Here is a 69,269-nt window from a genome sequence, read left to right as displayed (position 1 = left end):
GTGAGGAGGTCGAAAACCATGTCCGACCAGCTCGCCGGCGACCGTGACCATCGAGGACGATAGGTCCATCATGCGAAGCGCACAGGTAGCTCGACGATTAGATTGCGATTTGCGTGCGTATGCGTAGATATGCAGTTCGGCGGGTCGTCGAAGCATGACGCGGATCGATCGGACATGTTGCCTAATCGGTTGCGGGACGGCATTGCGAGAGGTTTGAGGATTTCACGGACGCTCTGCTGGGCCAGCGCCATGGCTCGGTCTTGGACACGTTCCAGCTGCGTGTGCGTGAGGTGAGAGGTTTGAGCCTTCCTCGAGCTCGAGACGTGTGGATCCTCTCAGGTGGATTCGCCGTGGCATCAAGCTCTCCCCCACGGTGCTTCGCATCCATTCTGACAAGTACTATGAGAAACTTGCGATGCCTCTGGAGCTTGGCTCCAGCTTGTGCCGGCTCACATGGTTGCATCTTGTGAATGTGTTCTTGAATAAAAGTTTTGATCAGTAGCGTCTGCATTGCTCTAAAACACTTGGAGCTGAAATATTGCGTGCTTGGTTTTCACACAATTGTATCCCTCTCGGTGAAAGCAACAATACATCTCACAACTTACAGTTCTCACAGAACTGACCACATCAAGCAATTGAAGATTCTTAGCAATCTACTAAATGTCACAGATCTTGAGCTGTCCTGGATAATATTTATCTTGCAACTCTTATTGTCTTAGACCAAAGATCAGCATCTCATATTTTGTGATGGCTGTTGCTTACAGGTTGTATTTTGATATGTGTATAGCTTGATGCTTGATTTTGCCTTTCTTTCAACCGATTCAGCACTAAATATAGCCGTGCTTTTTAGGACTTGATAATTATATTGTCATCTATAGTGTGTATCTCGTATATACCATATGTAAGTTTCTTATCCTCTCTGATGAATGCCAGAAAGGAGCAATGCCCCCTGCTCCTAATTAGCTTTTTGGGTCTTACAGAATGTGACATCATGATCATGGTTACAAAATTCCTGAACCTGATGTTAATAACAAAGTTTTCTTTTGGTGCTATGATATCTCATATTGTCGGTTTGTTCCTGTTCTTGTTATTTTCTGTAGCACTTGTGATCAAAATGAACTTAGTCATGGAGTTATCTCGGAAAAAGACCGCTGCTCTCTTTGTTTATATGCTACTCCCTCTGTTTCATAATATAAGATGTTTGGTTTTTTTGTTGTAATGTTTGATCATTTGTCTTATTTAACAAATTATAGAAATATCATTTATTTTACTTGTGATTTACTTTATTATTAAAAGAACTTTAAGCATGAATTGATCGAGTGAAGTCGATCACTATCAGTATCTCGTCCTGCATTATGTGTAGCATAAGCATTAGTTCGCTGTGTAAGTGTGCCGAGGCCAGGATCATTATTCCCCAATCATGTATTCAGATGTGGGATCATTTGGATTTTGGAATGCAGGAATTTTATTTTAAAAATAGTTCATATGAATTACGGCAAAAAAAAAAACAATCCAAAAGAGTTCAGAGAGAGTAATTTTCAGATGGGCCTGCCTGGAATCTATGGACGCATGACAGTTTAGGCCCAAACAGCTCTCTGGCTGCTTTACAAGTAACAGTATCTGCAACAATCTCCTTATATCACTCTCCAAACTAAAATTTAGAAATTATGAGTGTTATATAACAGCCTCTCCAACCGGATAGCCTCTCGTTGGCCAAAATTGTTCTTCTCACGAGCCAAATTTGGCCATCCTATTTGGATTGTCAAATGAATAGTTTCACTGTGCTTCGATTGGAGAGTATAATAGAGATGCCGTTGGAGTGAAATACAATTTTGACACTATTGTTTGGTAAACTGGCTAAATAGATATTTGGAGAGTGAGATTTGAAGAGATTGTTAGAGGTGCTCTAATATACATGTTAAACGGTCCCATATAATAAGAATGGACTGCACAAATACATAGGTCCATAATTTTTTTCTAAGCCATATAAGATTTCATTGTGTGGTTTTTAGTAATATCACATCATCAAAACATATTTGAATGGATAAATAAAATAAGTCTTCTCAAAAGCAAAGTTTCACTTCACGGTTTCATATGCTAACGCATCACTTAAATATTATATCCAAGTTATCAATAGAAGTTGATTAAATATGTACAGATAAAACAAATTACTCCCGGTAGATGTTTCAATCTAGTTTCATAGCCTAGGTAACTGTATTAACTACTATCAGAAGTTTTGGAAAAGCATGGATAAAACTGTTGATGGGTGATTGCCAAACAACATATTTACAAACAAAAAATAATATATAAACAATATATATATATATATATATATATAAGTCATAGCGGAAAAATAAACTTCGGTGAAAAACCTCAAAATCAACTCAAGGTTGAGAATTTAAATTTTGGCTTAAAAGCATCAGCGAAAAGATGTGATGACATTTAAATGCGGGATTTGAATTCTATAACATCTCCCAAAAATTCATTTGATGTGTCAAAGTAGCAAGGAAAATGTGCCAAGATGGTCTCTGAGGGGGTAATTGTTTTGGTTTTTTCACAGAAAAGGACAAATGACATATTTGCAAAAGAAAAATAATTTGTAAATAAAACTTTTATATACATATTCTTAGTATAATTTAAAATAACAACTTGAAAAATAAAATTTGGTAAAAAAAACCCCCAAAATCAACTCTAAATTTAAGGTTGAAAGGTTAAATTTTAGCTTATAAGCATAAGCATAAGCAAAAAGATGGAGCGTGCGTTCCCAGACATTTGTGTGTTTTCACTTTCCAAGGTTGAACTTGCACGATTTTTTTTAAAAAAAAAGATAAAACATTTTATCTATTTTGAACGTATATATACATGTGGTAGGAATTCATAATTTTATCTTATTTGTTTTTATATTTCAGAACGAATTCATTCGAATCGATTTGTTGGAAACCTTGCTAGAATAACGGGAAAGGGTTAGAACTGAAATCAAATCCAAAATTTCTGAGAGATATGATCCCCTCCACACAGACCATTAATTCTTGGCATACTTTCAATTTTCAAAGCGGTCACGTCGTTAGTTAATCATATTGCGCATAGTTGAGGCAATTTATAATGGACAAACATTTAACTGGTTTCTTGAGCTACGTGGGCGAGTGCTGCACTCTCCAGTCAAAAATGATTTGACTCTGAATTATCTAAAAACCCTGACCAACATGAAGTTTCATCATTTCAGCATATATATTTACATAATTCACAGTGCATGTCCGAGCGTATAAGCAGTTCGGCCGGCCACGCACGATTCCGACCCGATCGTCGAAGCATGACGCGGATCGATCGGACATGTTGGTTGCCTAAATGGTTGCGGCCGGGACGGCATTGCGAATCCGCTTCGGTTCCAGCGGACGCGTGCTCCTACGATGCCGATGCCGACTTGGCGACGATGAACCTCAACCGAGTTTGATTCATAGTTGGGTATGCTCACCCATTTATATTCTCAGTTATTTCAGATCCAGATCACCGTACCAACCAGCGTTTCCCTTCATCACCGTACCAAGCAGCGGTATGTTTCAATCGCTTTTCAAATTTAGTAGCGTTTTGGGCTTGAATACATACGGGCCAGTGGGATTTTAGGTAAATGATCGTTTACATGGGGGCTTGATATTGATTTGGCTTCCAGGTAAATTGTTTGGTCATAATTGGCTCGTCGTACCTCCGTTCCGCGCCGAGACAGTAGCCGACGGCGATCTCCATGGCTCCGTCCAGGCGTCGACGTACGTCTTCTTCCATCACCCCTGTCTTTATTTATTTCTCTTACGATATATGTGATTGCTTGATTTGATTTATCGGGCGACGGCGGCTTGCAGATGCCAGGGGTGGCGGTGACAAATGTAAGAAGAGTCTAGCGAGGGATGAGAACCCGATCCATCCTCGGTTCGTGGATCATGAGGAGCCAGTCGAGTGCACGATCATCGAGAACATCGACGCGTGCATCATCGGGCTTTTCGAGAAGCGTGCCTCCACGCGGGAGGCGGCCATGGTGTGCCTCATTCGCGCGCTCGAGGGCTTCAAGGTCGTGGAAGATGTCCGTTGTAAATACGAGACCATCGTGTCACGGTGCATCTTCTCTCTCAAGAAAGGCTCCATCAAGGAGGCCTGCCTCGCTTACCGCGCCCTCGGCATCCTCGCGCTCAACGTCGGCGGCGGCAATGGCGGTGACGCCACCATGGGCTCCAAGCACATCCTGGCCGAAGCGTTCCCTTACCTCAGCAAGACGGTGGAGGCGTCGTCGGACATGAGGAGGGTGCTCCCTGCGCTCGATAGCCTTGCTGCCGCCACGTTCACTGGCGAGATCCGAGACGAGGAGATCGAGAGGTCTATGGACACCATCTGGGACAGCGTGATCGAACCAACCTCAGGGTACTCAGAACCCGCGAGGAAGACGACGCCTCAGGTCCTGGCCGCCGCCGTTTCCGCGTGGGCGTTCCTCCTCACCGTCGTCCATGACCGGTACGAGGCGGAGCCGGGTGAGAGCTGCAAGGACAAGATCGCAGTCCTCGCCGAGCTCCTCTATAACGACGACCGTACCGTCCGGATGGCCGCCGGCGAGGCGCTCGCCGCCTGCATCGAGCTCAAACTGGCGCACGACACCTCGCTGAAGGATATGGCTGCGATCAGTACCACCGTCTCTGACCTAGCCATTGAGTCCACTGGGAATGGCGCTGACGACAAGCGGCAACTCACCGATCAAAGGAATGTCTTCGTGCAGATCGAAGAATTCTTGAGGACCGGTAAGTGCCCAATGAAATGGGTGCGGCCCGCGTCGAACCGACAACATGTGCTCACGGTTAGCACCTGGACAAAGCTGCTCCAGCTTAACTTTCTCGCCCGGTTCCTCGGTAATGGCTTCGAGAGGCACCTCCTAGAAAACCCATTGTTCGAGGAGAACTTTGAGATCGTCAATGACGAGGTTGAGGGGCTGTTGGTCGGCAGGAATAGGCTTCTCACAGACAGAAAGATGAGGCGGAAGGCGCGGACTCTAGAGCTGAAGAAGAGACGCGCCGATGTGTGGGAGGAGAAGAACAAATTCGGCCTACCAGAGAAGGAGCCAGAGAGCGATACGATGGCACTTGTGCTGCTCCCTACACCGCCAAGCCAACTTGTTTACCAGGCAAGAAGGAATCGGGAACGGCTTCTGCCTCCTGCAACGACGAGGCACATGTTGCCGCCACCGCCGCCACCGATTTTGTAGCTCTAGTGTTAGCGGTAGTGTATTGGAGTAGTCCTCTCATTATCTGGTTTCTATGAAAACTCGATCAATCTGTTACAAATCTAATAACAGCGCCTATTTCTGAATCATGGTTTAAGACCTCCTACCGTCCTGCATTTCATGTTTGTTCATTATGGAACCCAGCCGTTTTGGCTATCCTATTTCAAGCAGAGCAACACAAACAAGTTCTTGCTATCCTTGGACGGTACAGGGGTGATATATATGCATGGGCTGTAGAAAACTAGAAATGTTGAATGATGCTTTTGTAATGCCTATGCAATTTGGCATTTACCAATTACCATTACCGTTGCCAAAGTTTAGTATAGCCTTTCGATGTGACAGTATTCCTATCAGATGTTTTTTGAAAAGCATGGAAAAAAACGGCTGACGGGGTGATTGTCAACGACATATTTAAAAATAAAAAATAATTTGTAAATAAAATTTTTATGGGGGTGTCTATCTAGCAGTCAACTGATTTTTTTTAAAGTGTCAGTCAAAAAAAAGAAAAACGTGGGCCACCCAGATCCCCCTTAGCACAATCTGACGCACAAATGTTGGCGCTCCATTGGATGGCTCGCGGGTGGACTGACGCTTAGAAGAAAAGACAGTCGACTGTCGAATAGCAAAGATGAACTTTTATATATGTATTCTTTGTGATCTAAAATAAAATCAAAGGTAGAAAAATAAATTTTGGTAAAAAAACCATGAAATCAACTCTAGCTTTAAGGTTGAAATTTCAAATTTTGGCTTAAAAGCATAAGCGAAAAGATGTGGTGTCATTTAAATTCAGGATTTGAATCTATAACATCTCCCAAAAATTCATTCGATGTTTCAAAGTAGCAACGAAAATGTGCCAAGATGTCTCAGGGGTGATTGTTTGGGTTTTTCATGGAAAAGGTCAGTGACATATTTGTAAATGAAAAATAATTTCTAAATAAAACTTTTATATTAGTATTCTTGGTATAACCTAAAAGCCTAGGCTGAAAAATAAACTTCGATGAGAAAATTCAAAATCAACTCCAAATTTAAGTTTGAAAATTTAAATTTTGGCTTATAAGTGCAAAGATGGATGTGTGCGTTCGCAGACGGTTCCATGTTTTCACTTTCCAAGGCCGATCTTGCAGGATTTTTTTTTATAAAAAAAGATAAAATGTTTTATCTATTTTGAACATATATACACGTATGGTAGGAATTCTTATTTTATCTTATTTGTTTTCATATTTCAGAACGATTCCATTCGAATTGATTTTCTTGGAAGCCGTGCTAGAATAACTGAAAAGTGTTAGAACTGAAATCAAATCCAAAATTTCTGAGAGATCTCATCCCGTCCACAAATAACATTAATTCTGGTCTTGGACATCTTGATTCTTGACACACTTTCAATTTTCAAAGTGTCACGTCGTTAGTTATCATATTGCGGAAAGTTGAGGCAATTTATAATGGGCAAATATTTAACTGGTTTCTGGAACTATGCGCGCGAGTGCTGCACTCTCCAGTCAAAAATGATTTGACTCTGAATTATCTTAAAAACCCTGACCATCATGAAGTTCCATCATTTTAGCATATATCTACATAATTCACAGTGCAAGTAAGTAAAGTTTCCCCTTTTTTCAAACTTCTCTGGTGAATGTACTCATATTATCTCCACGAGTACAAAACTTTGGTGGTGTTTAGTTTGCAAAAAAATTTGCAAAAACATCATATCAGGTTTTCGAATAAATATTTAAAGTATTAAACGTAGTCTAATTACAAAACAAATTTTAGATTCCGGCCGAAAACCGCGAGACGAATTTTTTGAGCCTAATTAATCCATCATTAGCACATATTGGTTACTGTAGCACTTATGGCTAATCATTTTCTAATAGGCTTAAAAATTCGTCTTAAGATTTCTTCCGTAACTGTGCAATTAGTTTTTTAGTTTATCTATGTTTTATTTAGATGTCTAAAGATTTAATATGATGTTTTTAGAAAAAAAGTGTTTAGGAACTAAACGAGGACTTTGACTGCGTACCTCCCTCGCCGTCAGATGATAATTGCATGAACGGATCAGCAAAATCCTTGGAGATATGCCCTAGAATATCGGAGAACTCGCTGCCAAGAGGCTCACGACACCGTTCGTAGCACTCGAACTCGAGAGATTTCAGGTTCTCACACTAATAAATCCTCGGATGGCGCAGACTGGAAGATGACACCTCGAAACGAGAGGGTGACCCGGGAGAGGCGCAGCGTCCTGAGGCGGGCGCCGGCGCCGGAGGGGAAGTCGAACGTGTGGGCCGGCCGTCGCCCCAGCCCCGGGTGGTCGTAGCTGACGTCGAGCGCCGCGGGGCGGCGCGCGAGGCCTCGGCGGATCCACCTGCCGGTGTTCGTGCATGCGACCACGCGGGCGACGTGCAGGCGGAACCTGTCCAGCGGCACCGACGTGTCGTGGGAGGGCAGCAGGCCGTCGGCGAAGTCCTCCACGCCTCCGCGTTGGCGCTCTGCTGTTCACGCCAGTCCCCCTCGGCGGCGGCCGCTCGGTCCAGCAGGAACTCGCTCTGGTCGTTGTCGATGCACGGCATGCCGCGCCACAGGCGGCTCCACCGCCGCGACAGCACGCACGTCCGCACCGCCTGCCGGGACCCTAGTCGTGACAGGATTCCTGCCGGAGGCAGCACCTGTACAGATGCTCTCAGGTCAGCCCGTTACATATCTGGGCTATTGGACCGTTCGAACGAAGTCATCTCAATCGGACCGAAAAAGAGCCTGTCGTAGATATAGTTGCACAGCCGAATCTAGGTGCGTATGCTTAGAGCCCGTCAGAGATAATACTCATCTGTGACGGGCACAAATATATGCCCGATTGAGATTGTCTCAATCATCTTAATCGGGCCAAACTATCAAGCCCGTCACAGATGACACTCATCTCAATCGGGCCTAGATTATGGCCTATCATGGATGGTTCTCATCTCTGACGGGCCATAATCATGGTCCATCACTGATGACCCTCATCTGATGGCATGTGCACCTCACGATAGTGAACGATGAACGAAAAAAAGGACAAAAGCGCTTTGTATTTTTATAATAGATATAAGTATGGGAATTGCTACCGAACGGTATACCGTTTCAATGGTATACGGTATCTGTGCCACGAGCATGGTCGGAGTTTGGGTGCATTGCATCTTGCTGATTTTGTGTGCATTGCAACGGTAGCCCGTCCTGTAGTATTACTCTATAAATATATATATATATATATGCGCGCTATAGCTATAAAGCAATAGCGCACCTCCAAGGCCACCACCATCGCTTTCCCATGGATCTTGCCACTCATCCTCGGACCCCCACCACATCAGTAAACACTTTACTGCAACAAATGACTAGGTCTATAAATTTCACTGGTAACCATCCACCCGCTTTCTCCATTCATTTTCAGATAATTTTTGTTCAATGGTATAATCTTATCCGCCTTTTAATGTCTTCTATAAAGTTTATTTTATCTTTTCATGCATGCATGGTGCATGTGTGTGCAATTCCAGATGAATACAACAGTCAGTTAAATTCCTTTTCGTTTTTTCCTTTCACGAAGGAGTCATCCGTTAGCTGACTAACACTTCCATGTACTATACTCATGCATAAGAAACAAACCTACAATATACATGCATACGCACTGTGACAGTAATAACAGCCCAAGGCAGTTCACATCAATGTGATGAAGATCTCATTCACAGTGCAGGTTGAAAATGGTAGCATAATGGTACTGCAGTGTAGCCCATCATAATATATATCTAAGAATATGTCAATTATTAATCATATCTTTTCAAGACAAGCTAATTAGATGAGATATTGGAGTCCACCAAATTCAATCATAGTGGGATATCGGGCTGCATCACTAGGTTGTCATGATTTTTCTAGCAGCGTGTACGACATCATTACATTGTGGCTCCATGCATGTTGTGCCTCGTTCGCGCGCAACTCGCCGATCAAAGGAACGTCATGCTGCACATCGAAGAATTCTTAAGGAGCGGTAAGTGTCCGATGAAGTGGGTGCGGTCCACGTCGAATCGACAACATGTGATCATGGTTAGCACCTGGACGAAGCTGCTCCAGCTCAACTTCCTCACCCGGTTCCTCGAACAACGGGTTTTCTAGGAGGTGGTGGTTCTTTGCTACGGAGAAATATGAATTATACGCATGTAGTTTGAAACTTTTTTTTAGAAATTTAACAATTAAAATAAATTTGACAATGTGAAATAAATTTAAGAAATATGAATTATACGCATATTAGTATCGTTTGAAACTTTCTTTTAGAAATTTAACAATTAAAATAAATTTGCCAATGTGAAATAAATTTAAGAACACAACAGCGAAAATGGAAATCCGGTTTGTGCGCCAGCGGAATCGAACCGGACACCTCAGGTGTGGAGGCCTGGATCTTATCCGTTAGACACTTAGACCGTCAGTCGTTACGTGATATATAATTGTTTTGAACAAAGATTCAGTCTTCATCAAACGATTTGGACGGCTATTGCCCATTACAATATAAGAAATATCAATATATATTATTTCATTAAGGTATATATATCATGATTAACATATATACATAGGCAATTTTAATATATATATATATATACCAAAATTTACGATAAAAAATTTAATACATCAAATTACAAACATTCAAAGATCGATATAACCATCTTGGCCTTTGCATCTGCACCCTGGATACCCCAGACGGCCATGTTGTTAAAAAGTCATAGGATAACGGAACACTTTCATCTTCGTCTTTTCGTTTCTGTTTATACTTATAAGTCAGAATTTGGATTTTCAACCTTAAATTTTGGAATTAATTTTAATGTCTCATCATTATATTTTATTTTCCAAACTTAGTTTTAGGTAGTTAAGAACATGTATATAAAAGTATTGTTTGTAAATTATTTTTCGTTTGCAAATATGCTGAGAGAAATTAAATTTGCATTGACCATGAATTACTCTCAACCCCCTCTCTTTTTTTTTTCTTTCTACAAGTCTGGCCCGAGCAGGCACGTCATGTTCAGCCACCTTGGGATTTCCTGATATTCTGCATGATTTCTACGACGAGGTTATGGTCGACTGCATCCTGCACTGCCTGCCAGAGAATGTTTGGTGTCTAACCGACATAAATGAAAAAACGAATTTCATAGCTCGCCTGAAAACCGCGAAACGAATCTTTTAAGCATAATTAGTTTATCATTAGCACATATGAGTTATTATAGTACTTATGGTTAATTATGGATTAATTAGGCTCAAAAGATTCGTCTCACGATTTTTATAATTAGTTTTTTGTTTTATCTATATTTAATGCTTCGTGTAGATGTCCAAAAATTTGATGTAATGTTTATGGGAAAAAAATTTTGGAACTAAACAAGCCGGACCGTTGCTGGCGTCTGTTTTTTTAGAGCTAGGGCGAAGAGGCCTGCCGGTGTTTCGCAGGCTAATGACACTGGTCCTGGATGAGTGCGACATCGTTGACAGCTCGGGGATGCTGTGGTGTCTCCTGCAACTTAAGCCCTGTTTAGGTACCAAAAATTTTTGGAAGAAGGATCACGTTAGACATTTGTGTTAGAGATAAAGATTGAGTTTATTATCACGTGTAATGCATGAGATGATAAGATAGATATGGAAAGAGATAGAGATATAATTCAGTTTTGTAACCATCTCTTCCATGACTGTATACGCCACTATGGGGGCTGTTCCCATATAAATATCAACACGTACGGCGGCCTCCAACGAGGTGAAAACGCTTCTGCCAACTTTCATGGTATCAGAGTCTGTCTTCCATACGTGAGATTGCATATGCCATGGCAAGCTCCTCCAATTCTGCTGCAAATCCGCTCTCTGGACAAGTTGCCCCGAAGAAACTCACCAGGAATAATTTCCTGCTATGGAAGACACAGATTCTTCCTGTGATCCGTGGTGCCCGCATGGAGGGGTACCTCACCGGCGTGAAGAACGCTCCTTCGGCAGAGATCAACGTCAAGGAAGATGACAAGATCGTCACAAAGGCCAACCCTACATACGAGGAGTGGGTTGTCACCGACCAACAGGTGCTTGGTTTTCTTCTTGCATCTGTTTCAAAAGATATTCTTACTCAGGTTGTCAATCTGGAGACGGCTGCCGAGACATGGAGTGCAATCACAACGATGCTCTCCTCACAATCACGAGCGCGTGCGTTGAACACGCGTCTTGCACTGTCGACGACCCGCAAGGGCGATCTCAGTGTCACAGAATATATCAACAAGATGAAGGCGCTGGCGGACGAGATGTCATCTGCTGGCAAACCTCTCGACGACGAGGACATGATGTCCTACATCCTTGTCGGGCTTAATGATGATTACGAGCCCGTCGTCTCCTCTCTCGTTGGCAAGGCGGAAGCAGTCCCGATCGCGGAGATCTATAGTCAGCTCTTGAGCTTCGAGAGCCGAGCCAAACTACGCCAACAAGCCAGCGACTCATCCGTCAACAGCGCAAGGCGCAGTGGCAAAGGAGGCAACTTCAACACCAATAACCCCTCCGGCAGCAACAGCAACTCGTTCTGTGGTCGTGGGGGCGGGGCAGGCCGCTCTGATCGCGGTGGCCGGGGGCGAGGCAACAATAGTGAGCGCACCTACAACAACTACAAAAAGCAGCATCCAGTTTGTCAGCTTTGTGGTAAACCTGGACATGTGGTAGCAGATTGCTGGCACAGGTACGACGAAAATTTTGTTTCGGATCCAAAAACTGTAGCCGCAGCCTCCTATGGTATAGATGCAAACTGGTACATGGATACCGGAGCCACCGACCACATCACGGGAGAATTGGATAAACTAACAACACATGAGAAGTACAACGGCAAGGAACAGATCCACACGGCAAGCGGTGCAGGTATGAACATTAAACATGTCGGTCAATATTCACCTTATTTCTGCTCATAGATTAGTTGTTGATAATCAAGCTTTTGTTGAAGTTCATCCTCGTTTCTTTGCTATTAAGGATCAGGTCACGAAGAGTCTTCTTCTTAGAGGACCATGCCGCAATGGACTGTACCCGTTGCCATCATCCTCCTTCTCTACATCCAGACAAGTCCTTGGAGCCATCAAGCCCACGATAACAAGATGGCATAGCAGGTTGGGCCATCCATCCTTAGCCATCGTCCACAAAGTCATTAGCAGTAATAATCTCCCATGTTCAGGAGAAAGTAATGAGTCAGGAGTCTGTAATGCTTGTCAACAGGCAAAGAGTCATCAGTTACCCTATTCTAAATCCTCTAGTGTGTCTAGTAATCCTTTAGAACTTGTGTTTTCAGATGTGTGTGGGCCTGCTCCTACCTCTGTTGGGGGCAGACAATATTATGTTAGTTTCATAGATGATTTCAGTAAATTTACTTGGGTTTATTTACTCAAAAAAAGGTCTGAAGTTTTTCTCAAGTTCCAAGAGTTCCAACAACGTGTTGAACGTCTTTTTAATCGAAAGATTATTTCTATGCAAACTGACTGGGGAGGAGAATATGAAAAATTACACTCCTCCTTCACTAAAATTGGTATCTCCCACTGTGTCTCGTCCCCATGCGCACCAACAAAATGGATCTGCAGAGCGCAAGCATCGACACATTGTGGAGGTTGGGTTAGCTCTCCTTGCTCATGCGTCCATGCCTCTCAAATTCTGGGATGAGGCTTTCCTAGCAACCACTTACCTCATAAACCGCACACCCAGCAAAGTGATCCAATACACTACCCCCTTAGAGCGTCTCCTTGGTCAGAAACCCAATTATTCTGCTCTCAAAATCTTCGGGTGTGCATGCTGGCCCAATCTTCGTCCATACAACAAGCACAAACTTCATTTTTGCTCAAAGCAATGCACTTTCCTTGGGTAGAGCAATATTCACAAAGGCTTCAAGTGCCTAGATATATCAACTGGGAGAGTTTATATTTCCCGAGATGTCGTGTTCGATAAGAACATTTTTCCTTTTGAAAAATTGCATGCAAACGCTGGAGCAAGACTGCGCTTAGAAATTCTTTTGCTTCCTCCCTCGTTATATCCTAATATTGCAATTAATGGGGGTGAATATAATGACCGCATGTTTAATGCTCCTGAACATTCTAACGGGTCCTCTGAGCTTGTCACAGGTCAGCAGGAACAAGTGCCTGAAGAAGCAGCAGGATCTAGGCAAAACAACCAAGAAAATACGGCTCATTCTGAAGAAAATGCAGTGCATCCGGATGCCGCAGACAATCCCAGAGATGATATTTCTATTTTCTCTGACAGCACAGATTCCCAGGGTCCTTTTCCCACCTCGCCAGTGCTCCCGTTCGATGCGGACGAGGATGTCAGCCCCCGTTCGATGCGGACGAGGATGTCAGCCCCCTACGGCAGGGGGAGCAAGCGCCAGGTGCGTCGGGTTCGGCGTCGCCCGGTCGCGAGGCGTCGTCAAGTGGCAGCGCTGACAGCAATAATGGCGCCGCGACGGCAAGTCATGGCGACGCAACGGCACAATCCGGATCCCCTGCGACAACACTTGATCAAGGTGTGGCTACTCGGCCAGTTACATGACTTCAGAGGGGCATAAGAAAGGAAAAGAGATACACCGATGGCACAGTAAGGTATGGCCTTTTGACTGCTACAAGAGAACCCCAGAATTTAGATGAAGCCTTGTCTAATGAAAATTGGAAAACTGCTATGGATGTTGAGTTTGCTGCTTTAGTAGGAAATAAAACTTGGCATTTAGTCCCACCTAATCATGGTAAACATATTATTGACTGTAAGTGGGTATACAAAATTAAGAGGAAGTCAGATGGTAGCCTGGATCGATATAAAGCTCGTCTAGTAGCAAAGGGGTTCAAACAGCGGTATGGAATCGATTATGAAGACACCTTTAGTCCCGTAGTTAAAGCAGCCACTATTAGAACTATTTTGTCTATTGTTGTCTCCAGGGGATGGTTTCTTCGTCAACTAGATGTGCAAAATGCATTCCTTCATGGGTACCTTGAAGAAGAGGTATATATGAGACAAGCTCCTGGATATGAAAATAAGAGTAGGCCCAATTATATTTGCAAGCTAGATAAGGCACTTTATGGACTAAAGCAGGCTCCTCGAGCCTGGTATTCAAGGTTAAGTAACAAGTTAAATAACCTTGGATTCCAAGCATCTAAAGCTGACACGTCATTGTTTTATTACAACAAAGAGAATGTCACAGTGTTTGTTCTTATCTATGTTGATGATATAATTGTGGCTAGCTCTACACAGAAGGGTGTTTCCGCACTGTTGGCAGATTTGAGACAAGAATTTGCTCTCAAGGATCTAGGAGATCTAGATTACTTCCTAGGGATAGAGGTATGTACAACAGGAGAAGGTATTCTGTTAAAACAGGAAAAATATGCTTCAGATTTATTGAAGAGAGCAGGTATGTTGGACTGCAAACCGGTTTGTACTCCTCTGTCTACTTCAGAAAAATTGTCAGCTCATAGTGTAGTTATCTTGGGAGAAAATGATGCTACCAGATACAGAAGCATAGTTGGGGCCCTTCAATATTTAACTCTAACAAGACCTGACATTTCATTTGCAGTCAATAAAGTTTGTCAGTTCTTGCACAACCCAACTATAGATCACTGGATGGCAGTTAAGAGAATACTGAGATATATAAAATCATCAGTTGATCTTGGTTTAAAGATAAGTCGTTCTCCATCCATGCTTGTGAGTGTCTTCTCAGATGCAGAGTGGGCAGGATCTGTGGACGATAGAAGATCAACCGGAGGGTTTGCTGTATTTCTAGGATCTAATTTAGTTTCTTGGAGTGCAAGAAAACAAGCTACAGTTTCTAGATCCAGTACAGAAACAAAAAGAGTATAAAGCTGTTGCTAATGCAACTGAAGAAGTTATTTGGATTCAAGCTCTCCTAAAAGAATTAGGAGTTGATGTGCCCAAAACTGCTTGCATGTGGTGTGATAATTTGGGTGCTACTTATTTGGCTGTTAATCCAATATTCCATGCCAGAACCAAGCATATTGAAATTGATTATCACTTCGTCCGAGAACGAGTTGCTCGAAAATAATTGGAGATCCGTTTTATAGCCTCTGGCGATCAAATTGCAGACGAGTTTACTAAACCTATTGTTGTGCAACAACTTAGGAAGTTTAGATGCAATCTTAACTTAGATAAGTTATGATTGAGGGGGAGTGTTAGAGATAAAGATTGAGTTTATTATCACGTGTAATGCATGAGATGATAAGATAGATATGGAAAGAGATAGAGATATAATTCAGTTTTGTAACCATCTCTTCCATGATTGTATACGCCACTATGGGGGCTGTTCCCATATAAATATCAACACGTACGGCGGCCTCCAATGAGGTGAAAACGCTTCTGCCAACTTTCAGTTTGATCGGATCTCAGAATGAGTTTTCGAACACGAATGAAAAAAAAATTTCACGGCCCGCCTGAAAACCGTGAGACGAATCTTTTAAGCCTAATTAATCAGGCATTAGCATATATTAGTTATTATAGCACTTATGGCTAATCATGTATTAATTAGTCTCAAAATATTCGTCTTATGATTTCGCCCATAACTGTATAATTAGTTTTTATTTTCATTAATATTTAATGCTCCATTTAGATGTCCAAAAAATTCGATGTGATATTTTTGGAAAAACTTTTTCTGAACTAAACGGCGCCTTACTCCCGGCTTGCAGAGGCTCACCATACAGCAATGCAGGGTACAAGAGTTCATACTCCCTCTCTTCTTTTTTCGGTTTTACCGTTTGGCTTTATCGTGAAAAAAAAATGACATATTTACAGAGGAGAACTAGTTTATAAATAAAACATTTTTATATACATACTCTTAGCGATATAAAAACAATGTCTTTTTTACCATCCTTGAGAAATAAGTTGAGGTGTCAAAAATTTTAGTGTAAAATTTCTTAAATACCAAAATTTTTACACCGAAAAGATATGGTATTTCAAGGTAATTTTTCAAGGATGATAAAAAAACTCGAAAAACAAAGGCTGAAAATATACTATGATGAAAAAAAATCTCAAAAATCAACAAATTTAAATTTGGCTTATAAGCACAAGGAAAAAGATTAGGTTTTTTCTTTTTTGAATTAAGCTTTTTTTTGCTTCTGATCAACCTAAATAGGCACTATTTAGTTCAAAAAAACCTCACATCAAACATTAAAACTAATTATACAGTTACGGGAGAAATAGCGAGACGAATCTTTTGAGCCTAGTTAGTACATGATTAGTCATAAGTGCTACAGTACCAATATTAAAACTAACTACTCAAAAGATTCGTCTTGCGGTTTCTAGGCGGAATTTGAAATTTGTTTTGTAATTAGACTACGTTTAATACTTCAAATGTGTAATCGTACGCCCCGTTTAGTTCCCAAAAACTTTTTTCCAAAAATATCGCATCGAATTTTTGGACATCTAAATGAAGCATTAAATATAGATGAACATTAAAACTAATTATACATTTATGGGAGAAATCGTGAGATGAAATCTTTTGAGCCTAATTAGTACATGATTAGTCATAAGTACTACAGTAACCAACATTAAAACTAATTACTCAAAAGATTTGTATTGCGGTTTTCAAGCAGAATCTAAAATTTATTTTGTAATTAGACTATGTTTAGTACTTCAAATGTGTAATCATACGTGCCGATGTGATTATCTCCCAAAAGTTTTTGAGAACTAAACGGGTAAAGCATCCCCAAGAGCTCATCTATCCCATCATCCATCCTGAAAATAGAGGATGAAAATTATAAATTGAGCTTTAATAGAACGGTCATCCTATCATTTATTTTTTGGATATCATCCATATTAGGAGAGAACCTTCATATTTTGATAATCTCTCTCCATTCTCCAAAGAGATATAGAGGATATCATATATGAATGATCTGATGAAGTACAAAGAGATATGAAGGACGTGACTGTTTTAGATGATCATCCAAATGAAAATATGGATGACCAAATTTAGATAAACCGTTAAGATGCTCTTAGGACCTATGTGTATGTGACAACAGTTTCCAGGTATTTGTCTCTTGAATGGAATTGGACGGAACATCACTCGGGAAGCCCACCCCGCCTTGAATCTGGTACAATTCAAATACAAACAGGAAGAGCACCATGGGCTTGATGATGAGTCATTGCTTAATATATCCGAACATTAGAGAAGATGGGAAATGGAGTGGCGTGACAAGCTTTTGTCTGAATTATCAAGCAGGCTGCCAATGAGTACCGTTCGGACGATCGAAGATGAAACAAACTAGCTATTCTCGGTGATTTACCGTCGGAAAACATAGTTATCTGCATGTTATATTTTGAGACGAAAAAAACAATACTTTTACTTTTGTAATAATAAACTAAAAAATAGCACTTGTAGCACTTTAAATTTTCATTGGAGTATGTTCGTGTCAATAACTAAGCATGCATGTCGCAATCCCAGTTCGGCCCAATCATGACAACCCACACGTAAGTTGTAATTTTGCTCTACGCATGGGAGCACTGTCTCCTTAAGGGGCGAATCTACGGTCTACCGCTAGCAACCAAAGCTTATTGACCCTAAACCACTTAAAATACAAAAGATATGTGCTAACAAAATATGAAACTAGTAAGATATTACAAAAGTACAATATGAGAACTCATTGCTGACTAGACTATCCTAACATAAATGTTGTTAAAGTCAAGGGATTATACATGGGATCATCTGACTTTCATATCTCCTGTGGATTACGCCCTCCTTGCCTAGGAGGTCAATCTATACCTTCCTTTTATTGGTAGGACACGGGTATCATCTTGCCAAATATTACTTTGAAATCATATCACTTACCTATCTAAGTAAGATCATGCCCCATTTAGCCATAATCAATTTGAAGTATGAAAATTCCTGTACGGGATACATGAATTCCTACATATATGCCAATATAGTATTATCGGTATGTCGTACCTATAACACTGACGGTTACTTACTGACTTACTATTACATCAATACCATTTGTCGCTACATATCTGATGACTCAATAAGGGTTGACCAGTTAACACAACATATAGGATAAATCTACCATGGAATTCACTGAAGAAGATAAATTAGGACTTTCTTTATAGTTAAGGGAGATGTTATACTTGGTTTTGTGGTCGTAACGACGTAAGAGCATCTTCAAGAGATAGCTTATCTCACTTACCATACTAAAGTTTGGCAATTTTATGTAAAAATTATTCTTCAAGAGACTATCTATTTAACTTGTCATACCATTTGAATGGATAAAGATGACTCTTCAATGACTAATCTAGCGAGTCATTCTCCTACCAGTAAGATAATAAGATTGCTATCCGTGGGTCCCACGCAATTATTCTCCCCCTTGCCAAATTTGGAGAGTAAGGATGGAGTGTCTGTTGGAGTGCATGTCAAATTTGAAGTTAACAAACCTAACAAAAATGACTAAATTTAGATTTAAAGTGTCAAAATTTAGTCGTTCTCTTGCAAATGTTCCACGATTATACTAACCCAAGTCAAGGGAAATACTATAGACATTTTTCCTTAGTTTGGACAAATCTGGGCTTAAATTAGATACGCCCACGGCCCAAAGTCCCGAATATGCCCAACACCGTAGCTGGCGCACAATCTTTAATTCGACAGCCGAAGAAAACCCGTCACGGGAAACCTCCTCCGTGACGCACCGTCGCCGCCCCGGTTTTCGACTCGCTTTTCCTACTAACAATCCCGTTTATCTCCAAATTAATTAATATCCCCTCTTTTTATTAACTTCCTCCCGTTCTTTTTTCTCTTTTTTTTGCCCTTTCCTTTCCTCTTCCAATCTGACTTCCTCCCCCCTCCCCCACCTCGCTCTCTCCTCTTCCTTCCCCCAATCTCCGACAGTTGCCAAATTCCCTTCCCACCCCCAAACCCAAACCAAACCCCAGCGGCGACGACGACGGCGGCGAGGGGGGAAGCGGAAGACGAAAGCGAGAGGGGGAGAGAGAGAGAGAGAGAGAGAGAGAGGAGTGGAGACGACGAGGAATCCCATCGTTCCACGACCCGTGCCGCGCCCCCGCCCCCAAACCCTAACCCCCTCCTCCTCCAGATCTCGGCGGCGCGCGCCGATGTGAGGTGAGCCACGCCCCCCTAGGGTTTGCGGCGGAGTGCGGTGTGGTGGTGGGTGGGGGGACGGACGGGCCCTCCTGCCTGCTCGGCCGGCTAGGGCGGGAGGGTGTGGGTGGGGTGGGGGGAGGATTGGAGGAGATGGCGGCGGCGCGGGCGCACGTGAAGGACCCGGCGCACCGGACCAAGGTGGTGCTCAGGAGGCTGCCGCCGGCGATCGCGCCGCAGGCCGTCGTGGACCAGGTCGACGCGCGCTTCGCTGGGCGGTACGACTGGTCGTGCTTCCGCCCCGGCAATGCCAGGTAAGCGCGATTCTTCTCACCGGCTCCATCGTGTGTGTCGTGCGGGTGCGCTGCGGGTCGGGCGCACGTTTGGTCGGGAGCTAGGTATGGGTTCAAAGCTGTTTAGCGTGTGAATTGTGTACAGTGAAGCCGGGAGGTGCCACAGCTCGCAATTTTATTTGTAGATTTTATTGGCTAGTTTTAACCGTGTAGGTTTGACCAGCAATTAGCATTCTAAATAGTAAATATGCAATCGAGGGATATAGTTTGGACTGTTGTCCTATCCAGTGCATCTGGGCATCTATCTGGTTATGCCTAGCAACCAAAATAGGTTGGTGTGATCAAATAGTAACTGAGTTTTAAGTTTGTAATTCTCATTGTTTGTGGCTATTTACATGTTGTCCACTTGCTGTGATCTAGAAGCATAGTGGATTGCGTACTTCAAATTGTAGCTACTTCCTTTTTTTAAAAAAAAAACCTTCATTTTAGTTTATTCTTATGTAATTTTATATTAGCTGTTGTCAAATTATTGCTCGGAGATAGTGCCAACCTTCTTACTTATGTTGCATTATTTTAGCTATAAGTGAATTAAATGTGCTTCTAATGGTAGCTATATTGGGTTGAAGTGAGGTCAATATGTTTTCTGTCCTTTTGTTTATCTTATGTTGCCATTTGAGCTACTGGAGTTAAGAGGTTTGGTTCTGTTTGTCCATTTCTATGCTGGATTGTCTTAATATATGCTAGTTATAAAGAAAATTTCCTATAAGAAAACATGGACACTGCAAACTACTTGGCAGCGTTGAGCCTAATTTTGTGCCAAGTGATTAGCAAAGTGTCCTGGCCATTCAGATGTAGCTACTGGTTCAATTGTTATATTTACAATAGTAACTCATTGCTGTGGAAGCTAAATGACAGTGATGTTCTCAACTTCATTTTTATTCTAAATTTGCTGACAACATGTTGCTTGTCCAGCCAAAAGAATCACAGATATTCTCGACTCTACCTTAACTTCAAGAGCCCAGAAGATGTTGTTGAGTTTGCTGAGGTCTTCAGCGGTCATGTGTTTGTGAATGAAAAGGGTAACTTTCTACGTTTATGTTCCAACATTTATTTTGCTGAACTAACTGCCATGCCAATTTATATTCAGCACGCAGAACTTATATTCTGACTATGTCAACATTGTCACTATCAAAACTAGATGTATGAGTTCAATGGGGAATCACCCTTTGTGCTATAGGTTTAGCATTATTTACAGTGTGGATCTTTGCACAAACCATGTTAACATACAACATAGCAAATCAAAATGAAATTGTAATTCTTGAACATTCACATAGCCTTTTGATTGGATATAGACAGTGTCTAATAGGATTTTGGGACTAACTACTAGGCCCTTTGCGTCTTTTATTTTTCCTTTTTATGTCTACCGATTCCCTTTTTAATTGGTGAACAGCAATCCAACAGTAAGATTGTAAATTCCAATAGTATAGAAATAATTTATTGAAAAGGCATAACAGCCCCCCTCCCCCCCCCCCCAAAAAAAGAGAAAAGGTATGGCATTTTTTTTACCATAGTTGGTGTTATTAGAGATTCAGAAGTCTCACTAGCAGTTTTAGCCTCAATTTCTCTAGGTATTTGAATTTTCCATCTGTTTTCCTTTTGTATGCTGTCCACTTGTTCCATTCGTAAACTGCCGTCTCCTTTGTCACAGTTGAATGTCCATTCTAGCTACCTAAGTATTTACCAACATACTTACGTATAAATAGATTCGCTGTGTGGAAATAATCTAGGAGATTTCTGTGATGTACTATTATTATAAAGTAATATGATGATACTATGAGTTTTCTTAGGTTCTACAAATATATCAGACTAGAAATTGATAACCTAAGTTACATTGTGGAGACCATTCTGCAAATACCAACCTATTTTTACTAATAGGGTATCATTTATTCCCTACTGTTGTTCTATTTCACTTCATAGCAACGCAAAAATTTCATATGCCCATTTTCAGCATGGTATTATAATTGGCATTATGTTAAGGTATTTTTTTAATTTTTGGTATTCAAGTTAAAAAGAGTTCAGGTTGACTTTTGATGGTTGCAAGTAAGCACAACTTATTATTATGTGATATATGTAATGTTAATCAAAAGTTAATATTTTAATGTAATTAATTTGTGGTGTTTTCCTTCGACAGTTGAGCACACATGCTTGCAAATTTAATTTTGGTCTAGAATTTTTGTTTTGTCATGCATGTGGCCTGTTGTTCCCTGTCAGGTGCTCAATTTAAAGCTCTTGTGGAATATGCACCATCGCAACAGGTTCCCAAGTTGAATTCAAAGAAGGATGCTCGTCAAGGAACTATAATGAAAGGTCCAAGTCTCCCAAGACAATCATTTGATCTGGTTCTCCATCCTATATGTGACAATTTCATATTTATCACCACTTCAAACTTAAACTGACATTTTTGTTGGGATTGTATAACCAGATCCGGAATACTTGGAGTTTCTTGAGTCAATTTCAAAGCCTGCTGAGCATTTGCCAAGTGCTGAAATTCAGCTGGAAAGGAAAGAAGCTGAAAGGGCAGGTAAACTATTTTTTTATAATATCAATTTATTTTTTAAATATGCCTTTCCAAGATGGCAAGCATAAATAAGGGTCTATCATTACTTGGGTACTATTGCAGCTGCGGGAAAGGAACCACCTGTTGTGACACCTCTTATGGTCTATGTTCGCCAGCAAAGGGCGGCTAAGAGTATGGCTCAGGTATACATATTCATTTAAATTGTAATTGTTGATGTATATTATTTATTTTATCAACTTAAGCATCAACTAACTAGTATTGCGGCTATTGTCACATGTTACAGAGATCTGGAAGTAGTAGACTCAGTAGAAAAGTTGCAGGTGCTGTTACTAGCAGTCCTAGTCCTTCTAAAAGGGGTTCTGAGAAGCGCAGGACCTCCGCTTCGACGGTAAATTTCTTGCTTGAAAACATGAGACTATTTTTGATGGTCACAATAGGTGTGACTTGATTGTTTTATGTATTCTGTTAGTCTGTTCTTTGATTTCACAAAATTAAAATACCCTTCCCATGATTTCTCATTGGGGTATTTGCCTAATTCAGTTAGTTGTCTGTACTATCATCCAATGTCATGGTTTTTGTTCAAACAAAATTGTGCATATTGATCCTTATGATTATTGTTATGTCGCCATTATGCGTGTCTATTTCTGCTGTTGTTTGTGAATTGTGTGCTCCTATATGTTATATATTTTTCCTAGCACAAGATTATTTTACATTTGGGTTATGGTGATTGAGTTTTTGCCTATTTTATTTCAAACTATGCAAGTCTTTATGGTACCATATTAAAAAACAATGCATTGTGTCTCAGTTTGGTTATTTTGAGTTCCATGCTGAATTTGTTATAAAAAGTATTAATTTGCAATCTTGGTGTCTTCACTGTCTCATAATTCCTGCAAAATCTAGGGAACAAGGCATGTTCGCACTGTTCTGCACAAGAAAATTATGTCCTGGGGTTATGAGAATTTATTGATTTTGTTTTTTTACTGTGATCCTCAGCAATATGTTTTACGAGACAATGCCAAGGAGAAGCCAACTTACATCTTAGTGCCAAAGAAAGACGAGCATGCACAGAGGGAAAAAAATACTTCTGGAACTTCAGGTGGTGCTGATTCAAGAAATTGATTATTGCTGAAAGTTTGTTGTAACTGTTGTTATCAACATGTCCTTTATTTCATTGATTATAACTAAGTGTCTGCTCTCTGCTTGACCTATGACCTATCCATGCCTAAATGTGCTGATAAAAGGTTGTATCAACTAATATAGATGAGGCAGCTTAGTTAGGTTGTAGGGGGTGGCACTGATCAATTCAGTACTGTAAGAACTGAGCCAGGGTCAAGTTGGCCTTGTTTTTGTGCACTGTAAAATCTAGTTAGTTGTAGAAAATGTTTATAACTTTAAGTAAAATATGTTAGATCTTAGTTGTTCCATAAGAAAACTAAAAACACTGTAATACTAGAAGCACCATAAATATAGACAAATTTAGATTTGGGCTTCCTTGTTTGGCTTAATAGCCAACGTGGTCTGTGGAGACCAGTGGAGGTTTGTATGGCTATCCTTGCCGTCCAATATGGCAATTGCCTACCTTGTAGAGTGGCATGACATCTACCTTTGCTACTGTAACATCAATTGTCCTATCTAATATAAAATGGATTTCATTTTGTCTTTTGCATGGAGTTCTATTGCTCAGTTACCTTTCGAAGAAAGGAAAGTGTATGATTCTTGTCTTGTTCTGTTAATTCTATCCTTCCAATGTATGTGTTGGTAGTGTATTCTATTTCTCCACTTTTTGTCCATTTGACATTATGAGTTTCTTTTCGGATGTTAATATTGCTATTTTCTGTAGATGCTACAATCGGTGGAATTTCTGGATCTGCTCAAGTTGCTGAGAACAAAAAAGAGAAAATTGTGCTTTTGAAAGGAAGAGCAAGGGTTGATTCTAATGTAAGTGTATAAGTTCAACAAATATTCTGAACATTTTGTTGGTAAACGTATTGACTATGTTGTTTTTGCCAGACATCTGATGTCACAACTCAGCAGCAGTCAGGGACCCCTATGAAAAATGCTGCACTACCTAGTTCTAGGCAAGACCCGCGGCTTGAGGGCAGTGGCAGAATTATTAAGACTATACTCTCAAACAAGGAAGGGCGACATGTGGTTATGTCTCAACATGATCAGGAAGGTCACATAATTACTGCTGAGAAGCGGCCACCACGGATTCCAAACCCACGCTCCACTGTTAAAGATCAACTAGTTGAGAATGCTGAGAAAGGTCATTTGGATGACAAACACAGTCATCTCCATGGCTCTGGACCCATCAGTGAGAAGACTGAAAGACATGCTAGAAATAGAGATAGGCCTGATCGTGGTGTATGGGCCCCTCGTCGCTATGACAAGTCTGTATCTGGTGGCACACATTCACCATCTGAATTCTCAGCAATGCAGCAACTGTCTGGAGAAAATTTCAGTCAGCATGCAGATGGTATGAGTCTCTTTGAAACGATTTTTTATAATTAATTTCAGTGCTTATTGTATTAAATTATTTGACTTGATTATGTAAAGCAGGCCATGGAGAGAGAAAAATAGACCCAAGGGGTCATGGTGGTATTCGTGGAGGCCCTGTAGAAAATGGTATGTTTCTTAGAGTGACCATGACATGCTGCAGACAGTTCGCTAGATTGTTGCATGTAGTATTTTTAATGTTTGTCCATCTTCTACTCAGGACATAAACACGCTAACCGCCGTGGTCCTCCACGTGGTCTGAAGGAGATGGAAATTTCTGCTAGCACATCTGATGGAAAACCTTCAAAGAGAGGCTCTGCCAACTATGGTGCTCATGAGGTGTGATTAGAAATTTAGAATATATATTTTTATTCTGGTTGACATTTCCAGGGCCTAAGATTTGTGTGAAGCGATTGTCATTCACTAAAATTTTATAATATAAATGTTATATGCAGAGGCAAGTGTGGGTTCAAAAATCAAGCTCGGCGACGTGATCTTTTCCAATGATGGTAAACTATTATACCTCTGCTACAATTTTTTTGTTTTGGTGTTTGGTTAACAAATGCATGCGCAAAAGAAAAGGTTAATAGAAAGTAGTATATCGCTAAATACACACTAATTTATCAGGTTATTTGCAGATACTCATCAAAAACAGATATTGCATGTTGTGGAGAAGTTCTGGATTTGGCAGCTTGATCCTGTGAATTATCTTAACAAAATGCCCCCTGATCATATGCTTCCAAGAAGTGCAATCTCAGATTTGTCAATCGAAATCTCAACTATAGCTGAAAAAGGGAGCTTATATGATTTGATTCACAGCAATAGTGAATTAACATAACCCACCTTTAGGTAGCTCTCGATTGCTTTGGGTGAGATTTGATTTGGGCCCAAGGTTGCTATTCTGGAGCAATGGACGGAAATTAGGCTGGCATCATTACCCTCATGACAGTGGCCACATATTTCTGAGACCCCTGGAGAATATACACGGCCTCAACTAATCAGAGATGGATGTACATATCTCTAGAGGAAAAAGAGGTCTGGTTCTGGCTACTGTTCGCAGGTTAGCGATGCCATGTAACTACAAAGAGATAAAAAGTTATCAGACTGCCTGGTTTGCTAAATAAAAGTGAATTAGTTGATAGATTAAGAGAATCCACTGTGTTTAGGCTTCTGCAATCGTGGTCACCAACAGAAGTTACCCTAGAGTGCAAGGTTGCATCTCATTTTGGTTTTTATACCCCCTTGAGTAATCGAATGTGGTATTGTTTTGACATGTGGAGGTTGATGGTGTGTCTGTCTGTTATGTTTACCAGATAATTAAATTATGGGGGTTAGTGTTAAGAATGATATGATGTACAGCATCAAAGGTGCTTGCTGTTTCAATCTTGAGCAAGTTCTCGCTTTATGAAACACTTGCTCGCTTTATGAAACGATTATTGTCGACTGATTAATTCACTGTGTTCTTTGTCTCCTAATTAAAAAATAACAGCTCTTTTTGCGAGGAAAATATTTTATTTTTGCGCAACTATTTATAGTTCATAAGCATGCAAATTAAAATCAAATGCGCTTGAATATTCAGCCGAACGGTTTTTAAATTTTTGCCACTCTTTGCAACAACTGTTTAAACCGATGCATAAGTGTTTGTGAGAGGAGAGTAGCAAATCTGTTGTTGCCACTCATACATAAAAAGTGGCAGATAGTTAATTTTTCCGCATTTTGACAGACAACTGAAGAAATTGCTCCCTAGCATGTAGTTGTTTAGTTCATTTGTCTTACTTTATCGTGCTATACTTTAGTTATGTCATAATTTATTAGGCGTGTGTTTGTTTCACATCACATGTCTTGTGCCATACTTTCTTGGCCTTAGATATCACATATCAGACTCTCTAAATTGACCTGACCTTGTTACATTTGTGACTAGTAATTTATTAGCCATACCACATTTATCTAAGTTTATAGCATCTTCAAGGTCTCTCCAGATATCTATTTCATCTGTTCTACCTTATAAGATTTTTTCGTCTTGTCTAGATTTATGTATGTGCTAATAAATCTAAACAAATATAAAAAATATATACATTATTATATAGATGTATCTAGACAAATTAAAATAGTCTTATAATATGGAACGGAGTTAGTACTCCCTCCATTCTATAATAAAAGGCACAACCACCACTAACCCAAAGACCAAGAAAAGAGTTATGACTATCTTTTCGTTTAGATTACCTTGTATGCATGCATGTAATATGATAGGATATTTTGATGATGAAAAATGTGCTAATTAATGCATACTTGAATGCACACCTTATATTATGGGATAAAGAAAAAAGTGGTTATGTCTTATATTATAGAATGGAGGCAGTATATAAGTAGTTTGCTAAAAATAGAGTAAAATTTGTCTTTTGCTATAACATCTCTCTAGACTCTCCAATTGAACAAACAAGTCTTATATGTTAACCACTAAATGAATTTTCTTTCTTTTCCCTCCTAGATTTTCTTCTCCACACCATATTATCTACCTAGACCATACTCATCATCATCTCACCACTGAGAGACTGGCTCAGAGGTCGCCATCGACGGTGGAGAGGCAAACGGTGGTGGCGATGCTCTTGAATCTAGACAACTATAGAGACGAGGAAGGAAGTTGAATTTTAGGCACCCCGACAATGACACTCGACGTCTTGCTAATGGAACTCAACAATGAGGAGGCGAAGCTCGAGACAACTTTCCATTGCTTTTACTAAGTGAGCTCTATGAGGGTGCAAGTGCATGGCTGGCTAGCCTCGACCTCGACTAGCAATGCTATGGGGAATGTTGGTAATTAGCGCCACGGATGTGACCATGAGGGAGGTGCAACAGGTGTAGACTTAGGAGGGTGTGCGACGGGATGAGCGGGGGAGAGAGGCAGTGGTGGGACCACTGTATTGGCAAGTGGAGAGGACCGGCTATCTTTTGCCATCCAGATAGCAAATCGTATTTTCTTACAAAGATAAATTTTAGCTTGGAGAACTAAATGATCATTCTTTTGGAGATACTCTTAGATGGTGTTTGGTTGAGTGTTTCCACACCACACCTTAACCATGCCATATTGTTTCCCTCCTCTATCTCCCTTCATCTTCTCTCTCCTATCCTAGCCGTCATGTTGTTCTTCCTCCTCTCTCCACCACGTCGAACCCAAGCGTCTACCCTCTTCAGAGGGTCATTCCTCTCGCTCTGCATCGCGCCGGTGTCGTCGAGTAGCAACGACGAGTAGCAACGACCCCATCGTGCCCTGCACAGCTGCACCCACACACGCACGTTGACGACGAAGGAGTCGCGGAGGTGGAGCCGGAGAAGGCTGGCAGGGCGCGCGGGTCAGTGACCGGCCGCGCCTCCAGGATGACACGTTCCGAGGTGTTATGCACATTGCATTGGGCACGGGTAGTCGTAGTAGGCTGGGAGCAATGTTTGACATGTTGCTGCTACCACTGGGATTGCAGTTGCCGCTTTCTTGCAATGATGTGTGGAGGAAAAAAGAATAGCATACTGTACACCAGCGAGACAGGAGAGAATATTTTATTTTTAATCTTTTAATTTTATCTCTAATGATGTATCTCTCGTCGTGTGAGTGTCTGACATAATGACCAAGTCAAACTAGCTACGTCATCGTTATATAAGAAAAATTCAGACTTAAAACTACATTGGTACTTTATTTGCACTGGTTTTAAGATTAAAAAATATTTATATCTGATTTTATGTTGAGGAATGGAAAACAAGCTAACTCAAGGGAGGCAAAATGACCTTATCTCTTAACCAAACATCCCCGCGGTTTGTGGGAAAAAAAAGAGAGCCTAGAGCACGACATTCCGTCGGATGGGATACTTTAAATAAAACGGCATAGGGCTTAGATGCATGTCGCCCACGTCCGCGCATCGTCGGCCTCCGCATCGCTATGCGCCCACGTCCGCCCGCCTCCGCCCCACGTCAGCTCGCCTCCGCCATCGTCGCACTCTCGCCGCCGTGTGCCGCACGCCTTCCGCCTCCACACTCAGATACACCTCACGTATGATACCACTAGTATGATACCAGTGATATCATCTGCTATAATACCACTTGGTATCATCTGGTATCATAGTGTCGCGTGACAAGAGAAACTAAAAAAGATGCAGGTATCACATGGTATCAGGCGGCGCCCGCCTCCGCCGTCGTCGCACTCTCGTTGCCATGTGCCGCACACCTCCCATCTCCGCGCTCAAATACGCCTCACGTATGATACCAGATGATACCAAGTACCAGATAAAACCACTTGGTATCATCTAGTATCATAGCGTCGTGTAACAAAGAAAGCTAAAAAAAATACATGCATCACATGTTACCAGGCGATACTGTATGGTTCTTTGATCGGTACGCTGTGGCATGTCACATCAACTGCAAGGCGTTGCTGTAACGCAGGCAGTACCATATGGCCCCGCTTCGAACGTCAACTTCCATGGGCAGCTTTGGACGGTGCGTGCCGTGGCGTCGCACATGGCGTCACGGCGGTCGTGCCGCGTGGTGAACGTGGACGGCGGCGGCGGTGTTGGACGCGGCGTTCAGCCTCGCCGTCTCATCCGCCAGCGCGTCATAGAACGCGCAGCACGTGATGAAGCTGTCCCTCATGCATGCATGCATCGCTTTAAGCAACACCACCATCGCCATCGTCCCGATCGACCATATTAAAGAAAGTATTAAATGATCCTATTAATTTGTCCCGTACCAATGGGATGCCGTGTGGAAACCGTAAGAGGCCCAGTTCAGGTATTGGGCTTAGAAATCGGAGTTTGCAAATTGCAATCCTACTCGTGGGTCGGGCTGGATTTGGCATCGCTGAATCTAACCTAAACTACGATCTGTGTGCTCTCAAAAAAAAAAGGAAAAACTACGATACGTGGATTTCGCTTAATTACTCGTCTTTCTCGTGATCCTGCTGGTCGCCGCCGCCCGCCGTCCGGCCGCTCCGTCGCCATCGTTCGCCGGCTCTATCAGCCCCGGATTCACCCGCTGCTTCCGGTCTCATCACCGCCGCTTCCCCTTGCCGAGCCCCTAGGGTTTTCTCCGCGTCAGGCCGCCTCAGCTCCTCCCCTTGCCCCCCCCCCCCCCCCCCCCCCCCCCGACCCTAGGGTTTGCTCCGAGTCGAATCCCGGCACTCAGACGCGGAACGCCGCGATGCAGAGGTACGGGCTGCAGCTCCGCACGAAGCCGGGGGCGTCCTCGTCGTCGCGGGGGCCCCCGCCGCCGCCGGCCCGCCCGCTGCCGGCCTTCGCCGATGACGGCGACGACGACGACGTGGAGGCCGACATCCTCCGCCAGTCCTACAAGAAGCGAGCCCAGAAGAAGGTAGGTAGCCTAGCTCGAATCCCCCGCCATCTTCCCCTCCCCTCGCTGGCTTGGTACGGGTCACGAGTAGATTGACTTGCCTTGTGGGGTTTTGCTTGGCATGCGAAGGTGGAAGAGCAGCAGAAGAAGGCCATGGAAGAGGATCCCTCGGTGTTCGCTTATGACGAGGTTTATGACGAAATGAAGGAGAAGGCCGCCCGCCCCAAGATGCAGGACAGGGTCGTTCGTGAGGTGATTCTCCGTCCTGTGCTACCGTGAATTACTTCCCTTTTGTGCTTTGTGTATGCTCGCCAGGATGAGCTAAAGAGTATAAGAATCTTAATTTTATCGAAAGGATCGTATTACTTCCAACTTGGTACTGGTTTAATATTTGATGTGAGGCAACTAGAGCTCATGGATATTGTGTTCTTTAATGGTGGAAAAAGCAGCAGTAGTTATTTGAGCATAGTGAGTCGTCTGTTAATTTTTTTTCTAGATGGATTGAAGCATACTCAAGTGCCAACTGAAATTTACCTTAATGGTTGACGGTTAATAGTGCAAGATTGTGATTTGCTATTTGTACAAGGAATTGGTTCTCCCAAATGTGCAATGTGCACTAGCACCCAAAACATCGATGGATAAGAATGCAGAGGGTGTGTATTACACGAATGGCTACTTATTGTTTGGATGCTATATGCTTCTTTTGCAGTCAAAATACATTGCTGCACTTAAGGAGAAAGCCGAACAGCGTAAACGAGAGCAGGACATAATTTATGAGAGGAAGCTTCAAAAAGAAAGGAGTAAGGAAGATCACCTGTATGGTGACAAGGATAAATTTGTTACATCTGCCTACCGGAAGAAACTGGAGGAGGAGCGGAAATGGCTGGAGGAAGAGAAGCAGCGCCAGCTTCAAGAAGAAAAGGAAGATGTAAGCTTTTCTCATTTGTTTTTCATGATATGCTGTCTCTTGTTTATGTGCATTCTTATCTCCATCAGTTGTTTCTACTTTGCTTCTTGTGTCTTTTGTAAGGTTGGTCATTGCAAAATTATGCATGAAACTTGATATAATCTGAATTGACGTAATGTTTAGAGAGTAATTCTTTAGTTTGAGTTCACATTCACACCAGTATGCTGCATGCTCAATCTGTCTTTACAAGAAGATTATGAGAGAAAAATGGTATTTTTTCTTATTTTATGTTATATTGCTATGCACAGTTGTACCCTTTTTATATGATTTTAGGACTGTCTTCACTTTACCTTTTGCTGGTTATTCAAAGTACTAACTTCTGGCTGCTTCTTACACAAGCAGCCTTTCAGGAATCTTTAATTTGTCTTGTTGATCACAAAGTTAATGCCATACTATCGTTTTTCTCAAATTTGGTTATTTGAAAGAAAAATACCACTAATAGTTCAGAACCATCAGTTCTTCTGCTAAGTGATTATGTTTCCTCTGTCTATTTTTGTGCAGGTTACTAAGAAGAAAGACTTGAGCGATTTTTACTTTGGACTTCAGAACAATGTTGCTTTCGGTGCACAGACACATGACAATACAAAACATGCTAAACCTGAAAAGGTGGACAATAAAGAACAAGTTAAAATTAGCAAGGTCGGTGCTGAAGCATCTGATCGCTCTCCTAAGCGCAAAAGGGACTCCAGTGCAGGAACAGAGATGGCCAATGAAAGTAGAACTGTGGAAGAACCTGCTGCAACTCAATCAAGGGATTCAGCTGCTGCTAGATCTACCGAGCAAAGTGCAGATGTTTCCTTGGATGCTTCTCAGACACAGACACCACAAAACACTCAACCAGCTCCTCAGACTGAGTCCCCACAGAATTCTCAACCAGCACAGATCACAGATGAACACTATAAGAGAAATGCTGATGCACTTGCTGCTGCCAGAGAAAGAGCTCTGGCGCGGAAGAGAGCGAAAGCGCAGCAGATATGAAGAGGCAGAAATGCTCACCAAGCTATAGAGGGTTTTACTGTTCCAGCCTTTCCAGCATACCCTTTGGTTTGATATGCATGATGCTCTACGCCTCTACCTTACCTGATCAAGATGTGCATTCAACCATTCAACATTAGAATGTCCCATTCTGCTTTGTTGAGCATTTGTGCTGCTGGAAGTTGGGAAATAACTTGGCAATGTGAAATGATGGTTGCGTTTGTGCTCATTGATGTATACCGTTGTACTTTTGTAACTAAAATGAGTGAATGCAATATGATTTCTGTTATGGCACAAATTTGTACTAGTTACATTGCGGTCCATGGTAAATGGGATTACTTTTATCTTGTTCTGACTTATGCAACCTCCGCAATGACATTTTTCAGTACTAGTTACATTCCGGTCCATGGTAAATAGTGTATTTATTTTATCTTGTTCTGACTTCTGCAACCTCGGCGATGGCATTTTTTTTCCCATGCCTTTGTTCCTCTGCGCTCACAAATTCAAAGTACTCCCTCTGCTCACTATTATTTGTCGCTTCCGACAGCCTAAGACTACTAGGTACAAGTCATTTTTACTATCCAAAACATTAAATAATTCTAACCCAATGTAGTATCTTTTAACTACGGTTACTATGTGACGGATGTAGTATTTGAAAATATCAAAGTTATCAGTTAAAAGAAGGCATCAAAGCTCTGTATTCGACTTACTGGAGCAAAAGAGGGGGTCATTGGTTATTTAAGAGAAAAGGTCAATTGATATATTTATAACAAAAAATAATTTATAAATAAAAATATTATATAAGTATTTTTAGTGATTAAAAGATAATACTGAAAAATAAACTGAAGGTTGAAAATTTAAATTATGTTATAAGCATAAGCAAAAGTCAAAAGATAAAGTTCATGATCACGCCTTATGCTTTTTCTGATCGTTCGAAATTCTTGAGAAAATTATACCAATATGAATGAGCATCACAACGTTGTGTTGTGTTTTGAAACAGAGAAAGATTATACCAATATGAATTAGCATCACATCATCACATTTTCAAACATGGCTTGAATTTGCATCTCGGCTCCTTTGGAACACATGATTTTAAAAGCATAGAAATATGAAAAATGCAGGAATATAAAATCACACCATGTATAATCTTATAAAATTCTAAAACACATAAATTATAGATCGGTTCCTTTTGGATGGTTAACAGGAATTTTGAAGGAATTTGCTTGAGATCGAGAGAGAAACTAGAGCGATAAAGGAAGAAATTGCATTGTATTTCTCAAAGGAAAAATATAAGTCTTGAGCTTACGCTTATTTTCCTGACAAAAAAAATCGTGCCGCTCTAAGGGTGAATTAGAGATTGAGAAAAGAAGAAAAAGACCACTCAAAACAATATATCTTATTAGTGAATGATAAATTAAGTATTAATTACAAATTGAAAATAAATTGATATGATTTTGAAATAACTAGATTTATTTAGAAACAACACTTTGTTTAGCGTTTTAGGAAATATGCTCATATAAAATGGGAATTAGTTTTCCTATTTATCCTTAGGGATCTCCCTAAGAGCATTCTCAACAGCTCATCTAAATTTGGTCATCTATATATTCATTTGGATGATCATCTAAATTAGTTTCATCTTTCATATCACTTTGTACTCCACTAGATCATCCATATATGACATCCTCTATATTTCTTTAGAGGATAGAGAGATATCATTCAAATATGAATATTCTCTCTTCTAATATGGATGACATCTAAAAATAGATGATAAGATAGTCATTCTGTTAGAGCTCAATTTGTAGGCTTCATCCTCTATTTTCAGAATAGAGGATGGGATAAATGAGCTGTTGTTCTAATGCAGTCTAATAATTTAACCATGGAGTCTGCACCACGATATCTCATTTAGAAACATAGCCTAAAGCCCTAAACCTACACTTTGGGAGATTTACATTCGAATCACGACATCTTTTTCTGAGTAGCTAAATGTCATTTTATTTAGTGGTTAAATGGTCTTGCCCGCATTATCCATTCGTTTTAAATAAAACAATTTCTAAAGCTTAAACTTTGTTTCAAAATAAATACACTGCCATCTACCATCTATCTATAAATCAACAACTTTTATACCTTCGATGTATTTTACATTAATAAAAAATATTTTAGTTATACCTTCGTATTTTATACCTTCGATGTTTTTATACAAATTCAGATTAATTTATTTTTAATAAATTTAATCGTATGTTAATAATTTTCGTGAGCTAATTAGACTCGCGGACGCCATGAACAATCCCCTGTGAACGGTTTGATAGCGATAGATGCTAAGCCCCACGCAGCGGACGGCGAGGACTTCGGTTGCATCGCCTTCCGCCCTATCGCCTTCTCACCGCGCGGCGCGGGGGTAAAACCTAGCAGCCTCCACTACCCTGAGCCCCCCCTGAGGTCTCCTCCTCGTCGATACGGTCGGCGTCCGTCACGCGCGCGCGCTGCACCCAAAACCCTAGCGCCGCCGACCGCGACCGCGAGAGCAGAGCGCATCGGCGGCGGCATGGAGAGCCTTGTCCTCGCCTCCTCGTGCTCCGCCTCTCCGCGCCTGCCTCTCCTCTCCGCCCGCGCCCCACGCCGTCTCCCGCCACCGGCGCCGGCCGTCGGGCGGAGGGGAGCCGGGAGGTCGAAGCTCGTCGTCTCCGCGGCCGCGGCCCGCGGGTCCCGGAACGGTGAGAGAGGGGGGAGGGGTGCTTTTGGGCGCTTCCGTGTTTGCTCGGTGCTCTCCTCCGTTTAGGGTGTGTTTGTTAGATGCGGCCCGGATGCGCTCTTGACTGACTTGAGTAGGTGTGCGCGCCGAGAGCTCGCGTATTGAGTATTGACTCGCTTCCAAGTGTCCAAGCTTGTTTTGTGTGTGTGTGTGTGTGTGGTGAGATTGCTTGGAATTTTATTCGACTCTGTATTATAGCTGGATCGATCTCTGTGCCATACGCTTCGTTCGTGGAATCGCGTGCATTACCCTGCGAATTTTGCTGATTTTATGTCATGCATCTGCAATGAAGTACTCCGTCTGTAGTATTTTTGTAGTGTGGTGGCAGTTGATGAGTTTGGTGATAGCCAGCTTATCCATCAGTATTAGTAGTGTGGCAGTTGATGAGTATTTGTAGTAATGGATAACGAGTAGAGAATGCTAGTTAGCTTATGATTTCCCCTATTTTGCCCTTCAAACACATGAATTTGATGTAAAGCAGCAGGGTGTTCGTTAATCTGATCTTTTAGTTGTTACAACAGGTTTTGAGGGATTGAAGACTAATGGCTTTGCAAGCATGTCATCTTCAACCAACAGTGAGAATATCTCAACTGGAACTGGTGCCTTGCCTCCCATGCCACCCCCATCATCATACATGTACGGCAGTTTCTCTGTTTTGTCTAGAGACAATGTTTCTTAAATCTAAATCTATAACGCATAATGACATATAAATTCTTTTTGCAGCGGTTCGCCTGTTTTCTGGATTGGAGTTGGTGTAGCATTGTCTGCAGCATTTTCTATGGTGTGAATACAATTACCTGTTATGCTTTTTGACTAATTATTCTTATGTCTGTAACTAAATACTTGGTGTTTGGCTGTTATACCAGGTCTCTTCCATGGTAAAGGTGAGCTTACAGCTTTTCTCTGTTTCTACATCTTCAAATGGTATGTATCCCCAATCAATTGCATATCCGATCCTCAAAACAACCCATGGGCTCCTCTGCATACTAGTACATTAGCAATGGAGGTATTTTACTGAGTTTCTTTTTTGCAATGAACGAAACCTACTTACCTTCCTGTGATTTCTTTCTAGTTCTTAAAGTTTAAAGCAAAGCATGACATTTTCTAGCAACGGTGGTGGTTCTGTGGTAGTGTATTGTACTATTGTAGTTTGTCAAACAGTTATTTTATTTTGCACTCCCTCCGTCCACAAATATAAGGGATTTTGGGGCACACTTTATCCACAAATACAAGGGATTTTGGAGTATTACTTGTGCATCAATCATCTCTCATTCAATTTTCTTCCCATTTTACCCCCAGCCACCCTTCCATCACCCCTCATTTAGTCAGGGGCATCATGTTCTTTTCCCTTCTTAATCTCTCGAAAAGTATATGAGATCCCTTATATTTGTGGACAGAGGGAGTATCACGTTATTTCTAGTTTGTTAATACTGATACAGTATCATAATGTCCATGCATTGCGACGAATGTCAAAAAAAATGTTTTACTCAGTAAGATCTGCCTTTTTAAAAGGCAAAATTGGTTCTAAAGCATCAAAAGTTGATATTTTTGGTTTTATAGCACCTAAAGTTACATATTCACTTTAGTATTACCGAAAGTTTCTTCTGTTCCTGTTTTTAGCACTCCCATCTCTTTTCTTGTTTCTGCCATCAACTTTGACTGAAATTGACTGAAGACACGCCATCTCTCTCACCACCAGTGGCGACCTATCCCTGTGACTTGCTGCTGATCTAAAGCATCAAAGCACATAGAATCTGCATGTAGATTTGATTTGGCCTCTAATGTAAAGTCTGCATGTAGATTTGATCACATTACCTCATCAGACAACTAAATATTCGCATGTACATAAAATGCATTATTTTACAAAAATAACCTACCAATAACATGCATGTAAGCATAATGTCATCCATAAATGATCCGAACTGAGGATGATACAGCATCATTATTCATAACTGCCACCAACTCTTTTAAGTACTAAAGGATTACCACTGTTCCACCACTTCTTTTCTTGGAAGGATATTATGATGTATCCGATTGTTGCATTGATTTAATAAATACAATGTTATCGTTGTAGGTTTGGTCTTCTTATCCCTTTGGTCTTTTACTGTAGCTTACAATAGTTGTATTATTGGAAATTCAAATAGTATATTTCTCTGGACATGGCTGTAACTTGCTTGCTAATGTTGTGATATTGCTAATTCTGATACAGAAATATGCAATGCAACAAGCATTCAAGTCAATGATGACCCAGGCACCGCCAAACACTTTTGGCTCAAACTCGCCTTTCCCATTTGCCATGCCTCCACAGGCAGCTCCCACAGCTCCAAGCAGTTACCCTTACTCACAACCAAGGAAAGATACCTCTCCTCAGGCTGCAACAGTTGATGTTTCAGCAACTAAAGTGGAATCAACTGGAACTTCAGAAGAGGCTGATGTGGCTGAAAAGCCAAAGAAGAAATTTGGTATTGGCTGTTCATCTCTGATATTTTTTATCTATATACCAAAGCATGTGATTTGTGTGTCAATAACATGCTCAGTACACACCTTTAGTGGTTCTTGTGTTGGTTTTATGCCACTCTATTTCTTTGTGGTTCCTATTGTAACATAGTGTTAATAAAAGCACACCACCATTGAGTGAGAACATGATACTAGTTGTCTGCCACCAATGCTTAATCTTATATGTTCTTCATATGTTGACATGATTTCTCATTTTGTCTATTTTAACAAAATGTATGCAGCCTTTGTTGATGTTTCTCCTGAAGAGTTGCAGCAAAAGGAACTTCAATCTTCATTGGAGACAGTGGATGTAAAAAGTGAGAGTAAAGAGAGAGAAACTGTGGAGGCTACTGAGCAAAAAGTAAGTTGCATGAAGAAGCTTGGTAGCAGGCCTCCTCTACAATTCACCTATTAATCATTTTTATGATTTTTATAGGCTCCAACAAATGGAACTGCTTTTAAGATGAATGAAGATTCTGCTAGTGGGACAACCGAATCTAGTAAGTATTATCATTTGCATATGTTTATTCTTTATATTTTTTAGGATTTTATTTTGTGTTTCTTTGAAGGATGGTTAGTTATATGCTGTTGATAAATGTTGTAAACTGATCATGTATATAGGTAATTCAGGGCCTATGTTATCCGTTGATACAATTGAGAAAATGATGGAAGATCCAGCTGTGCAGAAGATGGTTTACCCGTAAGTTTGGGATCAATCTAAGTCAGAATTTTATGTGCTCCCTCTGGTAAAAATATATATGATGTTTATCATACTTTTAAGACCGACCATAATATCATACACTTGTTCTGATATAAGAGTGATTGTCAGAATTCTAATAGTTATGACCAGGGGGAGTAATAGTAGTAGTTTAGTAATGTGTTATGACAACCTTAAAGCTTTCTATAGAAAATATGATAGGGTTATACACCTTTTACTGATGTTGTTTTATACCTGACACCTTCAAGAGAACTGAAATGATTATTAAAAAAAGTGGCTCATTTGGTTTGGTGAGAAAAATAATTTCCCGAATTTTACTATCGGGCAGTCTTGCACAATAATAGCATGCCACATCAGTATAACGACGCTAATTCTGCATGGAATTTCATAACTTAAAATAACAAATTGTTTAAAATTTCAATTCTTGTAAGAAATGGTGATAAATTTGGAGCTCATATTTGAAGATCATTAATTTCTTCAAATGTTGCAGCTACTTGCCTGAGGAGATGAGGAACCCTGATTCATTCAAGTGTATGCTCCTGTTTACTTTTTAATACTTAAATTTTACATAGATATATGTTCTGATATAGGTAGGACTGATGTCCATAAATCTTATGTTCCAGGGATGCTGCAGAATCCAATGTACCGCCAACAACTACAGGATATGCTGTAATACACTATTTCTTGAACATTTTCCCTCCAAGGCAGTTGTTGCTAAGCTGTTTTTAAATTTTACTGAACAATGATGTGGTGGGCTGGTATAAGCCTGTAGAAGCATGCCTTGTATTTTGCTGGGTAATGCCAACTTGCGTTGTGTTAGTCTATTACCTACAGTCTACTATGTCCCTTGCAGTATAGAGTAGATTAACAAAATAGTATTGCATGATGTAAATAAATAAATATTCTTATCTGGCTTTCCTTTGCTCTTAACAGAAACAACATGGGTGGATCTCCTGATCAGTGGGATAACCGGATGCTTGATCACTTGAAGAACTTTGACCTTAGCAGCCCGGAAGTCAGGCAGCAGTTTGGTGAGTGAATTAACTTTTCAACATTACAGTTAGTTTCTGATTGGAATATGGGAATTATAATTAGTTTCAAGCTATCCTTTTTTTTTTTGGGGGGGGGGGTTAAGTAGTCTATGCATGTATGTTATTTTGTGCCTTTTGACGTTTTCTTGTGCTAAATACACCTAAGAGATTTTCGCACATGTGTGGAAACAATTAAATTTAATTACCATTGCCATGAACCAATTTTCTTTATGCCAATTCATCTATTTCAAAATTGTTCCATCACATTTTCTACAATTTATTCCAGTTGAAATGATCATATATGACTTGCGAATCTATGTGATGTTTGTGCAGCACAAGTTGGCATGACTCCAGAGGAGGTGGTATCGAAAATAATGGCAAACCCAGAAGTTGCTGTTGCATTTCAGAACCCAAAGATTCAAACAGCGATCATGGATGTAAGTTTCTGTACAAAATCATTCATTACTGATTAAATTGTTGTCTTCTGACAAAGAATCATCATGGCACAGTGCTCACAAAACCCGCTCAATATTGTAAAGTACCAAAATGACAAAGAGGTATGTTCTCTAGTTTTTAGCAGGTCATCTATTATCTATCCCATAGTTTGCAATTTTACTCTTTAAAGACATGGGGCTGCATCCTGCTTCTCTTTCTAATTTTATTACGCTGCTTTCAGGTCATGGATGTTTTTATGAAGATATCACAGATCTTCCCTCAAATTAATGGCTAGTCGATCGATGTGGTGAGATTTGCAGTTTTGATTTGTCTTGGCCTATCATCTCTTCTAATTGGCTGCGGTGGCATCTGTTGATCGGCTGGTTCAAGGGAACGAAGTTCATCTGTTCTGTCATTACGCACAAGATGTAAGCTTTCCAGTCAAGGTTTTTGAGTTGCCAATGTACATCATCATATCGCCTAGTGTTTGGTTCGGTAGTGACCCTGCCTGAAGCCAGAGCAGGCAACGTAGCGAAGTTAAGTTTTTTTTTTTCTCTTTACATCACCGCGCCCCCGCCCCGTACAACTGTGTAGCTTGTGCTTTGACGTTTACAAGTTTTATGGTAGGATGTGAAGCTGCAGAGATAGTTCATATCACCTCAATTTTGATAATATCTATGTATTATATCTGTTCTAGCGTTGGAGTGCAAGTGAACGAGTTGCTACGTTCGAGAACAATGTATGTTCGATTGGAGCTTGTCTTGTCTCCTGTATAACATGGCGCATGGACGCCATCACGCCAATAATGCAAAGTTTTCAGTCTAGTGGGTGGTAGTATGTAAGGGCTCCAAAAAAAAAAAATGTGTGCTCGCTCATTACATTTTGATTCATACCAAGACAAGTTCTTCTGGAGCGTTTGCTTCACGATGTATGAAGATGGATGATGAGAGCCGGCCTACCCTCCCTCTCTTCCGGCGCCTCGATCAATTCGGCCTCCTGCATCCACGACCTGTCTGCCTCGAGCCCTACCGTCAACACATCTCTACCATTATCATTGATAATCGTACAAAAATCGCATGAATTTGAATTCAAATTTTTTAAAGTAAAATCGTCATGTTTTTAGGTCAAACTGTGCGGGTAGGAGGTGATTATCTCAATCATGTTATCTTGGGACAATAAATGTGGTGGTTTTCTACGTAATTGCGGGGTAGTTTACGGAAAGTGCATGATGTCACGATTATTTTTGTTTTAGATTTTCTTTCCATTTTATTAAAAAAATTATTAAATTCTCGTGGTATTTACTAAACCAAACTCGGGTTTATTGCTATCGTGCCCGATGGTATAGCCCATTATTCTGATAATCTCGATACTACTTACCCTGCAACCGACCGGCTTCTCTCTCTGTCTCGCACTCTCGCCCTGTCCCGCGCGCCCGCTCGACGGAGACGGGGAGTAGTAGACTAGGAGTAGTGCAAACGCGACCACGTCGCAAGGCAAGTCGGCAACCCCAGTGCAGTGACGCAACGCACACCACCACCGCGTGCGTCTCCTCCCCCGCCGCCGCCCGTAAAAAACCCCTCCTCCGTGCGTCATGTACAAGCGAGTTGGGATGGGGTAAGCGCAAAGTTGACGCGGCCAGTGTGGTCACCCACATCACACAGATTAACACCCCTCCCATGAAGCCATCCCCCCACCAACAACACCAGTCGCTCGGATGGTCACCCTGTTCCAGTCGTCACACATCGACTAGTTGTTGTGTGCGTCTTACCACTCTCTGCTTCAACGTGTTGACTGAGACTGTTTCCTCTCGTGTGCTTATGCTTCTGCTTCTGTTTATATGAGGTAAAAATTTTATAAGTTTTAAATTTAAATTTGAAGGTGGTTTGATGTTTTTTTATCGTACTATTCTTTTTTCTTCGTATCTAGGTCGCTAGTAATATGTATATAAAAGTTTTTATCTATAAATTAATTTTTAATACTCCTTTTGTTTTTTATGACATCGACTTTGAGTCATTGTTTCACTGTTCATCTTATTAACAAATTATATAATTATTTATTATTTTATTGTTATTTGATTTATTACTTAAAAAAATTTTAAGCATTGCTTATAATTTTATAAATTTAAAAAAATTAATAAGATAAATGGTCAAAAGACGATCTAAAAGTTAGCGACGTATCCTATAAAACAACCCAACAGAGTAGTAAGGATGAGGCTTACCCTCGCTGCACTGCGCACGACAAAACCCAACGAAAACGAACGGATCCAAAGACACAAGCGGTGAATCCCCCTCCCCCCACGAACAAATCCGCCCGCCCGGACAAACTCGTAATATTAAAACGAAAAATAAAACGTAAAACAATCAACGGTGGTAACTTTATTTATTTCCAAATTAACAAGCGAGGGAGAAAGCGATTCTGTTAATCAACAGGATTGTTTTCTACCGCCAGAGCCAGTTGTCTTGTGTCTGAAACGTTGTTTTCGTAAATTCTAAGACGTCACTGTAATTTTCAAGGGCCACTAGCCCGATCTACGACGCCAGAATATATACTTGTGCCGTAGCAAATCAGGGTACAAGGTTTCATCTTTCTTATTTTTTTGTGGTTCAGCTGTTCCATTCAGGAAACCCACCAACTCTCCCAAGGGTACTTACTACTATATCAAGATAAGCACTCTTTGCTGCTTTTTAAATGTGATTCTGTTAATGATTATTGGTAGGAAAGGCAAAGAGAAAAAAAGAGGGTACTTAGCAAGATTGATGTCTCACTGCTTTTTGTCACACTCGCAAACGGAAGAAGACTTCAAGTATACAATCTGGCGCTTTAGGACTTTTGGAAAAAAATATGTGAAGTTGTTTTCATGTTCAAATTAAAATAGAACTTGGATGTGGTCACTGGTCAGTGCTGCATCAACCTCAGTGTATTTTTCTTTTGTGTGCTCCCTGTATAGAAATTTCAAAATGGAGGGTGCCCTTTCTGAAATCCGTAGACACGGGCGCATTTGGCAATACGCGGTATGTTAATATGAATCCATGGTTCTGAGAAATATAGTCAACGAATGACATGGATGTATTAACAAATTGAACTTGTAACTGAAGATACACAAAAAGTCTGCACTCTGAATAGTGCTTTGTCCCACACTGCCATTGGTGAAGAAAAGGTGATGGATAATCAAGGAAAGATGATGTATTGCATTTGTACTCTATGCAACCAAGTCATTTTCTTTTTGCCTCTTCTCTTCATCATGTACTGCTCTACATGGATATAATTATAGAATCCAGAAATTGAGACCTGATCAAAATCTGAAAAGCCTATAGTTTTGCAAGAAAAGCGTGTTTCTGAAGAAATAATGCTACATATTGTGGAAAATTAAAAGTTCAGGTGAAACAAGAGGGGCGTGTTAACTTCAATAAAAAATGCAAATGCAACCATTAGTTGAACCGGATCTTCATGTTTGAACACGATCCCCACCACAAATGCATTACAGCAATTTCCCTGATGGTTACTGCACTGCAGCACTTTGCATTTGCTCTAGGAATCTTTCTAAAGAGGCTCTGAACATTCACCCCAAAAAAATGACCAAGTAAAATAAAACTGGTTTTAGGCCAAAAAGTGCAGGCTGATCCACCACCTGCATCATTCGCATTGAAAAGGCAACAGCATTGTCACGAAGGGAAAACGTATTCAGGAAAGGTCTTCTGGAAAAGGCGCAACACGCAGCAATTAGGTGTTCAGATTGGTACACACTGTATTCTCAAATCTTTTTCCATGTCCTCATATCACAGGCATGCAGCCGAGCTAACCTACCTCAATATAATACCTGAATAATCTACTGGTCCTGCACCAGCTTAATAATCTCAACACCAATATAAATTCATAAGATAACACTGCACGGTTAGTGAAAAGTTGTAAGGCAACACAGAGTGTAAGAAAAGAAGGGAAAAAAATGCAAGTTTTCCCCAACTGCAAACTTCTTCAGAGACAAAAACTAGTACAAGAGCGAAGCAGCAGATGGAATGCAATTGACACCCCAACCCCCTATGGCTTGCCTATCGGTAATGTCATGCAGATTAGGACACACAAAATCATCATCATCTAGTGACAGTCAAAATCAAGAAACACGGAGTTCTTTTCTACATTCCTGGTAATCCTACGCGTCTACTGCGTGTAGTAAACTAGTAAGACTACAGTGAGATGAAAAATTCGTTTCTGACTTGGCCATGTCGTCCCATCCATCCATGAACATCTCCAACTCCAAGAGAATGCGGATGAAGGCCTTGTTTAGTTCTCAATTTTTTTTAAAAAAAACATCACATCGAATTTTTGGACATCTAAATAAAGTATTAAATATAGATAAACCAAAAAACTAATTGCACAGTTATGTAAAAAATCTTAAGACGAATCTTTTAAGCCTAATTAGTTCATGATTAGTCATAAATGTTACAGTAATCAACATGTGCTAATGATGGATTAATTATGCTCAAAAGATTCGTTTCGCGGTTTCTAGGCTAGCCGTGAAATTCGTTTTTCATTCGTGTCCAAAAACCCCTTCCGACATCCGATCAAACATTTAACGTGACACTTCTCCTAAGAATTCTCACTCTAAACACCACGGAAGAGTCCGGGATTATTTTTCATCTCCTCCATTTTGGACCTCGCAGAAATACCAATGACTTGACTGACTCCTGTTTCAGTTCGTTGGTCAGAGCGTTGATGGTCAGCAAGCCCTGAAACCGCGTAGTATATATGTGTGTGCTTCAAGTCTCTGGCTTCAGTTTCGTCAGAGAAAACACCAAATATAGCTGTCTTATGTCACCCCATGTTTGTTTTATACGGCATAATGGAATCAAGAGCCCACAGAGAGAGAGAGAAAAAAAAGTATTAGAGAAGATTAATTATTATATACTTAATTACAGTGCTGGCTCGCCAATTGCCATCTTGCAAGGTAAAGAAATGATCTAGCTTGTAATCAATATTTCTTCTTCAGTCACTAGCTGTCTCAGCAATCAGCAGAGCACACATGCCATGGAGAATCTGGATCTTAGCTGGGACTCTTGCATGCTTGTGGCTTTCATTCATAGTTGGCAAGGCAAACAAGAATAGAAGAAAACATTATTTGGTGATGGCCTCCTAATCTAATACTTAAACAACAACCACTATCAGTAAGATATATTTTTTTCTGATGAGTGATGAAAATATAATGGGAGTCGTTTCTAGATCCGGAAACGCTCATAGTATTCTCCCATGATCTCACTTCCTGAAAAACAAGACAGTTTCTTTGGCCATTTTCTCTGCTGATTGAGATGACCACAATGAACATCATTTTCTCCAACTTCGCTGGACTTTGAAAGGCCTACACATTTTTAGGAGTTGAAGAAATTACGTATGAGAAATTAGCTTCGCTTTCACATGTTAAGAAGGAAAAAGATCATTGAGTAATCTTTTGCGTTCCTTTTGTAATCATACAACACAAGAAAATTGATCATTGGCTTATACGACACTTCGAGTATTGGGTCCATCAGGAAAATGCAATGAACTTCAATCTTTTCCTGTTACAATGGCGGACCTAGAAATTTTTCAAGCCTAGGCAAAACCCACAGTAACCGAAAATCGCCTTATTACATTTACGAGATTTCAGAAATAACATGTCACAAGGTGTGATGTATTGGAAATAGATTTTTAGCACATGGGGGTTGCATGTCGTCTAAATAGTCATAAAAAAATATGAAAAAAATTTGATAAGATAGTTTAATATGATTTATTTTACTCCACCAACATGCAAGTTTAAATTCAACTTCTATAAGTTGTAGCAAAAATAACAAAAACAATTATAAATATGCATATACCTAGTTTCAGTTTTGTTTGTTTTTTTTGCTACAACTTATAGAAGTTAAATTTAAACTTGCATATTTGTGGAGTGATATAACTCATATTAATCTATCTTATCAAATGTTTTCATATTTTTTATGACTATTTAAATGACATGCAAACACACGGGTATACCTACACCCGTGTGCTAAAAATTATTTTCCATGATGTATTAGAAGATACTTGTCACATCTACCATTGTACTATCATCATATATATTGTGGATGGCCATGTCAAAGAAAAAAAATGAGACTTCGAATCCAAAGCAATGCAATTCTTAAAAATGCAAATAAATAAATAAATAAAAGTACTCCACCACGAATTACAACTTGGTCCTCTAAACCAAAATGGCACACCATAATTAACAAGGCACCCATTTCCCCTCCACAAGCTATTGATACCATCTGAGATCCTCTACGATACTACTCGGATGGGCACTCTATTGATACACATCACCACGACACCACCACACTCATGTCTCATTCTTTCCACCGTCTTGCTACCTAAATTCTCTCGTTTTTCGCGCGTATGCATCCCGATTGCTAAACCGTGTGTTTTTTTGGTAAAAATTTTCTATATGAAAGCTGCTTTAAAAGATTTTATTAATCTATTTGTCAAATTTTTACAAGTAATAATTAATTAATTATATACTAATTTATTACTATATTTTCTGTTTCGATTATTTAACCTACCGCCAAACGCAGCCTCAAACCGAAAAGAAAACAAAAACACAAATAAGTACTTTCATTCATACCCAACAACCAAGTTACTCACACCACTTTTTTCTCAAAGAAAAAAAAAACAAGAAACAAAAAGGCAAAGAGAAGAAAAAAAAAAAAGACACCAACCTTTAAACCTCCACACTTCCCTCCCTCCCTCCCTATTCCCCTTCTCCTCTTCCTCCTCCTTGCACCTTCCCCCACACACAACTCGCGCCAACAATGGTCTCCACCTCCACCTCCTCCCCCTCCCCTCCTACCCAATGTCTCCACCTCCACCTCCCCACCGCCTCCTCCTAGCCCTCCTCGCCGTCCTCCTCCTCCTCTCCCCGCCTCTCCTCCTCGCCTCCTCATCCTTCCCCCTCCCCACCATCGCCATCGCCGCCACCACCAACTCATCGTCGCCGACGACGCAGAAGCACCTCCTCGCCTGCGCCCTCGTGGCATCCGGGGCGGCGTACAGGGTCTCCTGCGCGAGCGTCTCGAACAGGTCGGCGGCGCCGCACGTGTACTCGTATGGATCGGGTGACGGGACGAGCTCGCCGTTCTCGGCGGTGGTCGCCGGGGACGGGTACCTGTGCTCGGCTGGGCCCACGTCGTCGCCGCCGATGTCCATGCGCTGGTGGGATCTGAACGAGGGGCATGATGAGTCGAAGCGGGTGTATCGGGGGGAGGTTCTGTCGGCGGTGTCCGGCGGCGGGGAGTCCGTGTGCGGGCTCGTCGGGGAGACGATGCAGTGCTGGAGGTGCCCGTGGGGGCAGGTGCCGGATCGCCGGGTGGGGTTCTCGGCGGTGGCGGTGGGGGGCGGGTTCGTGTGCGGGCTGGTGGTGCGGAGTGGGGAGGTGAGGTGTTATGGTGGTGGGGAGGCTGTGGGGCGGGTGCCGATGGGGAGGTACATGCTGCTGGCCGCCGGCGAGAGGCACGCGTGCGCGGTGGATTACGGAGGGGTGGTGGGGTGCTGGGGGGATGCGGCGGCGGTGGCGGCCGCGGCGCCGGTGAGGATGAGCCGCGCGGTGTCGACGGTGGCGGTGGGCGACGCGATCACGTGCGTTCTGTGGGGGAACTGGACGGTCTCGTGCTGGCCCGAGGGGGAAGCCTCGCCGCCGCCGGCGCTGGCGCAGAAGCAGTTCGTCGCTCTGGAGGCGAAGGGGAAGGTGGTGTGCGGGGTGCTCATGTCCGACTACTCGCTGCAGTGCTGGGGCGGAGGCGTCGCCGGCGGGGCGAGGAAGGTGTTCGACAGGGTTCTTCCGGGGCCGTGCGCGCCGTCGAAGTCGTGCTCGTGCGGCGTCTGGTCGGGCTCCGCGGAGCTCTGCGGCGGCGGCAGCGACGTCTCCGTTTGCTACCCCTGCGGCTACACCCCTCCGCAGATGGCGCTGGCCCCGGCGTCCAACTCGTCGTCGACCTCTCAATCGAAGGGGAAGCATCGTCCGAGCAATCTGGTGATCGCGCTGATCAGCGCCGGAGCTGGATCGGGGCTCGTGGCTCTCCTCGCCGCGGTCGTGGTGGTTTACTACCTGCGCCGGCACCGGGGCAGCAGCTCCCCGGTCTCAGGCCGCATTCACGCCGAGCCGACGGGCCCGGCGGTGCCGCGCGTGGAAAGGCGGCTCAGCGCGCTGCTCTCCAAGGGCCCGAACACGACGGTGGAGCAGTTCCCACTGGCGGCGCTCCGCGCCGCGACCGAGTTCTTCTCGCCGGCCCAGCGCATCGGCTCCGGCAGCTTCGGTGCGGTGTACCGCGCGTCCCTCCCCGACGGCCGGGAGGTCGCGATCAAGCGCGCAGAGCGCCGCGACACTGGCGGCCCTTCCTCCTCGTCCGCCGCCGCGGCACGGCGCATAGACCACGAGGCGGCATTCGTCTCCGAGCTCGCGCTCCTGTCGCGCGTCAACCACAAGAACCTGGTCCGCCTCCTCGGCTTCTGCGCCGACGGCGGCGAGCGCATCCTCGTGTACGAGTTCATGCCCAACGGCACCCTCCACGACCACCTCCACAAGCGATCGACGCCGCTCTCCCCGCCGCTCGCCTCATGGCCGGCCCGCCTCCGCCTCGCCCTCGGCGCCGCGCGCGGCATCGAGTACATGCACACCTACGCCGTGCCGCCCATCATCCACCGCGACATCAAGTCCTCCAACATCCTCCTCGACGCCTGCTGGACAGCCAAGGTCTCCGACTTCGGCCTATCGCTGCTCAACAACCTGGACGACGCCGGCGGCGGCAATGCCGGCGCCGGCGACGACGACCCGTGCGTGACGGCCGGGACGGTGGGGTACATGGACCCGGAGTACTACCGGCTGCAGCACCTGACCGACAAGAGCGACGTGTACAGCTTCGGCGTCGTCCTGCTCGAGCTGCTGTCCGGGTGCAAAGCCATCCAGAAATACGACGGCAGCGGCTCGCCCAAGAACGTCGTCGACATCGCCGTGCCGCACATCGAGTGTGACCGGCTGCACCGGGTGCTCGACGCCCGCCTGCCGCTGCCGACGCCGTGGGAGATGGAGGCGGTCGCCTACGTCGGCTACCTGGCGGCGGACTGCGTCAGGCTGGCCGGCCGCGACCGGCCCACCATGAGCGAGGTGGTGGGCGTGCTCGAGCGGGCCGTGGCGGCGTGCGACGAGTACGAGGACGGCGGCGGCGGCGGCGGCGGCGAGCCCGCGCTGTCGCGGTCGTGCACCGATGGGTCGACGGCGACGTGACGTGGCATGTGGTGCAACGCCAATTGCATTGTTGGCCTCCCTTGTGCAACAACAATGGGGGGAATTTTCTTGAGGTTTTTTTTTTCAGTTTTTGTTTGTTATTGTTATTGCTAGCATTAGTCACATAGCATTCATTAGTATTTTATAGAATCAAAATTTTAGTGTAAAAATGGGTTATCTACATTGTTCTCAATCTTTTGATCTGAAATATTTTTTGTTTTCTCCCATCTCCCTTTTTTTTTTCTTTCCCGGTCTCACTGTATTCAAGTCTCCTCTCGACATTTTTCCCGCAATAAGCTCTAAACCCTAAGCAAAACTTAACATTATAGGACAGTTGCATGCATATATCAAATAAATTGATAAGACTAGTAAATGTAGTTTAGCATTAGAGTAGTTGCAAGTATGTATCAAATAAATTGACAAGAATTTCAAAATATAACATTGGAGTAGTTGCAAGTATGCATCAAATAATTAAATTGAAGAAGTTGCAAAAAGCTATGTACATGTACGCGTGCCTTTGTACGAAATGTATATTCAACTTTGTTATAAATATATATCATTGTTCATACACAAAATTTTATGCACAATTTTAGAATTGAAATAAGCAATTAGTGGCAATATGTACACACCATAAACAAGCTGTAGCTATTGTCATCACCCCATGTATTATGATGTGTTGACTATATAACCATAACCTAATCAACCACTCGCTATTGATTAGCAAACAACACAAATCTAATCATCATTGGGATTCACAGGAAAAAAATTCAATGTACTATCATATTGCTAATAAGGTGCAATTCTAGTACTAGTTGGTGTGCAGTAGTTGTTGTGGTTGAGAGGTTTTCCTCCAAGCAATTAACCGAAGAACAAGTCATGGAACAGTACTGATGTTTGCATAGTGGAGTCGTACCAAACGAGCCATTCACTCTCTCGTTCATCTCCTTCAGTCCTCATCAAACTTCTCTTCTTCATTTAGTTTTCCTTTCGAGAATTGCTCTAATCCAACAAAAAGTATCTAAAAGTACCGATATCTCAAGGTACTAAATTATTTTTTATCATTAGATCTAACTGAGTAGGATATGTATCGTTAGGTCCAACGATCGGAAATAATTTGGTACCACGAGATATCGGTACTTCGAGATACTTTTTTCTGTTGAACTGAATCAAATCTCTTTCCTTTTTCTTCTGAATAATTTTTTTTGTTTAGGCAGTGAAGCACCTCACCAACCAACGCAGATGCCGGAACGGTCATTGCCTATTTTGGTGTCAAACACAAGGCAAATTCAATTAGAGATGGATCCATCATCCATCCAACACATGGGGGAAATATATATTTCATCCTGGCCGGTTTGCTGATTTGATGGACAAAGAATATGATCCCGGTCAGTGACAGGTTTCTGGGCAGCTCATTGGCGTGCTGGAGATGGAGATTAGGAGTGGATGTCCCCTTTTACAGACCTAGATAGCTATGATAATGAGGTGATCAGCAGCGAGCTCAACTTGCCTGCTTCGTTTTCGTCTTTCCTGTACACTGTAATTAATCTTCCCTATGCAGCTATACTGTGTAACACTTTTGTCCCTTTGAAACTTTAAGAGTGAAAATTATTGGAATTCTTGTGTTCTAATTAGGCATTCATCATGCCATGTGTCTATGATTTTTTGATAGTGAAAAAGGTATTTTATTGGTCTCTATATATTATGTTAACTGACGCAAATCAAAAGATAAAGCCATAGTATATTCATGTTGAATGAATATTTGTATTTTTTTTATTTTGACCGGTAGCTATGAATTCTGACCATATAAGAAGTTATCAATAAGATCCATGCAAGTATGCAACAAAAACACAAAGCTTAATCGGTTCTTATATTAATGTTTATCATTGGATTAGCTCTGACCACGCAAGGAACATCTTTTTTCCTTTCAGAAAAAAAAAACGAAACACTAATATAGCTTCTTTCAGGTCAGACCAGCGGTAAGCCCTAATCCTCTGATCACCACCACTGTATTTTACAATATCTTCCATCTTGATTCTCGGATCTGACATTCTCATTGTGAGATTGTCACAACATGCATACATCTGATAAGAATCGTCATCGTCATCTTCTTGGCATTTGCAGAACCTGCACCACTGAGATTTGGAACCTAACCAGAAATCTGCTTGTCGAAATGATCTGTCAGGTCAAGAACTTGGCCTGAATCTCTGAAGAAACACCTCGCCTACTTACCTACCTACCTACCAACCTACCCGTGAAACATTCAAGAGCCCCGTGCTGTTGGCGAGCCCATGCAAATGGTCCTGAAATTAGCTAAAAACCCACACATGTTACTGATTCGTTAATGGAGGTGATGTGAATATGTGATGAGGAGGCCGTGTGTGCAATCTGCAGAATCAAAGTCTCATCTTTCTCCGGGAGTTGTTAGGGTTCTGGCATTTTCTTGGCTGATGGAGAGTCCATTGAGGTGACAGGGGTAAACCCTCTTAAGTTCATTGCTGCCTAACATTTGCTGACCCCGGATAGGACGGAGTTCTTGGCGTCCAAAATTTCGCCACAAGGTTGGAGAAATCAAACTTTTGAGTTATATTGATCAGATATTTGTGTCCTTTACTACATAGTACAGAACAAGGATCAGAACTTTATCCTGTTGCAGTTAAAATTTCCCTAAAGTATACTACTAGTAGAGAGAGAGAGAATAGAATTGATCAAGATTTGTGTCTGATATGGCTTCTTCCAAATCTCTCATAGATTCATAGATTCAGCCTCTTTGAATTACAGGAATGAAAAAACGAAGAAATAGAAAAAACATAAAATTATAACATGAATGTAAGTGTAAAACTGATGATTACAAAACATACAAAAAAACATAGGAGTAACCGTTTGATTGGACCACATGAAAAACACAGGAATTTGAAGAGAGATAAAGACTCATAGGATTTTTTTCATGAGGTTCTATCTCTATTTAAATTTCCTCCAAAATTTATATAGGAAGAGACATTCCATAGGAATTTTATAGGATTTCATATGATTCATTCCTTTAATTCAAATGGCCTTATAGAAAAAATTCCTAAAAAGTAAAATCTTCTAAAATTCCTATGAATTTCCTTTGAATCAAAGGGGCCTCATAGAACAAGAAAAAAAAGGGCAATGAATTTGAGTGCCTTTGAATTTGTTAACTCTTCTGGGGATCCATACTGTTCTGAACACTGTGATTGCAAAGTACTAGTCAAGTTTAATTAAGGGGGTGTTTAGATGGCAAAATTTTTTTGGGGAGGAGGTCACATTGAACGTTTGACCGGATGTCGAAAGAAGTTTTCGGACACGAATGAAAAAATGAATTTCACAGCTCGGCTGGAAACCGCGGGACGAATTATTTGAGCCTAATTAAGTCGTCAGTAGCACATGTTGGTTATTATAGCATATATGACTAATTATGGATTAATTAGGTTCAAAAGATTTGTCTCAAGATTTCTTCCACAACTGTGTAATTAGTTTTTTTATTCATCTATGTTTAATGCTCCATTTAAATGTTCAAAAATTCGATGTGATGTTTTTGAAAAAATTTTGTGGGAACTAGACAAGGCCTAACATTTCCCTGCGGACCGTGGTGAACCGAGAGAACCTTCTGAAGTGAAATGTAAGAAAGTAGTTTGGTGTACTTAATCCATAAACAACATGGACAGTTCAACACTTGCAGCGCAAAATGCTATCTCACTTCGGCGGCTGCAGATTCAGAGCACGTCTCCCTCTGCAAAAAAAAAAAACAAAAACAAAAACAAAAAAACAAAAAAACAAAAAACAAATGGTTATTGGCATTTGGCAGCACAAGTGCAACCGACGTGTATGCGTCTTTCGCTCCCATCTGCACATTCCATTTCATCACACAGTTCTTTTATTAAGGCTAAGAAGAATTCCTGAGCATAATCCTGATGCCATGATTAATTAGGGTGCATGTGCATGGTCATCGTCTCGAGCTGGCTAATGGATCAGTCTTCTGAATTCTCATGATCCATGAAAAATAAAATAAAAATGCATAGCAACGGTAGTAGTTGTTTAGTGCCGATTTTGACTTCATTTTAGTATCCAAAAAAAATAGGCACTAAAGCATGCCTCAATTGTCTTACTGCTCCAGAATAAGCCGAGATCGTTATCTGCAATTCTTGCAAACATCATCAAATAAAATAAAGACGCGAGCATCAAAAGAACAGTTGGGTTGCAGTTCAGTCAAACCGTGAAAAATTCAGTCTGAATAAACTCTGACGGGGCCTAATCTTTTTTCGCAGTGCTTGACTCGTGCGTCCTGAAACACAACAACTCCCCTGCTTTCTCCATCACAAATGACTTCGGTAACCATGCCTCTCTTGTTCAGTAATGAGGAAGAGATCATCTGCTGAGCAATGCAACTCCTGATGCATCGTTGTCCCGTCCTACAGATCATCGCATTCGTTGTCAGGGAGTGACCTGTCATCTGCTCTACTACGTTTTTGTGTTGTGCTTAGCTTTGTTGACTGGGGAGTATAAAAGCAGCAGAGGAATCATCTCACCTACCAACGTGTTTTATTCCTCCTAATCATTCTCCATTAAGGATAACTTGTCAGCTTTAGCATTTGACGTGGACATACATCTCAAGTTCTACACGCTGCAGGATTATTTTCTTTTAAGTTTTACTTCCATCCTTCCTTTTGTACCTCGGGGTACTAAATCATTTCTTACTATTGGATCTAGCTAATTAGGATGTGTACTGTTGGATTCGACGATCAGATGTGAGTAAAACTCTTTTCTTTTATGTAGCGTGGTTTGCTGGAGCGGCTTGCTTCTTGTGACATTCTTTTGTGTAAATTATAATTGAGTAGGAATCGACAAGACTATTAGCAATAGCTTAACAGTGTGAGTATGCTTAAAAATTTGGACTTGTTCTGAAATTTAGGGACCTAGGAGGCTAATTTAACTACTAACTACCCCTGGCTCCTGTCGCTTCACACTGTAACAAATACTATATTGCAATAGCCATACTATCAGATATTAATCAAACAATCCCTATACTTTCAAATATGCAAAATGAGCTTAGCTTCGATTATTTTATGTTTCCTTTGGTGAAACATGTTCTAGACTTGACACGGGTGCTTGTATTCACGACTAATCATAATAATTATTTTAATGGTTTAGAAGCGTGGCGTCGGTGGTGACTCTATTAATCTCAAGGTACGCCTGTCTAATATTTCGAATGTGATCATAGAGCTATGGTGTGCGTGTATACAAAATGTCTTTATTTATACCGTATTTCTTAAAATTTATAGATTTTTTTTGTGAGGATGAAAACTAAATCCAATAGGGTTTGGCGAGGATGAAACCTAATCAAATTACAGATTGGAGAACCAACGATATAGCAACCATAGGAAAACCAAAACTTACAAAGAATCGTTCAACTGCAGGACAACGCAAAGGTCAAGCCTAATCGCTGCTTCTGGATAAAAGGATAGGGAAAAAAAAGAGAGAAAGGAGTATAGCAAAGTCTAGTTGGCTTGGGCCTTATTGGGCCTAATCTGGCCACAGAAGTGGCCTTGTTGATTACATAGCCCAGAAGAACTCCTTGGCACTGCTAGCGCTTCGCTGATTGGGCCAAATTGCGACCACGGGCCAATTATTCCACCCGTTTTCTGAATTTATTGAATTTTGAATTTTAATTATTAAATAATTTACAATCTTAATTTTGTATTTCAAAAAGTCACAAAACTAACCTCCTGACGCCCTCTAAAAGTTAAAAATTAAACTTTGACATGGTTAGTTTTGTGATTTTTTGAAATACAAAATTAAATTTGTAAATTATTTAATAAATAAAATTCAAAATTCAAAAAAAATCCGCGTTTTCTGACCGCGAGAGGGGGCGTGTCTTTAGGTGGGCCCACTCGACCTGTATCATGTTGTACGGTATGGCCACGTGGGCAACTGATTCTCAGAGCCCCATATCACGTGTCACCTTGTACAGTTGTACCCCCCCTCGAATATTTATTTTTTTCTCACGTGATAAATTAATGATTAATTAAAATTAAGGAAAGGTGGAAGGCATAATTGCGTGATGCACCTCACGTTTACACCGAATAGCATCATTTCAGCTGGGAAGAAATGCTTTCGTTTGCGTCATGCTCTTTCGCTTTGTTTTTATTTTTTATGCGCCCTCCTTTTTGAAATTATGAAACCACTTATGTCTTAGCTAGTTCTATATTTTTGTTTAACCAGATAGTAAGATTAATCTCGTAGTTTCGTAAGAGAGTTAAGTACGTGATAAATGAGAGGACGGGTGGAATGTCGTAAACCACGTGAGCAAGCTTTATAATAGCTAACTGAATTGTCTATAGAATCGTGCAATGATTAGCATTAGAAGTGACCACCTAAGACATCCTCCAAACATGTTTTTCATACCTAACCTTCCATTGGTTACCTTCAATTCATCTCTGCAATTCGTTGTGAGTTTGCCTATTTCTATCTGTTTTTATAACCAGAAGGTGATACATGAGACTTACATGAACATACATCACATGTTTTTTACTTCTACATTCACATGACGAGTTTGAACAAATGTTTTGAAAACTGATTGTACCATATATATACATATACAGATATCGTAGGAAAATTGTTTCATCAAGCCACAATTGTTACTCGTGAACAACTAGGGGTGGTAATAGGCCTCATCATTTTGCCTATAAAATTTAAGTATTGGGTTCAAAACGAGTTAAAAATAAAATTGTATAGAGTTTTGAGCTAAATTTTTTTAAGAATTAAATAGGGTTGTGAAAAAACCCATGTACCTTGGCCCATTCCCACCCCTATGAACACCACGATCCTTTTTTAGCTACTAATAACCCACTTTTAGTTTAATCGTCCTCATGTTGCACTTTATGATGGTTTAAAGTGACATTTTTAGTTTAATCGTCCTCAGGTTGCACTTGATGATGGTTTAAAGTGACATAGTTATTTTACGATAATGTTTAATGTAATGTACATATTTATCACATATTTTGTATGTTTAATTTATCTAATATATGCCAAAACTTATCATTGTTTAGTGTACCAAGCCGTCGAACTATGAAAATTCAACCATATTCGATATATATGTACAAGTATGCATTTAAATATTTAAAGAAGAACAAAATATTATAGAGTATGTACATATACCTTAAACACCAAATCTCCCACAAATTATAATTAATTATCCTCAATCGTTTGAATTCTCTCGACCCACCCAATTAGCTATGGATGAAAGTGAACATGGGCGGATTTGGCAGGAGGTGTTGAGCCCCCACTACTGACGCCACCCTATGGAGACCCCCCTGACCCCTAAGAAATTTCTTCCATGATTTCATGGGATGTGGGGGCCACAATGTCTTCAGTTCATTTGTTTTGGCTAGAAGGACGGCTAAAGGTTGAAGACGATGTAATTTGGGTCGGCTCCAAAAAGGGCTTCATCAGACCAATAGCTAATTGGTTTATTTAGCCCAAACCATTTAGAACACAACCCTCAATATCTAGGCGTTCGTTCTCCATCCATTCGCATCTGTACCGTCCATTTACTCATTCTCAATCTTCCTTGTCTAGTTCTCCCCCAATACCCTAATCCCCCAATGGCACAATCGGCTCCCGGGCGGTGCAGCCGCGATACCCTAAAACATGAGGCACCCAGATGGAAGAATAAAAAAAAAAACAACCTCAGGGCACGAGAATCTCCAAGGGAACCGTCCATTTTGGCCACGTCAAACCCGCTATAAATTTCGCCCTGGAGCCACGACACGAGGAGGCGCTCCTCCCTTCCCTTCCCTCCCTCCCCTCCGCCATCTTCGGCTTCTCTTCCTGCGTGCCTCCTCCAATTTCTTCCTCGCGGTTGTTGCTGCTGCTCGTGGGGGGCTCTTCCCGCCCGGCGCCGGCGCCGGCGCCTCTCCTCCGGCGAAGCCCCGCCCTGTGTTGTGTCGGTCGGCTTTACTGCTGTAATCCGGCAGACGGACTTGTGGTAGGCGGTGAGAGGCATCCCGAAATCGTACGTCGTGCTGTGGTGGATGGGTGAGGATGGGTGGGGGGGGGGGGGTGTGGAGGGGAGGGGAGGAGCGTGGGTTTGCGACTGGTCTCTTCGGCGGGGGTTCGATGGGTTTTGTGCTTTTTGTTCACCCGCCGGGTGGGTGGTACGGAGTACGGAGTTGTCAGGTTGGGTGGGGGTGGGTTGCTGTTGGGTTAGGGTTTGGAGTCGCCACCATTTGGGGGGACTGAAGGTTCTGTATAGTGGTGCTGAATGGGGGTGGGGGTGGTTTGCGGTGAACATTGGGCTCAGTGATTTGAAGGTGTGGATCGGGTGGTGAACTGGTTACTTCCCTAGGTGTTCTTAATTCCTGGATTTGATGTGGATTGGAGCAGAGCAATGACTACTTCAAGCTGTGTATTCATGTGCCTTGAAAATGGTTCCCCACTCTAAAACTTTTGCATGTCGACCGAATGATGGAAATGAGTAGTGTGTTACTGTGTTGCAGTGTTGGTGCATTTGGGCAGTTGTTAGGTTTTAGGTCAAAATTTTAAAATATTTAGTTTGAAAACACTAGGATAACATGTATAGATGAGTCATAAAGAGTACTTTAATAAAATTAAACATTTATTTGTTTTTATATATTTTAATAGAAAATCACAGTTAAATATAGATTTAGAAGGCTGTGTTGTTGTCCGGAATGACGCGAATTATCAAACTAGAGGGAGTATGATCTAGGGAGTTGAGCTTAGGATATGATTACATAATGCTTGATGAAAGGACCGAGAAGTGCTTTCCCCACAAAAAAAAGAAACATAAAGCACTAATTATTGACTTATTTTTACTCTGTTAGTGTAAATAAGAAACATAAAACACTTATTATTGACTTATTGTTAGTGTAAACAAGAAACATAAAGCACTTATTATTGACTTATTGTTGGTGCAACTGCTTATAATAACTCTTTTGACTTTTTAAATATTTGTTTTTAAATGTGACAAAGTAAAACTCAATTTAACACTAGTACGAGTTTTGTGCTTTATCTGTGTGATCTGCTTGTTGGTGGTTTAGAGCTTCCCATGAAGGAGCAAATAGCTTAAACATTTGGATATGTCTTTTGTTGAATTACAGGAATGCAATGCCTCTCCTCAAGAGAAGACCTTTCCTCTTACTGGACCCACCAAAGGACTTGAATCCATACGAGAAGGTGTTCCAAGTTCGGTTTACCAAGGAGATATTCCGAGATTACCAGTATCCTCTTTTATGTCTTAATAGCTGGTTATTGAGTTGTCCTTGATATGAAGAATAATTTCCAATCTAATCTGCTATTGTTCAATAGCTTTTACAGACGTATTAGATTATGTTGAAGTAATATAGTTATGACCTTAACTATTGATTAGTAAATACCTGAATAGGGTAAACCTTTACCGTGAAAGAGTCTGGACATGTAAGGTGTCTGGAAAATCTAATCTGACATATGAGGAAGCACTGGTATCAGAGCATCACGCTGCAGAGAAGGCCCAAAAGTTGCCAAGAGAGTTAATAGAACCTGTTCTACATATGATTCAATACAGTAGGACAACCAAGCTTTTCCTGAACTTGCTACATTTCTTCAGTGTTATTATGATTGTGCATGTCCAGAAAATGCAATGTTTTTTTCTGTTTCTTTATGATGCACACTGCTGGCATGTGGCCGAATTTATTAGTATTGTGTTGTGCATCTTTCTCTTTTTTTTCTTGTGCTATACCAAGTTTGACTGAGCTGATACTATTTGGAAGATATATTATCCATATATTTTTACACCATTTCATGTTTTATTTTCCCCGTGGATGCAGTTTTTATGCAGGCTTTCTGCTTCAGTGACTAATCTCAAATTTTGATTATTTACCTGCATTGTGTTTAGATAATTTTGATGACATGTCATCCTACAATAATGTGCCCATGTGGAGGTGTACACCCAGTCCTCCACTAGTCCACTGCAAAAGGAACAATTTATACCATTTAGCTTATTGAACAATTTATACCACTGCAATTGGTGATATCTTGTTTGTGCTGGTATAAATTGCTGATGTGCATCAGTAGCATTCCCATATAGTTTTTTGAATTCTCTTCTGTGAAAGCAAGTTAACTGTTCCCTTTATAATATGTTGGATTGCTTGATGATTTTAATAGAGTGGGATTCTGCTGCATTTGCTTCAGGCACTCTTAGCTTGACTGACCTTGTCAACAAAATATATGGTACTCTCCAAGAAGAATTTTTTGAAAGATTAGAACTAAATGGCAGAAAAGATGGTTCTGTGTCTGCTTGCAAGATCTTAAAGGTTATTATTGGCTCTGGTAACACCAAGACATATGAGGTGGGTTGGATTGGTCAGGACAATGCAGTGACTAGCACTTCAGTTGTTCAAGCTGATGATCTATTAATTCGCAAGAAGGCACGTGCCGGTCGTAGCATGCTGAAAATATTTATCAGGGAGTCGACATCACAGAATTCCCCATGGATTATTCATGCAAATCTTGCAAAGAAATATGGAATAACCACTGAGCCCCCAAAAGACTTGCTGGTAACCATCTTCCTTCATTTCCTTTACCGCCTTCCATATTGTCTTAACCCTAAAGAAACAATGGCCCGCAGAATGGCCAAGGGTTGCCAAAACTGAGAGGACTCGAGAATGGAACCACAACTGATGGCAGAAAAAAATTGAAGAAAGGTGACTTAGCCATGCCATCCTCTCAGTTCATTTGATGTTCCATACAACTACATTTTTGCCAAGCCTCTTATTGTTCACTTTTTGCATGATTCTGCAGGTGAGCCAATTGATGATCTTCTATTAAAGCCTACAGCAGATGATCCCAACCTGTCAAAAAAACATCCACTCTCTACAGATTTCAGAGTGCCTGTAGATTATGTCGGAGATCTACTTATGGTTTGGGACTTCTGCATGTCTTATGGGAGGATTTTATGCTTGTCTCCATTTTCTCTCTCAGACATGGAGAATGCAATCTGTCATAAAGAAAGCAACCTTGCTCTTCTTGTGGAAATACATGCTGCACTCTTCAATTTGCTCATCAAAGACAGAGGCGGGTATTTTACGTTTCTCCAGAACAAGAGAAGGAAATCAAAGGTGGTCTTGTCTTATTCATCATTTAAGTATGAACATTTTTGTCCTTTTATGTAACCTGCACCATACATAGGTAACATTGGTCACCTGGGCTGAGTATCTCTGTGATTTCATGGAGATGGTAAGTAAAGAAGAATTCTCCAGTAGTTTATCAACTGTAAGAAGGGGTCATTATGGACTTCTTCACACTGCTGTGAAGCTTAAAATTCTGCGGGAACTGGTAGATGAAGCCATAACAACTTCTGCTGTAAGACGGAATATAGATGAAAAGATTGATCACCAACAAGCAATTGCGGCATCAAAAAGAGAGCTTGCTAGAAATATCAAGGAAGGGGAGAAGCTGACAATGGAAGGGGTGGCAGAAAAAGAAACGAGTCAGACAGATGCTGCACAAAATGTTAATGGGAGTGTAAATGGTCAGGTTGTGGAAAAAGAAGGAAAGGAGAAGAAAAACAAATATGCCAACAACAAGATGGGGGAGGCGAGAATGCATCTTGTGAGAACTTATACTCTTAATATGAACTTGCTTATGCACTTGTTCATTCTTACGCATGTACATCACATGTCTCTGCTGAAGCTATCCATGACACAGGTGAAAGTATTGTATGCTTATCTTTGCTTATTTCTGTGTAGGGGAGACACCTTGGGACAGAATTGGATAAACAATCCATACAGACAGATTCCCTTGGAAAAGACAGATTATACAACAGATATTGGTTCTTTAGGCATGACGGACGACTTTTTGTTGAAAGTGCAGATTCCAAAGAGTGGGGTTACTACAGCACTAAGGAAGAGGTGAACACTTTGCAAACATTGGAAGTCTCTGTGTTGTGTTTTCTGGCTATAACAATTCTATTTCAATTTGTAATTCACAGCTTGATGCGCTTATTGGATCGTTAAATGTTAAAGGAATAAGGGAGAGAGCACTCAAACGACAGCTTGATAAGTTCTACAATACGATAAGGTATTCAATTTTTACTCAAAAGAAAAATATAAGATAATTCTCTCAAGACTGCTGTAAGTGCTTACATTTACACATTTGGTGGCTGCGTCTGTTAAATTTTTGAAAGTGATAGATTTGCTGGAAAGAAGTCCTAATCATCAGTCATCACATGTCATTATTTTGGAAGTCTTTCTACATCTAGGTTTCATTAAAATGCTATTTTGTGTTATTTACTGCCCAGAATGGTTTTTGTTGGTGGAATGCGCAGTGCAGGGACTAATTAACAGATGATAGCCTCACGGAAAGATGTGCTATTACTTGCTAATGTGATCAATCTCCTAAAAACTTGTCTCGAAATATTGAATTTGAAATTTTGAAGGGGAAAAACTGGTTAATGTTAGCAAAACTGATCGTGGAGTGATAGGTTCTTGAGACCTGTTTGGTATACAATTGGATATGTTTGCACATCTTGTGTCTTTAATTGTATACAAGTATAATAATGTGCTTACTGCTTTTTTTCTTAACTAGCTGAATGCTTGTCCTTTGCAAAGAATAAAAACATATTATGTTATTCCTAGAATAAATAGAAATACATTTTTTATGTAATATGTGACTATCTTTTTTATATAGGAAATATCCATATAAATTTGATTTTATGTGAATATCTATCTAAATTTGATTGATTTTTAATATTACGAGGTTAAGGGGGTAAATTGTAAAAATGCAATGGGCGTAGGTGGTGGTTCTGCCACCACCACTAAAGGCTTTTATAGTAGTAAAGATAAAGATGATTTCTAGATATACGTTTAGCAAACACGAGGGAAAACCTTAAACATGGACTCCATAAGCTTTTGGTTTTACCTTTGAGCGTGAGCGTGAACCCATGCCACCATATGGCCCCATTCGGGCCAACCCTTTGCTTTATGGTGAAAGCTCTGCGCTTTTGTCAAGCAACTAATTCCTTCTATTTATTTGTTGATACAGCAATGCTCTAGAAAAAAGAACTAAAGACGTCACCCAGAAAATGTTGCTTGAAGAGGTTACACTGCGGCGATCCTCGCGTGTACAGGCCCAACCAAAGGATAACCCTTCAATGTCATTCCTCAAGTATGTCAACAAATGGAAAGAAAACTGAGCCATTTTGTATTAGATTAGGCCTTTTCTTTTGCACATCCTTTTGGAACCCCGCGTAGGGGTCCATTTTGTCTCTGTATAGACCAGATGAGAAATCTGTCATTTTAGACAGTCGGCGGGCTTCGGTGAGGAAGCAACGGATTCGAGCGGACTGCACAGTTAGCTTTAACTATAGAATCTCTTTTGTCTAGTGTCCAGTCAAGAGTTTTCAGGTCCATCCGTTGTATGGATATGGAATATGGTTTACACCTCGCACAGTTCCATGAATCCATCAAATATTTCCCGTTGTTTGCATGCGTCACCGTGAAATAATCTCTAATTTTTTGCTGTCTGTGATGTTTTTCTCGCAAAATTCATGTTTAAGATCCACACGAACAGGTATCTCCTTAATCCTAATGTAGTTATATTTATGCAAGTGTGAACTTTTTTTTAATTTCGGGTGCATATATACCAACCATATTTTCAACCACCACACTGTAGACAACCGAAATATTTACATCACAATATTCAAATATTCACATTATTTCCAGTTCTAAAAGCAAACACGACACCCAAGGTGCAGTTGAGCACCTACCAACACCCTCCTGACTAAATTCTGGCGAGAGGGACACCATATTTGCCCTGCACCCAGAATTAAATTATCTTCACGCCCTGAAAATTAGCCTACTGATCATCATCATCAGCACCTATAATTTGCTGCTGTACAATGCCCCAATATTTTTCCTACCTCACCCCGGTAGGACAAGAATTTACAATCCACCGTGTGTATGCACAAAATGACCCAACGTCCCAAGATCTCATCTTTTTTTTTTCTTGAACACTATTCACATTCAGGCAAGCGCGTTGTACCACGGACCATGTACCTTCTCCGACACCGTCGCCACCTTGATCAGCGCCTCGCCGGCTTCCACCACCCTGCCGGCGAGCCTCGCCGCGCCGACGCGCCGCAGCGGCGCTTCAGCCAGCTTCCGGCCCCTGGCGCCGCCGCCGCCGAGGACGACGGCACGGAAGGCGCAGTACACCGCCTGGGAGACCTTGCCGAAGACGGTGTCGCCGGCCTGGAGGCTCTTCAGGAGCATCTTGGTTGCCAGCTCCTTCGTGGCCTGAATCTGCTGTTCGTCCGGCAACGAGCCGGCCGATGCCAGTGAGCTCGCCATCGCCTCGGCGATTTCGCTGGTGCCGGCCTCAGGGTTGTGGTCGAGCAGCTTCACGAGAGCGTCGAACAGTTCTGAGATGGTGTTCTCTAGTTCTGGAGGAGTGATCTTCGAGTTCTTGCTCATCAGAGCCTGACGCAGGACAAGCATGCTGGAGAGAGAGACATGGTGGATCGATTCAGTTATCACGTACCAAGGAAATCGGTTGCTCTGATAGACAGAGTGCAAAGATTTGCAAGGATGGATAGAATGTTTACCTCGTCGCGATCACAATCACTTTCTGAAACTGCTCTTGCACGGCCCTCAGTCTGACCAGATTGAGCTGGAGGCTCTCCGGAGTCGACTGCATCTGTAGGCCCTCCATGCCGCTAACGAGCTGTAGCAACCCAACTCTTATCATCTTGTCGAACTTCTCCCCCTTGCATTCTGGTAGATCAGAACTGCTTGCTGCAGACAAAGATGTTTGTGTCCCTGGAGCACCGTGACCAGCCCGGAGTACCGTAACAAGGCGTTGAGCCTGACAAGAATGGTATAAATTTCTGTAAGCCTGAGAAAAAACTAAAAGTGCTGCTATGCTCTATTATAATTGTAAAATGGCTTTTATGCTTGTTGAAACTTACATTATCTCCAGCTGGCAAAACTTCAAGAGCATCCAAATGTTCACTCCACTCTTGTTCCATAATGTTCTTCGTTGCCGAAATCCACTGCTTAGTTATAGGAAGAGATGCTGATGTATCAAGAGGAGGTCCATAGCGATCGGCGAAAGCCTTCTGCAGGTACTCCACTCCAGCAGATCCTTTTATAATCGGTTGCATGAGCTGGATGCGTGCCTTGCTAACTTCAGTTTGCAGTTGCTGTTAATCCCAGAAAATGTCAGGATTACAATATACAAGAACAAAATAAGTGCAATCTATGTCAGGATCAATTCAAGCTTTTAACAAGGAACAAACCTTTATTTCTTCTAGAGTGAAACGCAGGCCCCTGATGACGGCAATGACAAAGGAGTTCGTGCCATTATCAGTACCTTCAGAACTTGCAGCTAACTCGTTTAATAGCTTCTCATGACTTTTCTTCATGTCATCCTCCTTTGCAGGAGCAGAAAGCTTCCGGACCATATCCAATGAGTAGTGCAAAATCTGCCCCAGATATCGCATGTCCAGAGAGCCTGCCTCGAGCACCTTTCATTGAAAAGAACAACGTTAACTCGAATTATATTGGACTTTAAAAAAAGGCAAGTTAGTACAGTAACAGTTTTGTTTTGTCAAGATCGCCAAGTCCTTACCTGAGACAGAATTTCGATGTCAATGTTCTCAAGAATTTCCTCCTTCAAGCCCTTGGAAGCCAACTCGTGTAATGAATCCCTGACTTCTCTTACGAGGTTGATTAGATGTGTATAGTCAGGTTTGTCCCCTCTCATTGAATCTGTAACCACATCCCAAAAGGCTTTCTCCATCGTTGCTTTCACTTTGGCCTGGAAATCCTTCTCTGCGGCACTGATATGATCAGAGTTGCCAGCAAAGGAACCATCCTCATGAAGCATCTCATTGACCATTTGCTCATTGTCTGTTGGCAGTTTCATTGGGGATGTACTGCTTGATGAAGAAGCTACAGGCGAAGTTTCAGCAGTGAAATTTGATCCTTCCAAAGTAGGCTTGGAAGCAGGCGGGACATGCCCAGATGAATTAATGCTCAAAGGTGTAGATATGTTTGCAACAGGCGTTGCCAATGGATTTCCGTTCTCCTTCGCTTCGAAGAACTTTGACCTTGTATCCAAAAGAGCAGAATTCATCCTCTCAATTCCTGCATCACCACTCAGGTGCTGAACCTTCTCTCTTAAGAGCTTTTGGTCATCAGTAACCTGTTTCTGAATGGCCTTCATATCATGAGAAAGGTTATGTGACTGCCCATTTGAAGTTAACTTGCATGTTTGCATCATTGATAGTTCAAGCTTGCATGCAGCCCTAACAAGATCCTCCTCCAATGACTTTGCATCCTTTAGTTTCCACACCACAAAGCGGTAAAGATAAGCGCACCATGCTTTATCAAAATTCACCAACTGATTCCTGAATTTTCTCTGACCAGCAGTGTCTGAAGATGATTCAGCGGTATAAGTATTGGTTGACTGCCTTGAGCCACCTCCATCAAGTACTGTCTTAACCAACGTGTCAAACTCTTTGATAAACTTTTCTGCTGACTCCATAAGTAGCTTCTCCTTCTCACCTTGTCCACTTAACACGGCACTTGGATGAGCCAGTATCATATAAGAACAAAGGACTACCCTCGGTGAGTATCTAGACAATCTACTTGTCCCAGAAGAGTCAGAACTCCTTGCTGGCTTTTTGGAAGCTACCCTAGTCCTGCTAGGAGGTACCTTCCTCTTTGGAGATTCGAGGCGTTTCAGCAGGTGGTCAATGTTCTCAGCTGATGATGAACCTGCTAACTCAGAAAGAAGCAAACGTTTCTCGAAGCGGTCAAGCACTGCCTTGGTGGTCTGAATGTTTGTTGGAGATTGCATTAAAATAACTAATTTGTCAAATGGCATTGATTTGACAGATTTGTCGTTAATCCCCAAGGCATCATAAGCTTGAACCAGTGCATATGTTGTCTTGTTAGACTTCACAAATCTTCTCCAGCATCTGAAGTAACAATCAATGTCTTTTAGTTCCACATGTGCAAATAAAATAATATTCTAAAAATCAACTGTATGAAACAATACCTTGCAAGCTTTGTTGAAAGAAAATCTGCATGCTTGATGTAATCAGCATGGACAGAATTACGGGGACTTCCCCGCTGCTTCAAATACTCAGCTCTCTGTCTCTTCGCCTGTTCCAGCAAGTTTATCCAACATGAGAAATAAAATAGAAGGGCTAGAACAATAACATCAGAGTATAATATGAGAGCACATACCCTCTGAAGCTTGCTTTCCAGCTGTTCTTTCAATTTCCTCCTTTCTGTTTCTCTCTGGCTGCACACAGTCTTGGCAGCTCGTTGGATGTGCAAAATCCTGGCTTGAGCTTTTCTCTTGTCAGCTTCCAATAATGCCATCCGCTTCTTTTCCGCAGCAGCACGCTTCTGTAAGATTGAAGACCTCACTAGCTCTGTGTATTTCCTCTCTGATGTGGCTTTCCGCACAAGGGACCTGGCCGTTCTCTCCTTCAACGCAGCCCGTCGCTGCATATGTATGTGCAAAAGGCGCATGCGGTTCGCCTCTGCCTTCCGAACACGAGACTCTACTCTAGTCTCAAGTTCTTCCCTTTCCTTCTCAATTCGCATTTCCACAACATTCTTCGCTGCTTGTCGGAGTTCATCCAACTTGGCTAGCCTGTTCTGCGCCTTTGCCAAGAGGCTTAACCTGCAAGATTCAGATATTAGTCCCATACTCTCTGACCCTCCTTTTACTTGCATAAGATTAAGCCGTAGATATGATATGCAAGGTCATCTTTGGGCTTTTTAAAAGAAAATGCCAAATTTTATATTTGCAAACGAAAAATAGTTTGTGAATAAAAAAATTATATACGTGCTCTTAGCGATAAAAAAGAAAGGCTGAAAAATAAACTACGATGAAAAAACACAAAAAATCAACTCCAAATTTAAGGTTGAAAATTCAAATTTTAACTTATAAGCATATGTAGAAGCGAAAAGTTGAGGCCCATGATAACTAATATCAGACACTGTTTTCATTACCTTTTCTGCTCAGCTGCCTGAAGCTTTGCTTCGAGGCGCTGACCTTGATCTTCCTCTTGTGAAGACCATGATGGGCTCCGTGGCTTCTTCCTCGCTTTGCAGGACACCCATTCATGGAATTGCTGCAAACAACATATCGAGCATAAGCTATCTCGAAAAATCATACATGATTGAACATAATAGCAACATCACAATAAGTTAACAACATGTCAATCAAACATCCTAGGCCCAAATATGACACGGTAAAAAAAAAAGAAACAGAAGTTTCAACCATATTACTGATCACCAAATCTGTAGTACAAGTGCGATGAAAGTTACTTCTAACTTCTAAGCAAAACCAAGTGGTCGGTGGTAAACAAACTATTCATACTGAACTACCATCAATCTTTTTACCGACGGAACACCATGTGCAGAATTGCTGCTCAAGCCCCCTTTTCCACAATAAATGTTATCTTTCCAATTTGATTAAAAAAAGAAACTATTTTACAGGCAACCTGTCGTAGCTCGATGCAGACAACTAATAGGCTACTAATATCCACTGATTACTCTTTTGTAAACCGCAGGTAGAACCAAAAGACAATTACACGGTATTAATTAAATTAATTAAACTAGTACAGTATAATAATTCAACGAACAGACAAAAACGGGACCTTTCCTATGGGGAAAGTAGGCTTTAATCCAGAGCCGCTAAAATCATGGGGCTGAGAAGCAAAATCAAACGCAAAAGAAAGCAAATTCGAGGAGGCGACACGTGAATCCAACTTCATCTCACGACTACCTACCGCCCAACAGAATCCCCAAAGAATGTTACTTGAACTTCCCACCAGGAATCCTAACCACCAAAAACAAAAAACAAAAAAACCCTCACAGAACTTCATACTGCAGAGAGAAATCCTGCACGTATTCCCAACTTTTGCGTTTTCAGATAGAGTTTCCGAATAAACAAGCCACAAGTGATTAAGAAAAAACCGGTCGAGAACACCACCAGGTCCACCACCACCAATATCAAATTCAGAGAAAGTTTTAGTCCAAAAACCGCAGCAAAAGTTCATCAGAACTACGACTAGTTCGAACTGTTCATCAGCACAGTTTAATCAGTTACAAATTTTCCCACGAAACTCAAATTAATCAAGGCACAAAAAAAGCTTCGGCTTCACGGCTGAAGAAGACACCGCGCGGAGGAGGACGAGACGAAAGCGAGAACAATCGAAGCGACGGTGGGGGAAAGGGACACCTACCTGCCTCCGCAGCTCCGCCTCCTTCAGCTTGGCCTCGATCTCCTCCGCGCTCGCGGGGGCCCCGCCGCCTCGGCTCCCCTCCATCAGCCTCCTCCTGATCCTCAGCGGCATCCTCCCCCTCCCCGCCGCCGCCGCCGACGACGCCGCCGCCCCCTCCTCCACCGGTATCTCCATCGCCACCGCCTGCCGCACCACCATCTCCTCCTCCTCCTCGATCAAACCCACCAACTCGGCGTAATACGGCGGCGAATCCCGCAACAAGCAAACCGCGGCGGGCCTCGCCGCTCGCGCTGCTTTACTCTTCTTCCTCCTCCTCCTCCTCTCTCTCTCTCTCTCTCTCTCTAGACTTCTCTCGTTCTCTCTCTCCTCTTCTCTCCTTTTTCGCTTCGCGAAGTTAGTTTGTTCTGTTACGCTTCGCGCCGCCCGCGAGGAAGCGGATTTATGCGAGGGAAGGGAGGAAGCGGTTCCCGAATCTTGATGCGGATCGGACGGCCGGGGGCGAGCCGGGTCGGGTCGCGAGGGCGTTTCGGTAATTTTGGAGTTAGGGAGGGCGGCGTTAGGCGAGCTGGAATGCTGGATACGGCTCCGGCGGGTTGGAGGGGCCCGGCGCGGGTCGGGTTTCCTGTTGTTTGTGGATCGGGTTTGACGGGGTTGCCCCCCTCCCCCTCAAGCTTTGCTGGGCTGCTTTTTGCTGGTAGGCCCTATTCGTTCTCGAGGAAGAATAATTAAGTGTTGGATTCTTATTAGATTTCTATAAAGGCTACTCGAGGAACGTGGTTAAGAAAAAACAAATATAATTTTATTTTCTCTGTTTTATATTATAAGACTTTATAGATTAGTCTAGATTTACTTATATATCAATGTATATATTTTATATATTTTATAGATGTATATAGATTTATTAACACATATATGAATTTAGACGAGACCAAAAAGTCTGGTAATATAAAATAAAAGGAAATATTTTTCTACGTGATATAGAGATAAAATATAGGATACTTTTCATCCATTCAAACTTTTTAAAGATTTTTGTATGAAGGGGAATATAGCATGCATGTATTTCTATTACTACACTTTTCTATTGCTACAGGTTAAAATTACCCATAACGAATGGGTTCAACGCTTTGTTACCCTTGTGGTGGGTGATAATTGAGGGTCTACGGGACTAGGAAAGAAACGTGCGTAAAGCGTTTTAGGTGCTTTGTTTAGTAAATTTTTTAATACTAATCCAAAGCTATCTGAACTTTTATATTTTGAATTTTAAAAATAATTTTATGTAATTTTAAACTTAATTTTAAATTGAACATTTGAGAAAATAGTTA

The 69,269-nt window shown here is 41.7% G+C and overlaps 7 protein-coding genes and 1 non-coding gene across 10 annotated transcripts in view; 6 read left to right on the top strand and 2 right to left on the bottom strand.

Annotated features, from left to right (window-relative positions):
- Positions 1 to 20, bottom strand: part of LOC102703678 — a 1,287-nt gene extending 1,267 nt beyond the window's left edge. The window contains exon 1 of the mRNA XM_040523206.1: positions 1 to 20. This exon is cut by the window's left edge and continues 66 nt beyond it. Coding sequence (XP_040379140.1) covers positions 1 to 20 — 20 coding nt within the window.
- An 11,527-nt stretch (positions 21 to 11,547) lies between these two features.
- LOC121054330 lies at positions 11,548 to 11,686 on the top strand. The gene has a single exon (XR_005811734.1). It is a non-coding gene; the product is annotated as a small nucleolar RNA Z247 (small nucleolar RNA).
- Positions 11,687 to 19,054: 7,368 nt separating this feature from the next.
- On the top strand, positions 19,055 to 26,092 carry LOC102717790 (regulator of nonsense transcripts UPF3). Of its 2 annotated transcripts, none has more exons than XM_006652253.3 (13): positions 19,055 to 19,639; positions 20,591 to 20,697; positions 21,890 to 21,985; positions 22,101 to 22,199; positions 22,299 to 22,378; positions 22,480 to 22,584; positions 23,190 to 23,292; positions 24,037 to 24,134; positions 24,207 to 24,672; positions 24,756 to 24,821; positions 24,913 to 25,031; positions 25,148 to 25,201; positions 25,331 to 26,092. In XM_006652253.3, exons 1-12 carry the CDS (start codon positions 19,479 to 19,481, stop codon positions 25,184 to 25,186), a joined length of 1,539 nt encoding a protein of 512 aa, XP_006652316.1. In that variant the 5' UTR covers positions 19,055 to 19,478; the 3' UTR covers positions 25,187 to 25,201; positions 25,331 to 26,092. The 2 variants fall into 2 exon arrangements, with proteins under 2 accessions (XP_006652316.1, XP_015692236.1); XM_015836750.2 differs by having other exon boundaries at positions 24,753 to 24,821.
- Positions 26,093 to 29,585: 3,493 nt separating this feature from the next.
- LOC102702843 (nuclear speckle splicing regulatory protein 1-like) lies at positions 29,586 to 32,365 on the top strand. The gene is made up of 4 exons (XM_006653369.3): positions 29,586 to 30,044; positions 30,153 to 30,275; positions 30,733 to 30,951; positions 31,492 to 32,365. Exons 1-4 carry the CDS (start codon positions 29,874 to 29,876, stop codon positions 31,966 to 31,968), a joined length of 990 nt encoding a protein of 329 aa, XP_006653432.2. The 5' UTR covers positions 29,586 to 29,873; the 3' UTR covers positions 31,969 to 32,365.
- A 1,903-nt stretch (positions 32,366 to 34,268) lies between these two features.
- Positions 34,269 to 40,218, top strand: LOC102702557 (protein TIC 40, chloroplastic). Its single transcript, XM_006653368.3, has 14 exons — positions 34,269 to 34,676; positions 35,236 to 35,350; positions 35,438 to 35,495; positions 35,581 to 35,598; positions 36,924 to 37,176; positions 37,453 to 37,571; positions 37,647 to 37,710; positions 37,832 to 37,910; positions 38,419 to 38,459; positions 38,552 to 38,597; positions 38,862 to 38,959; positions 39,293 to 39,396; positions 39,469 to 39,516; positions 39,636 to 40,218. Exons 1-14 carry the CDS (start codon positions 34,508 to 34,510, stop codon positions 39,687 to 39,689), a joined length of 1,266 nt encoding a protein of 421 aa, XP_006653431.3. The 5' UTR covers positions 34,269 to 34,507; the 3' UTR covers positions 39,690 to 40,218.
- Positions 40,219 to 46,148: 5,930 nt separating this feature from the next.
- On the top strand, positions 46,149 to 48,876 carry LOC102702281 (serine/threonine-protein kinase-like protein CCR4). Its single transcript, XM_040523065.1, has one exon. It carries the CDS (start codon positions 46,242 to 46,244, stop codon positions 48,666 to 48,668), a length of 2,427 nt encoding a protein of 808 aa, XP_040378999.1. The 5' UTR covers positions 46,149 to 46,241; the 3' UTR covers positions 48,669 to 48,876.
- A 7,553-nt stretch (positions 48,877 to 56,429) lies between these two features.
- On the top strand, positions 56,430 to 62,213 carry LOC102717515 (DDT domain-containing protein DDB_G0282237-like). 2 transcript variants are annotated; one of them, XM_040523539.1, is made up of 10 exons: positions 56,430 to 56,670; positions 57,803 to 57,922; positions 58,072 to 58,244; positions 58,872 to 59,236; positions 59,308 to 59,383; positions 59,481 to 59,797; positions 59,868 to 60,290; positions 60,428 to 60,589; positions 60,670 to 60,758; positions 61,722 to 61,872. In XM_040523539.1, exons 2-10 carry the CDS (start codon positions 57,810 to 57,812, stop codon positions 61,870 to 61,872), a joined length of 1,869 nt encoding a protein of 622 aa, XP_040379473.1. In that variant the 5' UTR covers positions 56,430 to 56,670; positions 57,803 to 57,809. The 2 variants fall into 2 exon arrangements, with proteins under 2 accessions (XP_040379473.1, XP_040379472.1); XM_040523538.1 differs by having other exon boundaries at positions 56,438 to 56,677; positions 61,722 to 62,213.
- A 150-nt stretch (positions 62,214 to 62,363) lies between these two features.
- LOC102702004 lies at positions 62,364 to 68,346 on the bottom strand. The gene is made up of 9 exons (XM_015835980.2): positions 67,948 to 68,346; positions 66,710 to 66,831; positions 65,933 to 66,377; positions 65,742 to 65,848; positions 64,308 to 65,661; positions 63,976 to 64,203; positions 63,646 to 63,879; positions 63,283 to 63,542; positions 62,364 to 63,176 (listed from the first exon to the last, which is right to left on the bottom strand). Exons 1-9 carry the CDS (start codon positions 68,143 to 68,145, stop codon positions 62,702 to 62,704), a joined length of 3,423 nt encoding a protein of 1,140 aa, XP_015691466.2. The 5' UTR covers positions 68,146 to 68,346; the 3' UTR covers positions 62,364 to 62,701.
- Between the last annotated feature and the right edge of the window lie 923 nt (positions 68,347 to 69,269).

The sequence above is a fragment of the Oryza brachyantha genome, chromosome 4, assembly GCF_000231095.2.
Source record: "Oryza brachyantha chromosome 4, ObraRS2, whole genome shotgun sequence".
NCBI classification, from domain to species: domain Eukaryota; kingdom Viridiplantae; phylum Streptophyta; class Magnoliopsida; order Poales; family Poaceae; genus Oryza; species Oryza brachyantha.
This window is presented reverse-complemented; position numbering and strand designations above follow the sequence as displayed.

What these genes read in the sequence shown, in the direction of transcription:
- LOC102717515 (XM_040523538.1), top strand. Translation starts at nt 57,810, where the DNA reads ATGCCTCTCCTCAAGAGAAGACCTTTCCTCTTACTGGACCCACCAAAG. An exon ending in ACAAGAGAAGGAAATCAAAG is followed by an intron (nt 59,798 to 59,867) that starts GTGGTCTTGTCT and finishes CACCATACATAG; the next exon opens with GTAACATTGGTCACCTGGGC. An exon ending in GGGAGGCGAGAATGCATCTT is followed by an intron (nt 60,291 to 60,427) that starts GTGAGAACTTAT and finishes ATTTCTGTGTAG; the next exon opens with GGGAGACACCTTGGGACAGA.
- LOC102702281 (XM_040523065.1), top strand. Translation starts at nt 46,242, where the DNA reads ATGTCTCCACCTCCACCTCCCCACCGCCTCCTCCTAGCCCTCCTCGCC.
- LOC102702004 (XM_015835980.2), bottom strand. Translation starts at nt 68,145, where the DNA reads ATGGTGGTGCGGCAGGCGGTGGCGATGGAGATACCGGTGGAGGAGGGG. An exon ending in CAGGCAGCTGAGCAGAAAAG is followed by an intron (nt 66,378 to 66,709) that starts GTAATGAAAACA and finishes TGAATCTTGCAG; the next exon opens with GTTAAGCCTCTTGGCAAAGG. An exon ending in TTTTGCCAGCTGGAGATAAT is followed by an intron (nt 63,543 to 63,645) that starts GTAAGTTTCAAC and finishes CATTCTTGTCAG; the next exon opens with GCTCAACGCCTTGTTACGGT.
- LOC102717790 (XM_015836750.2), top strand. Translation starts at nt 19,479, where the DNA reads ATGGCGGCGGCGCGGGCGCACGTGAAGGACCCGGCGCACCGGACCAAG. An exon ending in TCAAGGAACTATAATGAAAG is followed by an intron (nt 21,986 to 22,100) that starts GTCCAAGTCTCC and finishes TTGTATAACCAG; the next exon opens with ATCCGGAATACTTGGAGTTT. An exon ending in GCAGGACCTCCGCTTCGACG is followed by an intron (nt 22,585 to 23,189) that starts GTAAATTTCTTG and finishes TGTGATCCTCAG; the next exon opens with CAATATGTTTTACGAGACAA.
- LOC102702843 (XM_006653369.3), top strand. Translation starts at nt 29,874, where the DNA reads ATGCAGAGGTACGGGCTGCAGCTCCGCACGAAGCCGGGGGCGTCCTCG. An exon ending in AGGACAGGGTCGTTCGTGAG is followed by an intron (nt 30,276 to 30,732) that starts GTGATTCTCCGT and finishes CTTCTTTTGCAG; the next exon opens with TCAAAATACATTGCTGCACT. An exon ending in TTCAAGAAGAAAAGGAAGAT is followed by an intron (nt 30,952 to 31,491) that starts GTAAGCTTTTCT and finishes ATTTTTGTGCAG; the next exon opens with GTTACTAAGAAGAAAGACTT.
- LOC102702557 (XM_006653368.3), top strand. Translation starts at nt 34,508, where the DNA reads ATGGAGAGCCTTGTCCTCGCCTCCTCGTGCTCCGCCTCTCCGCGCCTG. An exon ending in GAACCCTGATTCATTCAAGT is followed by an intron (nt 38,460 to 38,551) that starts GTATGCTCCTGT and finishes CTTATGTTCCAG; the next exon opens with GGATGCTGCAGAATCCAATG. An exon ending in GGAAGTCAGGCAGCAGTTTG is followed by an intron (nt 38,960 to 39,292) that starts GTGAGTGAATTA and finishes ATGTTTGTGCAG; the next exon opens with CACAAGTTGGCATGACTCCA.